The 69,196-nt window shown below is 48.3% G+C and overlaps 1 protein-coding gene across 1 annotated transcript; it reads left to right on the top strand.

The window, feature by feature from the left end:
* Positions 1-9,542: 9,542 nt before the first annotated feature.
* On the top strand, positions 9,543-47,121 carry FHDC1 (FH2 domain containing 1). The gene is made up of 12 exons (XM_032855501.1): positions 9,543-9,620; positions 15,724-16,361; positions 25,109-25,170; positions 25,849-25,951; positions 31,353-31,438; positions 31,739-31,839; positions 34,934-35,004; positions 35,108-35,215; positions 37,221-37,291; positions 38,815-38,932; positions 42,747-42,911; positions 45,065-47,121. The coding sequence occupies exons 2-12, from the start codon at positions 15,861-15,863 to the stop codon at positions 47,078-47,080; spliced, it is 3,402 nt and encodes a 1,133-aa protein (XP_032711392.1). The 5' UTR covers positions 9,543-9,620; positions 15,724-15,860; the 3' UTR covers positions 47,081-47,121.
* The last annotated feature ends 22,075 nt before the right edge of the window (positions 47,122-69,196 follow it).

The raw sequence follows: 69,196 nt of genomic DNA, 5'->3' as shown, positions 1-69,196 counted from the left end.
AGTTAACATTTTCCTTCAATTAAGCCATCCATGAACTAAGAGAAATTAATTAGAAATTGCGAATAAATAGCTACAAGTCTAATTACATACACACACACACACACACACACACACACTCACATATATATATATGCATACATGTGTGCATATGTGTGTGTTGTATATTGAAAGAGAGAGAGACCTTGCCCAAAATCCCAAGAGAAGGGAAAATATAAAAGCTTCATAGCAGGCTCTAGTCTTAACTTGCCTCTTTGTCCTTTAAAAAAAAAAATCAGTGACATAATAAGAAGTCGTTGTGATGTCTTTGGCTTTTCAAGCCTTTGGAGTCACTATTTGTGCTCATGACTAGAGCAATGAAAACAACTCTTTTTTTCCCCAAGACACAAGTAGCTTCAGTTCAAGCCACTCCAGACTTCCTTGCCAGTGACCTCAACACTGACCTTGACTTATTCTAGGAAGAGCTCTTTCTGTTTAGTCCTTTTAGCTCATTTTTATGTGACTTTCTGTTCGCTCGTAGTAGACTGAGATCACCCAATTAATTAAGAAAAGTCATGATTAATTAAATTTCCAGTGTGTTGACTTTTCATTACTTTAGTATGCCTTATCCTTACAGTAAGTAGCCCCTTTGTGAGCTGGTACACTTAGCCCATGGAAGCCTAAAAAGGCTTACCCGGCTCGCAAGTCTCTTGCCATTTGAAATCAGGGATCCAGCCCTGAGAGAAGGAGAGGACCCAAGCTATGTGCTTTGAATCTTGGTCCTCTGTATCAAATTTCAGAAGTGAGAACGCGATCCCAATCAGTCTTCCCAGACGGTGTCAAAGCAGGAGCTGTTTTCCAGTAGGGCCCAAGCTGTACGGCTTCCTGTCTACCGCCATCATGTCTCCTAAAGTTTTGCTTGACTGGCCTCCGTAAACTTCCATTTCCTCAGTTCACCATAAAATGGTATGATATCTGGCCCTTGTCTTCATATGCCCTTACATTCTGCCTCAAAGAGCTTGAGTCTCCTCTAGTGGATTCCCTTCTGGATTCTAGAAGCCTCTTGAGGGCAGAACTGTTCTGAGCATTTGTGTAGCTCTCCCTGTGCCTTACACATAAAAGGTATTCACTATTGTTAATAGTAATGATTCTCATCACCCGAGCCTCTAGCTTTGAAGGATGAGGGCCACTGGGTACCATCTGCTGGTGATGAGGACCAAGTTCAGTTGGCAGACACCATGACTAACAACCATTGTTAAGAGTCCTGACGGTGGGGTGCCTGGGTGGCTAAGTAGGTTAAGTGTCTGCCTTCCACTCAGGTCATGATCTCAAGGTCCTGGGATCGAGCCCCGTGTGGGGCTGCCTGCTCGGCCAAGAAGCCTGCTTCTCCCTCTCCCACTCCCCCTGCTTGTGTTCCCTCTCTCACTGTGTCTCTCTCTGTTAAATAAATAAAATCTGTAAAAGAAAAAAGAGTCCTGATGGTCCCTACTATGAGATTGATACAACAGCCCTGCCCTCAAACTTTCTGATTTAATGGGGAGAAAGTCGATGCAAATCCTGGGATTGAATGGTGGGGGAGGGCAGGGACCTGTACGCCCAACACACTCTTTGCGGTTGAGTGTGCAAGCAGCCGGTCTTCAGCTCCAAATTGGAATGTCTTGTGCACGTGTGCGTATTGGATGCAGAAGAGTGAAGTTTACCACTCTGCCATTGCCACTAGGTCACTGGAAATGGTCTAATCTGAACCTCACATAAATCAAGTCCTAAATATTAGTACAATATTATTTTTTTGCAGGCTTTGAATCTTAACCCTTCTTTTCCCTACCAGTCATTTAAAAGAAAGCCTGATTCTTTTTTTTTTTTAAGATTTTATGTATTTATTTGACAGAGATCACAAGTAGGCAGAGAGGCAGGCAGAGGGGGGAGGGGGAAGCAGGTTCCCCGCAGAGCAAGGAGCCTGATGTGGGGCTCGATCCCAGGACCCTGAGATCATGACCTGAGTCGAAGGCAGAGACTCCACCCACTGAGCCACCCAGGCACCCTCCCCCCATTCTTTTTTACCAACTAGTGTATTCGGACAAAGAGGCAGAATTTACCTGCATCTTCCAGGTTCTCAGGGGAGAACTGCTGGTCGGAAGATTTAGCCGTTTAATATATGGCCTTATGGTATGACCTTCGGGAAGTCAACCTGCATGCTCTCATTTTTGAGAAGGAAAAGAATTATTAAACTAATAACTAGCCTCCTAGCGCTCAAATGTGTGGGTTAGAAGTAGGCATCACAAGGACTGGGGTGCATGACTGCTTCGTGGTCACAGGGAAGGGTAGTTGAATCTGCAAAAGTGGCTTTCTGGGAATTTGAATACGATCCTGGTAGAGTCCTTTATTGCAGTTTCAATTATTGCAGCCTGGTGAAGAAGTCAGCTTATTTTGACAGGGAAGGATGCAAAAAACGTCTTTGTTGGTAATCTCAAGAAGCTTTGGCTAAAGCAAAACATGTGACTTTTGTTAAAAACCTGGAAGCCACGGCACGTGGTTGGCTCAGTTGGTGGAGCATTTATCTCCTGATCTTGGGGTGGTGAGTTCAAGGCCCATATTGGGTGCAGAAATACTTTAGAAATTAATTTAAAAAAATTATTAGAAACCTGGATGCCAACAAAAACTTGAGAGTGAGTCATGATCTTCGTTGCTCTCTCTTATCCCCTTCTGCACCCTCATCCCCCATCCCTGCTCCAGCCTTCTGAATTAGCCCCTCTGATTTCGTTATGGCAACTCCCCAGCCTGTCATACAGGACAAAGGTTTTGAGCCATCAGGTGACTTCTGTAGACTCTGTACCATGAGCATGAGGATTACAAGGGGCCCCTTTTTTTATAAGCTCTGGTTCAGTGAAGCTGCTGGGGTGCATTTCCTCCCTCTGCCCTCCCCTCCAGTAGACGAGGCTTAACCTGATTATGCCCAGCAGGCAAGTAGGCGCCCTTGGAAATTAGTCTCCTTCTTGAGACGACTGTGAAGAGGGCATGCTTGTAAAGGAGAGAATGCAAAGCTAGCAGATACGTCCAAATCTTTGGTAAGGGTGGAGGGTGAGGAAGGGAAATGAAGATGTGCAAACATCTAGCATTTTCTCTGCTTTCCCTTATTTATACTCCTTTTAAAATTACAAATGCGATGTGTCTTTGTGACCCCAAACTTGGGGTAAATAAGAATCCACAGTGAGATGGTATGCAATTTCCCTGGGAAGAGAAATTGTCCCTTTTGGGGGCTGGGGGCCAGGGGGTGGGTAGTTCCAGCATAAAGATAATTCCACCGTACGGTGTAAATCAAAGTCCTGTGTTCAGTCGTGTGCTGGCCCTACATTCCCTCTCCCTCTGTGTAAAACAGACACCCGGAGAGACATCACCCGTGGATCACCCCATGGGAAGCCTGAGGACAATTCGGAACTCAAAAAATCAGAAATTCTCATACCTGTGCCTTCTACAAAGGGATATGGTGGAGAGAACCCAGGGTTTTACCTTGGAAATCAGCCACATTTCAAGAAAAATGACAAGGAATTTGCTCTTTTCTGGATCCTGGTCCTGAGAATTCACCACTTACAGCAAAATACTTGGTGTGGATGTTCTACTCCATGTTAGGGCTTAACGTACAATTCAACACACGGAACTCGATCATATGCACAGAAACAGCAGATAAAAGGAACTTAGAAATGGGAGGGTAACGTGTTTCATTTATTTTAAAGTACAAGTGGCTAGCTGAATGTTTGACAGCACCTCTCTGAGTTTGAGTCCAGACAGTGGCCCCTTTCTTCAGGAAGAGGCCAGTGGTTAGGAGTGAAGATGAAAAGAGAGGTCCAGGGTTTAACCCCAGGCAGCCCTGTTCAGAGTTAGCCTGGTCAGGCCCACAGAGGGATGCAAACTGTGAGCTAATTGTGATGTTGAGTGTTTTGACAGGGATCTTCTTAGTGGCCAAGGCCATCAAAACTTGAATAACAGCACTTTCACCCAAAGGCTTACCCTGCTTCTCCAAAATTGGTCCATTTGAGTTATTTCTATATACCTGGTTTGAGAAATACTAAGATGCTAATTGTTACGGGCTGGTTTGATGATTTGCTATCACACGGAAAGTATTTGCCTTCTTAAAAATCGAAGCTTAGTGCAAAAATATTTGTTCATAATGGTCCTTACACTAAGTACAAATTCAATTTCCAAGAGGAGTAAAAAGGGCTTTACAAATCGCTAAGTCCCCAACATGTCCTTTTGCCCGCCTTTAAATGCCCTACAAAGCCTTGTACAATATGCACATGTATTATTTTCTCAAGGAAACACACACACACACGCGCGCGCACGCACACACACACACGCACACACACCCCACCACCACCACCACATACCAAAATTGTTGATTCCCTGGGTTTCTGTTTGCTGACCGCCTGTCCAGTGAGTGTTATGGTTTCAAATTACTGTTTGCTCGGGCTCTGCTTGCTTCTTCAAAGGGTAAACAATTTGAAACAGTTAAAACCAGTAGCAAAAGAAATCGCCATCTGACGTCCTCTTTAACTTAATTCCTCTAAGGGAGACGCACATACTTGTTTTTGATGATGGGAGGCGTAAAGAAGTGATACACTTTCATGTTATATTTCAAAGGTATTTTTCTCCTCAAAATTTGAATGTTACAACAGCCAGACCCTATAATGGTCGTTCATACTGATCAGCACTGTAGAAGTTATAAAGTAGAAAAAAAGGGGGGGGTTGCTGAGCTGAGGATTTTCTGGGTGAGAACCTCATTGATGTGTACAGTATTTCTCCTGTATCTGTCTCCACTTCCATCCCTGCCCCCAAAACACAAACGCACACACATGTGCACACACACACACACACACACCTTAAAAGGGAGCAAATGAACATTGGGCTCTAAGGGGACATAGCAGGAGAGAGGTCATCGGCTGTCTAATCGCCTCATTCTTATATGTTGGTAAGCGTTGCCCGTAATCTCTCTTACCCTCAAAGAAATCAGGCACTGCTGTTGACGAAGTACCTATATTTACTTCTGGCCAAGGAAATGCCTGTTGATGTCACCATGGATATCGACATCACATGCATCCCATGTGAAAGCATTTTCTTTTCTTCTTCTTCTCCTTTTCTATTTTTTTTTTTAAGTAGCCTCCACACCCAGTGTAGAGCCCAAAACAGGGCTTGAACTCACAACCCTGAGACCAAGACCTAAGCTGAGATCTAGAGCCAGATACTTAGACGATTGAGCTACCCGGCTGCCCCTCCATGTGAAAGCATTTTCTATTTAAAATTTTCAGAAATCGCTACTTAACACCCAGAGAAAAAGTTTCTCCCTCTAAGGATCAGAGCCTAGTTATTATTTACTGTACTTAAAGGCAACTTACTATTTCCATTTCTTAGCCTGTGAAAACATTTTCTCAGTTCAGAGTTGTTTAGAAAACAACAGCAGTCCAGTGCCTGAGTTCTTTTTTTTTTTTTTTTAAGATTTTATTTATTTATTTGACAGAGAGAGACAGCCAGAGAGGGAGCACAAGAAGGCGGAGCAGCAGGCAGAGGGAGAAGCAGGCTCCCTGCTGAACAGAGCCTGATGCAGGGCTCCATCCCAGGGATCCCGGATCATGACCTGAGCAGAAGGCAGATGCCCAGTGACTGAGCCACCCGGGCACCCCTGGTGTCTGCCTTTTGTCAATAAGATACTTGATGCAAATTTGCATTCATAGTGACAACAGTTCTGTTGATTTTCCTTATTTTATACTTTTCAACCTTTGAAGGGAACAAGGAGGTCTAGCAATTTCTCTTAGAAATGGCTATTACTAGGAGTGGTGAGTCTTGGCATTTGTCTGCCAAGTCTGTTTAACTACAGAGCTGGTAGACTTACTTTCTTCTGCAATTTTCCGATTTTAAGAGCAAGGGCACAGCCTATAATCTAACGCAACAACTGATTTCATCAGATATGTTTTAAGAAGAACAAAGACTAAGTAAGTCTCAGTCTGCATCCCTGAGAGAAAGGAATTTAAAAACCAGTTTGATGCCTCAATCCTATGCCAGAGGGGACTTGTTTTAGGGTGTCCCTGTGGTTTCTTGGAGGGCCAATGAAGTCAGCTCAAGCGTTAGACTTCTTCCTTAAGCAAAGAAGCCTGTTTGAGAACCATAAGGCATTTTTTAGGATGGATTCTGCAATTTGATTCATTTGGGTTTGATGGTTTTGTTGAGGAGCTCCTAATGACAGATTCCAATATAAAATGCTTGATGTAGAGGAAACCAGAAGCTTCTCAGGGCTGAGGAAGAGAAGCTGGAAGAGAGAAAATGAACAGGGCAAAGGGAAAAAGAGCAATCTGGAAAGGACAGTCTGGGGAGAGGGAAGACAAGCTGCAGACCGAGAAGTTCTTGGGCAGGTGTTGGAGCCGGTACCTGTGGGGCCCATGGCTGGGGCCACACGAAGCTAGGAACGCGCTCCAGAGAGGTGGCTGGCCAGGAGAAGTTCACACTGGCCACACTGGCCGCTGCTCTGGCACCCCTGAGGTCACAGCCGCAGCTTCCTCCAAGCCACAAATTCCAGGGGCTGGGCTGACTTTGGGCACGCCTGGCTTCAGGAGTCTTGCCAGCCTTCCCCCCAGACAGGACTGCTGGCGTTTCTGGGGTACAGACAAGAGGCTCACCTTGAGGCCCCAGCACAAGCTCAGGTGAGACGAGGTTAACAATCAGTGTATTAATGTATGAAGAACAAAGAGTCTTCTAGATTCATACCCATGAAGACACTGACTCTATCCGAGAGTTGTGCCCTGTGCTACTCAGCCACCTTTTGGCCACCTAATAGGCACAACATGTCATCAAATAAGAGCCAAAGATGAAGGCCGATGCATTCAGCCAGCAGTGTTGCTTGGGTGCAACAGAACAGTTCAGACCACAGGAGGGGAAGGGAAAATGCAGCCAATGTCAAATGAAGATCGCCACTTTCTTCCCGTCGGCACATATGTGAACCTACCAATGCTTTTGAACGGGGAGCTCATGTGATGAAATTAGACTTTCAGAAAAACACTGGCCTGACAGCAGAGTCAGAGAGAAGAGGGGAGAAGGAGAAAGGACACCAAAGCAGTGGACACAGGAGCCCAATTTAACTTCTCTAAATTAGAAAATATAGAACGGTGGATTTCTGGGCTTGGTAGGAGAATCCCATGTGATGCCTGACCCATGGCCAACAGCAAATAAATATCACCTCCCCCATCCTCTAATTGGGGAGAGTGGATGTGGATATAAAGTATAGAAGTAAGAGACATGATTTGTGGAAAGAGCAACAAATTCAGAGAATACTTAGATATAAGGAATTCAGAAGAGGAAAAGAACCAGAGGAGAGCCAGGATTTTAGATTTTAAAAATCAGGTCTTTTTTAAGATTTTATTTATTTATTTATTTATTTATTTATTTGAGAGTGAGCGAGCACAAACCCGGGAGAAGCAGGCTCCCCACAAAACAAGGAACCCGAATTTGGGACTCGATCCCAAGACCCTGATCATGACGTGAGCAGAAGGCAGACGCTTAACCAGCTGAGCTATCCAGGCGCCCCTAAGAATCAGGTCTTAAGTAAGAGGTATGGGTTGGATAAGTGCTAGTTTTACGAGAAAGATGAATTGACCATTGGACATTGAATTTGGACCTGAGATATTACAGAGACAATATGGATTTGAGAGTCGCTGACCTAGAGGTGAAGTCAGAAGTGGATTTGCCTTAGAGCTGGAGTTTTCCTGCCCCTCACTCTCCTGGACACTTCCAAGGACATACACTTAGTGGTGTGTTTATAAGTTATTGATTTTCTTTAAAAAGCTCCCTCAAGAGTTATACAAGCTTCAGGCCCTACAAAAACTGGACCCTTCCAGGTTCAAGTCAGAAGACAGAACCCATGGGATAATGGGAGACAGAGTTGGAAGAATCCAGTTACCGTCCTCAAAGGACGAAAGGGTTCAGCAGAGGAGGCCAGAGGGGCAGAGAGAAGGCCTGTAGGCCAGACTGCTGCAGGGAGATCAAAAAGACTCGTGGTTGACGATGGGTCACTGAATTTGACTCTTCAAAAAAGTGGCTCATTTGAAAGTGCATACTTAGTACAGTGTGGGGGAAGCCCTGTTTGGGGAGGTGGGAGCTGCTGAAGAGCGGCAAGTGTGCAGTGGGTGCAGACCCTTAATCTGGCCAACCCTCCAGAAAAGAAAAGGAAAGGATACCATTCTGCTCCTCACTTGTGAAATTCTTCATTCAACTTTTGCCTTTGAAATCCACAATCCTTTGGGATTAATATTAACTTCCTGAGCATGGATATCTTTCTCTTTTATTACATTTCCCACTCCCTGAGGTTTACTCTGGTCTTGGCTGGATTTACTCCTCACGTGTAATGTAAGCCTGGTCTATGGCTAATAAATGGGCTCTTGGCTGGTATTAATTTTGTTTATTGCTTTTGTTTTGCTTTGTTTTTGTTTTTGCTCTAATAGCTTCACTTTTTTCCATCCACATGGAGAATGAGTTGTGGGAGTGCAGGGGTTGAAGACCTGGGAGGAGAGACAGAAGTCATTGGGCACCAGAGACTGGAAAACTGTGGTCTGTTATCTGTTAACCAAGTCAAAGGTAAGGATGACTTCACCCCCACCCAGGGCGCCTCTCCACCCCTGCAGCTGATTTCCGACCGGCTGGTTTGCCCAGTAAAGGTTTTCTTTGACTATGTTTCTCACTGCCTGGTTTCACAAATTGTGGGGGGGGGGGGGGGGGGGGATGCGATTAAACTGTTCCCCCGTTTCTTCCTGTCAGTCTCCAGACAGCCTCCGTTCATGCTGTCTGACTTGCAGTGGCTTTTTTTCTTTGCCTTTCTTAAATATAATTGAAAGAGCCCTGCTACCATCATCACCGAAGAGATTAAAAAAAAAAAAAAAGGAACAAACCTACAGGTGGCAGGACCCAGAGAAGAGGTGACCTTGGGCAGCTCCCGCTCAGCTGGGATTTGGCTTTAAGAGCTGGGACATTACCCCCTCCAAAGCCTGCCTAGTACTCCAGGGAGAAACCAGCGTGGGGCAGAGGGTAGCCTGGCGCGCGCGCCTATGTGTGTGCGTGTGCGCGCGCGCGCGCGCGCCGAGGGTGTGCGTGCAGGAGTGTGCGTGTGCGCGGGAAGGGTGGCGGGGAGGTTGCGGCAGAGGCAGCTTGGTGGAAAGCACTTGCAGGTTCAGAAGCGGCTTGTCGCCTCCCCTCGCTGGTTACACGAGGATACCTGGCTCTTCTTCACACTCGTACTTCGCTATTTCCCGCCACCCCTACTTCCCTCGGGCGCCTTCGGGTGCGGGAAGCAGCGTGCCCGGGGGCGTCTTCCAGGCCCCCGGGGCCCCGGATAGGTGAAAGCAAGCGCCGCGGCGCCGACTCCGGCGCTCGGAGGGTGGGAGGAGGGAAGGGGCCGAGCAGGAAAGGGCGTGCTGCCCTTTGCGGCAGGCTGTGGGAGCGGGCTCGTCTGCAGCATTGTTACCTGGGGCAGCCGCTGAGCCCCGCCCCGCGTCGCCCTGCCCCCTCGCAGTCCGGAGCCGCCTGCTCCCGCTGCAGAGACCCGGCAGAGGCGTTGGCGCTGGAGCCCGCGGTGGGGATCCAGGAGCGCGCGCGGGGAGCGCGGGCCGCGGGTGAGTGGGAGCCGGGTGGCCGAGGCCGGGGCGACCGCCGCTCGGGGGGAACCGGGAGCCGGGCACTCCCCGGCTCCAGAGGGCCAAGGGCAGGGATCAGCTTGGACCCCGGGCTGCGGCGCCAAGTCTCGGCTGCCTTCGCGTCTCCATGGGAAGGGCTGGGGAGTTTTGCGCGCTCCCTCCTCACCCACTCGGGTGACTTTGGTGCCTGCACTACCCAGACTGCAGAGGACAGCGATAGGTCTCCTGAGGCCGAGACGCGCAGCTCCGGACCCGCGTCCGGAGAACGAGCTAGGTCACGGGCCGCCTCGGGGCTGGACCAGGGTCGGCTAATGGAGCTTTAGCTGCTAAGATATTTGGATAAACCGCGCCCCCACTTGATCCCCGCCCGGTCCAAGAGCGCGCCACTGGCCAGCCGGGAGCCAGGACTTGCCGCTCCAGAAAGTGGGTGCGGGGTTGGCGAGGACCGCGTCGGAGTGATGCGGACCGAGGACAGGGCGCCTCTTGCTACTGCAAACTCGTCCTGGCCGTGCGAAATTCAGATTGGAAGTTTCGCCGTCAAGTTGTCGAAGTTTGGGGAGGAAGCGGGTGGGCTGGTGGATGAGCTCCAGCCGCCACGGTGCCCCCAGCTCCGGGACGGCGGGCTCTTGGGTTTTATCCTCCGACCAAACACCAGAAGTCTCCCCTCTCTTTTTTTTTTTTTTTTTTTTTTTTTTGCCGACTCTCCCCGGCTCCCATCTGCTGGCCCGCAGTGCGGCCGCGAGGCTTTCTCCTCCGCGCCCGGGACCCAGACCCCGGACGTGGGGGAGGTGTCGCCGCGAACGTTCAAGGACCGGGCAGATCCCAAGTCCGCGAACCAGGAGATCCCCTCTTTGGCTTCCAAGCACTGAGATAACCTTCCCTCGTTAGCCTCCGCAGCCCACCCGGCTTCTGGAGCTCCGTGCGGCCGCGGGGCGGAGGGGCGGGTATCCAAGGAACCGCGCTGGGCAGGGGGGGTGGGGGCGGACCCTAAGTCTGGGTCCTCCGGGCAAGGGGGCGGGGCCGGGCGACCCCCCCCCCCCGACACGCCCAGACCCGCCCGCCCAAGGGGCCCGGGGAGGGGCGAGCGCCTGCTGCGGCCGCTCGGGTAGGTTGTGCTCCAGGACCGCGGGGCGCTCGGCGCTCCCGGGAGGCGGAGGGTCCAGTCCTTCCCCGGCGTTTGCCCTTTCGGCCCCGCCTGTTCCCGCACGGCCCGCAGCGGCCTCTCGGCGGAGCGCGCCCTCGCCCCGCCGCGGCAGCGGCCGCAGAGCCTGCGCGGCCGTGTGGGCGTCTATCTCGGCTGCGCACGGGCGCCCGCTCCCCCACCGCGTCTCCTGCCGCGGCGCAGATAAGGACCCGCGCGGCTGGGGGCTCGCGCGCGGCCGCCGGACCTCCCACTCGCGTCGCTCTTGGGGATCCGCGCGGCGCCCCCGAGCCTTCTGTGCGGCCCATCCGGGGCCGTTTGGGTGAGTGGCTGGGGCGGCACCCGGGACCCGGGGCTTGGGGGCGGAAGGACGCGGCGGATCGCCGGCCAGTGCTGTGACCTAGGAAAACTACTCTGCGTCCAGACTTCTTGAAAGCGATCGTGCCCCCCGGTGCCCCCACGTCGAATTTCTTCAGGACCTGGGAGTCAGTTTTCAAACATCTGTTTGCACAGAAATTGCCCCCAGTGTTCGGCCGTCTGTGACCCCCTCAACTGACCCACAGCTGTCTTCCTGGAATGAGTGGCCAGCGCTTCCTTCCCTCTCTTTAGAGCATCCTTTGGCGCTCGTGTGCTCCCCACCCCCACCCTCTTGGTTTGGGGACCTTGATAGAAACTGAAAATGCACATTCAGAAACAAGCGTTCTCTCTCTACTCTCTGGGTGTTGCGCTCGGGGGCATCCGTGAAGTGTTTATGTTGTGTTGCGGCTTAAATACGCTGACTGGAAACAGTCTGGAGTTCTCTCGGTGCCGCGTGCAGTGCCAAGGAGGAGGGCTGGATGCTGCCGGCTCTGGTTCGACTGTGTGATTGACATTCTGGGTTTAACGATCAAGAAAGGTTTTGAAAGATAGGCGGTCGGGGAGGGGCTTTTCCCCGGGGAATTAGTGGAGGGCAAAAATTCCATATTTTAGAATCGCCTGTACCCTCCCCACCCTCCTTTGTCCTCTGCTTTCCAAACCGGGCTTGTTCTGCCCCCATTTGTCGTTAGGAGGGTGTGGGCCAGGCCTTCCTGCCCCCACCTCATCTGTGACACAAGTCAGAAATGAAGGGGAAAGGTTTTCTGGAGGGTTTTCCTTGGCGTTCACTTTTGATTTTTGTTGACCTAGAGGGTGACTGAGCAGCTGAGCTGTCAGGCCCCACTAACCGTCTTTCAGGAAAACCTAAGCTCTGAACGGTCTTACAGGAGGAGCTTGCTTTCCTCCTAAATCTACTGAGAAAGGAAACGTACATATTTTCTCATCTTCCCTGCCACTCACTCCCTTGATGTTTCTGACACCAGGAGCAAAGTGGTGCTGGCTGTTGGGCGAGAGGGCCTCTTTGAATTCCCTTAGGAACATTTGCATTCTAAGACTTATTTTGGCCGACCAGCTAAAGACTAGAGACATGGCCCCAGCATGTGAATTAAAAATTTACATAGTTCAGTGGTGCTCTGTTGAGCTAAAACCTCTCTAGAGGGTCTGTCACTTAGACACACCCCTGATGGCTCATGATTAGCACTCGGGGCTTGAAGAGTTCTCATCTTCGGAGCCTTAGGGTGACAGCTCTGTTTTACTCAGGGCTGAACATTTGTCAGCCTTAGCAGCTGTCCTCTCTGCTGCTGAGGTCCCCAACCTGTAGGTGGGATGTTAAATACAAACCTGTCTCTGGCTGCCCTGGGAAGGTAGATGGGACCCTTGACATTTTCCAGACAGAGCCAAGACTAATTTCATTGTCCCTGCTGGCAGTTGGCAGCTGTGAGAAGCAGCAAGCTTTTCAGGGCTGCAGCATTACCTGTGGGGTAGCAGACTTGGAGGGTATGCGTTTGCATCTTTGCTGGGAACTGTACCCTAGTAAATGAAATGTTCTTTGTTTATCCTCCGTTTTAATATGTTATGAGACTGTGGAAAGGGTTAGAATGTCTGTCTGCACTCTCTTTTTCCTGTGCCTCTTTGACACTGGAAATCCTGCCCAAAGGGAAAGCCCTATCAAAGCCCTATTGAAGCCAGTAGTAAAAGCATTAGCATCTTAGCTAATCATTGCTGGAGAATTTATTCATTAGAAGCTGCTGGGGGCCTAGGACCCTTATTTGGTACCCTGGGAAAAAATGAGCCAGACAACATACCAGTAACAGTGTTGTAAATTTCATTTTGTTCTTTGGACTTTTAAAAATAACATTCTTTCTCTAGATGGGGCCTCACTAACACTTGTCACTTTTTACTTTGACAAGCCTGTATCTTGTACTTCTTGTGTGCAATGCGCGGGTGCGCGGTACTCAAAAAGACTCGCATCCTTTGGAGCTTTAGTGTCAGAAACTAGTGCTGGTTTGAGTGTAGTCTTTCTCACTCTCTCACACACACACACTCCTTATTTGCTGTGTGAGTTTTAATGGCACATCTGTGGATAGACTTACACAGCACAAGGGGAGTCCCTGCTTTGTAAGATGGAGACTTTTTTAAGGTTATCGCCATTCTTTTTTTTTTTCTCCAAAGATTTTATTTATTTATTTGAGAGAGAGACAGTGAGAGAGAGCGTGAGTGAGGAGGAGGTCAGAGAGAGAAGCAGACTCCCCGTGGAGCCGGGAGCCTGATGTGGGACTCGATCCCGGGACTCCAGGATCACGATCTGAGCCGAAGTCAGTCGTCCAACCAACTCAGCCACCCAGGTTATCGCCATTTTTAACGGGAATAATGTGCAAACGAGTCAGCATATCTGCAGTTGGAGGTGAATTGGAGGATTAGCAACTCTTCAATACATGAGATGTTTTATGTACAGAAGTATTTTAAACTATGTAAGGGATAAACAGCCAAGATTACCTGTGCAGTCTTGAAAAAAGAAGAGTTCAAATGTAACTATAAACTGTAATTGACAATGAGTCATTGCTTAAGGGGTGCCAGCTATGAAAACAGCCTAGTTATGCCCCTAATGGTAATTATGCAGACTCCTCTTAAAAGCCAGTTGCATCGCAAGTGAACTAGAAGTTGGCTTGGATAAATAATTTCGGTTTTACTTTCTAAAAAATTATGCAGCAGGGATGGCTACACAGCACTGCAGATGTACTTAGTGTCGCTTATACACAATTATAAATGGTTAAAATGGTAAAAAAAAATGCAGTTAGTAGCTGACAATATGTCTTCTACACATGCATAGCTTTCAAAAGTTAAATTTTCATGTTTCATAAAAACATTTGTGCTTGTTATTATTTATTTATTTATTTATTTGGCGGGGGAGGGGCAGAGAGGGAATTTTAAGCAGGCTCCACCACGCCCAGCATGGAGCACAACTCGGAGCCCAACTCCGGGGTCGATCTCACAACCCTGAGATCATGACCTGAGCCAAAATCAAGAATCAGATGCTAAGTGACTGAGCCAAGCAGGCACCCATGTTCTTATAATTTAGAGATAGCATAATATATAATCACTGAGTTTTGAAGAAGGACAAAGCTAGTAACGTAGAAAGCAAAGAATGGGACTATTAAAGGTATTTTTCTAGCAGCCAGGAGTAACTTAACATTTTATCCATGAACCCAATACATATTTTAAAGAAAATACAGTACCTGTGAAAGTGAAGAGAAATCATATATACATACGACATTGGTTATTGTTAATAGTATCTTGGTACATGTATTAGCTCATTTATTCTTATGCAAACCAATGGAACAATATATTTTTATATTATAGATAAGGATGCTGAGACATAGGTTCAGCAGCCTCCCTCACCTCAAACTGCACATCTAAGGAGAAGAACCAAGATCTGAGGAAAAAATGGTCTATTTCTAGAGTCTCTGCTCTTCTTCCCAAGGCAGTCCTGCCTTTTATGCCTGGTTCTGTGTAAAGCATTTCATAATATTTGAATTAGTGCTATCAGACAGTTTATACATTTTCCGTTAACCTGTCCTTACGTCTGAAGAAATGAAGTTGTTTTGACCTCTGTTTTCACATCAGGTCCATAACAACTCTGTGCCAAAAACAGACATTTAAAGGCCAATGAAAACACAAGCCAGAAATATAACTCAGTGACTGTGGCTCAGGGATAGATGTGTGGCTGGTATGATGCGAGCAGCATATTTTTGTGTGTGTGTCTTCTCTGCTGAGAGTGTCACAGAAGAAGCCAAAGAGGTTGGCGTGAAGTTCTGGTTGTTTCTGCAGAGTGGCTTAACTAGAATCTAAAGTGATAGCGTTGGCAGCAATGAGAGAGGTCATGGAATGGATCCCAGCCTCCTAGTTTTACAAAGGACAGAACGGAAGTCTAGGGAGGTGAAGTGACTTGTCTAAAATGTAAGCAGTAAAGTTTGATTTGAGCTACAACATTTAATCTTCACACCTAGTGTTCTTTTCTCTGTTTGCGGCGAGCAGGAACATGGTGGCCCTGAGTCTGGGGGAATGAGTTTGGTTGCTATTTTATCATTTCCAGATGCCCTGCCTCATCTCTGCAATGCAGAGGATACCCTTTGACCAAGTGACTGGTAGGGGACACGTCCACACAGGAGAAAAGCAGGGTCGTCCACGACTACCTAATGCTTCAGCCATTTGGGTAATTCCCCTAGGGCTCGGGTATCCATTGCCTAAGGAAGAGAAGCCAGTTAGTGAACAAGTAGTTTATTCATAAAGTGAGCGATGCTTGCAGAACCTACAGCAGGTTCTCAATAAATATGTGTTTTATTGATGAATGGAAGGTTTCCAGGTTGGGGTTGTTGCTGCTGCTTTGGCAGCATTTCCAGGCAGTAAAATTTTGTCTGGTTCACATTTAGAAAAGTATTAGTCCCTCTTTATGCTCTTTTGGATGTGTTGCCTCTCATGGATTGTAATACCCAGCCGCCGCAGGAAGACCTGCGCTGGGCTCTGAAGGGAACTAGCTGGCATTCAGATGTTTTCTTGTACCGATGTAAGGCTGTTTTATCTTTGTAGGTTTGGAAGATGACACACAACCCTGTTGCCTTTTTCTCTGGCAGCCGACCAGTGAGTGAAAAAGTATGACACAAGTTTAATGTTTGTGTCTGCTTCCCCAAGGCCAAGAAATTATCTCCTTAGAAGGCAACAGTACTATGCATGTTATGAATTGTGTCTCCTTGGTCAGCGATAAAGAGAATGGGACGATCACCACGGCAGCCGGCTTCATGATCCGGGAAACAGCACCACGGCCGCCGCCTCCTCCTCCTCCTCCCCCACCTCCACCTCCACCATGTCCCTATTCAGGGGAGGGCTTTCCTCCCTCTCCTCCTCCTCCCCCCCCACCTCCACTCCCCGGGGGGCCTCCGCTCCCACCTCCCCCTCCAGGACTACCCCCAGCTTCTCACCTGAATGGCTATAGCCACCTTGGTAAGAAAAAGCGGATGAGAAGCTTTTTTTGGAAGACCATTCCAGAGGAGCAAGTTCGTGGCAAAACCAATATCTGGACTTTGGCCGCCAGGCAGCAGCATCACTACCAAATTGACACAAAGACCATTGAGGAGCTCTTTGGACAGCAAGAAGATACTACTACCAAGTCTTCCCTTTCTAGGAGAGGAGGAGCCTTAAATTCATCCTTCAGGGAGGCTAGGGAAGAGGTAAGAATGGATTGGGTTGGGGCAAGGGTGGGCATAATCCTGCACATACTGCATTGTTTTGTGTTTGGAAGGGTGTGTACATTTCTAAACTTGCTAAATCACTGAGAAATAAGATAATGCAAGTGCATGTGCTCTGGAAATGATAGAAAGGGCCTTATATGATGAGCTTGAGCTGACTAGCAGGAAAGTGTAAGAAGCGCGCATGCCACATCCTCCCAGACATCCCGGTGGATTATGACCTCACGCTGAGAACATGCTATGTGGGGCCATCGTTCTTTGGCCTCTCAGCACTGCCCTGTCTCCAGCACATCTGCTGCGGTTTCCCCTGGTGGAGCAGTTCTGCCGAAGTCCACATTGTTAGTCTCTGTGGAAACAAAAACCCAAGTTCCTGAACTCCACTAACTGAGATTAACTGGAACTTTCTGAGACAGAATGCCCTTTGTTAAAGACACCCTTAACTAATATATGTCTTGAAGATTTTATCAGTATTTTTCTCTCTAGTTTTCCTTCCCTAAGTGTTAGAAGGGAGCCTTCATTCCTCAGAGCTCTGGATTGAGCCGTGGCCTTTGTGGAATAGAGATTTCCAGAGAGTTTGAAGCGTAAAGCTGGTTTTAGGTGGATTTCCTAAGAAACATTTCCAGTGAGCAGTAAATGCCTTACACTGAGAACAAAGTAAAGCTGGCAGGTTATAAGAAGTTCACCTCGAAAGCATGGCTTCAGGGCTGCCAATAACCATATATTCTGGAAACTGAGCTAAAACATGCATTTAAAAGTACTCTGTTTAGAAACAAAGTAAATTGAGAAACCTCTGCTTACTAGCAGAAGTACTGAGGAAAGTAGAGATTGAAAGGAAAGAATGTTGAACACCAAAAATGGAAAGTGGGGTGGAGGGGTGGGCAACAACGTATCATTTTTAAAATCTGTTCTACAGGAGCAGAGGCTATAGGTCAAAGATGGAGTGACTCAGGTAAGTGTGGGCAGGGCTCCAGGATGAAGTAGCACCCTTCTACATAATTGAATTCTCAAGCCGACGGTATTGACCTCTTTCCTCTGTCTGGCTCAGGAACAGGTTAACTTCTCTCCATGGGTTCACTTGGGGGGATTCACTTGAAATTGGTGATTTAGTCCCCTGTTGAAATAGCCAGGAGTCTATGAACTATAAAATGCAGAGAATGCTAGGATTAGAATTAAATGTGAACTGTGAAATAAATCTGAGAGGAAGTCTTGAGGACAGCCCCTCATGCCCTCGCCCGCCGAACTCCGACCTTCCCTGTTCTTCCCTTTCTGAAGAGCCCTTTTATTTCTTAGTGGATCCTTTCAGTTTTGGACGGAGCAAGAAATCACTTCCTTAGTACCCTGGCCTTTGCCCCAGCTTCCAGCAGAGACTCCTTGCTGTACCGTAGGGCATTTCTCACCATTGTTTCCTAGCTCTCCTTACTGAATTTCAAGAATTTGGAAGGAAAGAGTGGATGGGTACAGCGGGAAATGGAGTGTACCTCTCAGGAAACCACCTGTAACAACCAGAAGGGGGTCTAGCTCACAATACTGCTGAGGGAGCATCTACCAGGTTAGAATGCATGGCCTCCCTTATAAATATTTTTATAATATAACATAATATATGATATGATATGATGTAATATAAGTAAATTGATTTTGGAAAATGATAGTTCCAGGGGCTGCTGGAACTCACAGCTTTAGGTTTGCTAATTCAAGAGCAGGTAAAAGCACTCAGGGAGGGAGGGAAGTAGCAGGGATAAAATACACATTACATTTACCATCTTAACTGTTCATAAATGTGCCGTTCAGTGTCAGGAAGCTCATTGACATTGTGGTCCAACCGTCACCACCACTCCCCCATAGAACTCTTCCCATCTTACAGAATTGCAGCTCTGTACCCGTTAAGTCCTGTCTCCCCATTCCCTCCGGCCTTCAGCCCCACCAACCACCTTTCTGCTTTCTGTCTCTAAAAATTTAACCACTCTATATGCCTTATGTAAGTGGGATCATATAGTATTTGTTTCTTTGCAACTGGAATATTTCAGTTTGCATAATGTTGTTAAGGTTCATCTGTGTAGTACGTGTCAGAATTTTAAGGCTGAGTGATAATTCCTCTGTATATATACCACATTTTGTTGATCTAGTCATCCATTGATGGATATGTGGGCCTCCACCTTTTGGCTATTATGAATATGGTGCGATGAATATGGGTGTGTGACTGTTTTTAACACTGGTAGGTCCTAATCTGAGAGAAGTTGCTAGAAGGAAAAATTAAACCACCATGACCATGTGTCATAAGATAATCTAACTTTTCAACTCTTTAGAACTCAAGTAGGATGAGTAGTTTAGGTGGATGGATTTGAGTGTGTATTAGGCAATATCATCACATAACAAAGGGTTATCCAGAATTATTTTTAATTTTTCATGCTATCTCCAACATGGTTGGAAGTATTATATATATAAAATATTTATAAATATGTTAATACTTATAAATAATTCATAAATAATTGTATATTATATTTAATTTTTAAATATATAAATTAATAAATATGTGTGTGTGTGTGTGTGTGTGTGTGTGTATATATTTCGTAGTAAAAGAATACAGTACATGCTATTTTCTGCCCTCATTAGACTTTCTCCTAAGGAAATTACAACTCAGCAGAGTGATAGTTTCACAAGGTCCAGTGATAAGTTTTCCAATTTACTCAGAAGGAGCAAATGGAATCCAGGGTTGAAAGTAGTAGTTCCCACTCCCTGTCTGCGTGGAGTGGAGAATACCCTAATGAGCACGTTTGGCAGAGGGACCCGTCCTGAGCCTGGAAACACAGGCCATGATTTGGAGCACCTCAGGGATCAGATAATGTCCCTTTGAAACATAATAACCTCCTGCAGAAATGGCCTGCCATTATGTGGTTGGCTCTTACTTGAAAGGGCTTATAAAGCCTTACAAATAAGTTTCATTATATTCCAGACAAAGGAGTTGCTGGAAGATAAGCAAGAGCTGGGTTCAGGAATGGTTGAATTTAGGAAGAACAACACTCAAGAGAGTAAATTAGAACATTTAGTAAGGGGGAGGGGGGGCAAGGTTATGAAATATTACTAACCTTGTGTTTTTGTTACCTAAAAATTAACCTGAGGAGGCTACAAATGTTATAATAATAATTAAACTATAATAAAATAATTAGAAATAACAAAACTAAATAACGGGGATTAGTAATAACCCAAGTCAGCTCAAACTCCACCTTCTTCGCAGAGTCCACTGACCTCTTCCCTGAGATGTTTTCTGTCTGCCTGTCCCCGCTGTTCCCAGCCCCTTCAGCATCACTCACACTGGTCAGCTGGGTCTCATGTCTCCCATTAGAATCTACAATGCTTTTAAAGGAAGGGACAGGGTGCCTGGGTGGCTCAGTCGGTTAAGCATCTGCCTTTGGCTCAGGTCATGATCCCAGGGTCCTCGCATTGAGTCCCACATCAAGCTCCCTGCTCGGTGGGGAGTCTGCTTCTCCCTCTGCCCCTCCCCACTGCTTGTGCTCTCTTTCTCTCAAATAAAATTAAAAGAAAAAAAAGTGACAGTCTTAGCTAGTTGATACCCTCTAAAGGAAATTAAAGGTAGCTGAGCTGACAGAAGGGAGCAAAGGGAGTGTTTATCAGTATGATAGATCAATATGATCAAAAGCAGGATTGACAATACACAAGATGAACGAGGCCTGAGGATGTAGTATAAAACAAGGTAACTACAGTTGATAACACTGTGTTGGATAATAGAACCTTGCTAAGAGAAAAGAACTTAAATGTTCTCACTGAAAAGGAGGAACCAAAGATGACCGTGAGGTGGGGGGCGCGGAGTCCTTTCACCATGTTTACGTATATCAAATAAGCGTGATGCACACCTTAAATATCTTGCATTTTATTTGTTAATTATACCTCAATAAAAGTGAAATAAAAAAGGAAAAAAACCCACAAATGTTGGAATACATGAGATCATTCTAGATGCTGTCTGTAATAATTTTATAATTAAAATTAATATTACCTTAGGAGAAATAACTAAAATTCCTTATTAGGAGAAGAGATCAAAGAAGAGAGGAAGGGAGGATGGAAGGAAGATTGCTTTTTCTAATTTTCTGAGCAGTAATAACTTATTCTCTCACTCCAATTTATTCTTTCTCAACTTTTGTTATGTTTTCAGTATGTTCCAGAATTCTGGGACATGCTCAATCCAGAACTATAGAACTAGATGAGTATTTGAAATACATTTGAAAGGAGGGGGAAAAAAAAGACGCTTCAGCTAGGTTTTTATCCCCACCCCCACCGTCCCCCAGCCTCGAGTCAGGCTGGAACATTTCCCAGTTGGCAGCCAACCAAAATGAAAAAGAAAATGAAAAAAACAAAACAAAACAAAAACATCAAAAACCAAAAGCTATGTCTATATAAGAGGATACAGGAAGATTTTTTTAAATTTTGCTTTTCCAAATTTGACATAGCATTGAAATAACCACCACTTAGTGGTACTTAGAAAGGGAAGCCGTCTTTGACCTATTGAAAGAAACGTGGCTTAACCATTTCTACTGCCTTGAGGACATCATGCTCAGTGAAATAAATCAGTCTCAGGAGGACAAATACCATATGATTCCACTGGTGTGAAGTTTCCCAGAACAGTCAGACTCACAGAAATGGAAAGCAGAAAAGTGGTTGGCAGGGGCTAAAGGCAGGAGGGGGAGTTAGGACTTAATGGGTACAGAGCTGCAGTGCTGTAAGATGGGAAGAGTTCTGTGGGGTTGTGGTGGTGATGGCTGGACCACAATGTCCGTGCTCTTCCTGACACTGACCATTTAAAAATGGTGCAGGAGGGGGGCTCCTGGCTGGCTCAGTCGGTAGAGTATGCCTCTCCTGATCTCGGGGTCGTGAGTTCAAGCCCCACATTGGGGTAGACATTACTTTAAAAAAAGATAAAAGTGGTTAAGATGATAAATGTTACATTTTTTTTCTTTTTTTAACCACAACTAAAATACAAAAGCTGCTTCTTCCTTGAAAGACTATGGGAGGCAGATTGTGTAGGGGATTGCTTGTGGATGAATGTTCTGGAATCATAGAAGAAAAGAGGGGTGCTTAAAGGGTTGCGGTGGAACCAATCAGAGCCCTGCCCGAGTGCTGTAGTCTCAGTGTTTCAGAGGGAGACCCGACAGCCCTGGTCAGCCGGGCCGTGTGTGGGGACACTGGTTCTCCAGCAGGGCCACCTCCCATCCTAGTGGGAAGTCCTCAGAACCACGTGAATAGGACGTTGTATTTTGTTCCCTTGTTCTCCCAGGCTGGCGTAACTCTTTGGTGGCCCTTGATGGGAAAGCCTGTGCGCTCTGTAGTACTCGGGCTGTCCCTGCTGTTACAGGCCCTGATTTCAGTGGGGGTCCTGCCTCCCTGCCCTGTGGTGTCCAGAAAAGAAGATTTTGGTTGATTGGAACTGGTGGGCAGGGAGGGAGCTGGGTTAGGCCATCCTTGTTCCTGAGGCTGTCTGTTGTGGCCTGTGCCACTGGCACATGCGCAGTCCAGTGATCTGGGGGATTCCAGAACACTGCCCAGTCCCACACACACAGGTTCCTGAATTGTCCAGCTTTGAGCTGGCAAGCATTTGGGGAGTAAGGTAAGCTAATTTGCATGTGAAGTGACAACCCGCTTTAAAAGACTTTAACAAACACTTTTATAACACTGCTTTAGAAGGATCCGGTGTGACAGCCTGTGAGGAAGAATCAGCTCGCATGCTAGGCAAGTCAGAGGATGCCAGAAGAGAGCAGGACTGCCCCTGGAATGCTATCAGTTTTCCTGCTGTTTGGATAAGGCTCTGGGCTCTCTTTGCCCTATAAGGTGCTCAGTGATGGCCAGCCCAGGTTTTTCCTTAGGAGTATTGCTGAATTCTCTTGAAAAAATTTTTATAAGGTTTTATTTATTTATTTGTCAGAGAGAGAGTGAACACAAGCAGGGGGAGCAGCAGAGGGAGAGGGAGAAGCAGGCTCCCGGCTGAGCAAGGAGCCCAGTGCAGATGCAGGACTGACCTGAGCAGAAGGCAGATGCTTGACCGACTGAGCTATCCAGGTGTCCCTCTGTTAAACTGGTGGCCAATTTCTGAAGCTTTGCTTCAAGTGGTGGAGGTAGCCGCTGCCCCAGGCTGTAGCTGCTACCCTGAGTCAAGGGGCACTCATGATGGCAGCTCCTAGAGGCTGTCTCAGCTGTGAGAATATGATTTCTATCCATCATCTCCCACATAGAGCTCTGGAGTTGCTAGGGGACTTGGCCAGGCCCTAGGGGTGGCTTTCTTTAGATCTGCCCCCATTCCTGGAGTGGATACCAGTCCGAGGCTGGTGGGGAAGCCTGGCCCCTTCTCTCTTTTCCTGTATCCTAGCGATATTCAAACTCACAGGAACTAGAGTGAGAAGGAACCCGAGAGACCCAGACTAGCATTTCAGTTCTCGTGTTGCTTTGGGAAAGGGATAATGTGACATCTCTGAGGCTCGGTTTCCTTATCTGTCAAATAGGAGTAAAAAGAATAATTTCTCCATCCCTTTTCCAGGGGCAGGAGCTATAAACCTAGGTCGGGGACATGGAGTGTCAGGGGGTCATGGGTGGGGCTTGGAGTTGGGGGCGGGAGAGGGTGCTGCCATCCAGGGTTAAATAGAGCAAGAGGTGGTGATTTAATGAGAGAAATAAGAAAGAAGTTTTTTCCTCATTCTGGGTAGAGGTGAGTGCCGAGGGAGTCCTTTGGATACAAATACTACTGTATCAGTATACGTGTTCTTACTTGTGGCTTTTTAATTGATGGATTATAATATACACTTGTTTTCTGTTGTACTAAATTTAGATTCCTCTGTTTCGTATGCACTTTCCTCTTTAAAGGGTGTTATGTTTGACGGGTTTTATTCTCTGCCCGTTTTCTCCCCTCCTTTCACACCGAGCTTGAACTGCAGTCCCTGGGTAGGTTTCCAATAAGGAGCCCGCCCTGTGCGCCTGGGAGTTTATTTTATGGCTGGTAGGTGATTGCATGAACATGAAATAAACCCCTAGGATAGTAAATAATGTGATTGTTTAAGATCAACCTTCAAAAGAAGGCAGCCACACTCCCGTAAAAATTTAACCTTATAGCCAGGAAGTGCCATTAAATTTGGTTAACAGTTCTCGCTGCTGCTAAGAAACTTACAAGCAGGCCTAGAGAACAGGAATTTAACCTGGAACCTGATTCGCTTTTGTTCACAAATGAATCACATACATTTGGAAGGGAAGAGAATCATAACAACATTCCTGTTTTAGCTAGTCTCCCTTTACCAAAAAACAGTTGGGAAAAAAAAAACAACAACAACAAACCTATGGCAATGTTAAGGTGATCTTTTCCTCCATGTATCTTGGATTTTCCCTTCCAGAGAAAGAAATGGCTTCTGTATGAATGTTTATGTATGTATGTATGTATTTATAAAGATTTTATTTATTTATTTTAAAGATTTTATTTACTTAAGAGCGAGAGAGAGAACCCAAAGGAGGTGAGGGGTAGAGGGAGAAGCAGACTCCCTGCTGAACGGAGAGCCCGATGCGGGCTTGATCCCGGGACTCCTGGACTCTTGGACTCTTGGACCCCGGGATCATGACCTGAGTAGAAGGCAGACACTTAATCAACTGAGCCACCCAGATGCCCCGGCTTCTGTTTTTAATAACAACATCCTCCCCACCCCCTGCCGAGCAAAGTTTCTGTCTAATTTCTAGTCTGATAAAACCCTGCCCAATTTTTCATTTTGAACAGCTAAAACCTATTGTAGCCCAAATCTGGGTTTTGACAGTATATTCAAATGGCACCATATTTCATTAAGTCGAAGATGCTGTGCATTGTCAGACACATCCTGATTCCAGTGATGTTAATATGCATGGTTAGACTTGGTGAAATACAGCACAACAGTTTTCCTTTTTAAATTCTGAGTAAATAAAACATAGAAGACTTTCTTACCTTCCCCTGAAGGACAATATATGAAGGACACATATTCTTTCTCAATGAAAAGAAATTTATCTTTTAGAAAAAAATTAATTTTATTACATTTCTTAAAATAACAGTACTGGTCCTTCTACATCCCTAAAGCAGGGTTTGGAACTCTGCAGTTGCTTGAGTTATTTTTTGCTTTCTTAGTTCAAATCTCATATGATCTGGCTATGCTAACACAGCTGTTTTTCAAATTTGAGCTTTTAAATGAGGGCTATATTATTCTAAGAGGAAATAGCTAAATTTAAACAATTTTAATATACATTGTTCATTAATAATTATATAAGATAAGGGGCACGTAGGTTGTTCATTCAGTTAAGTGTCTGACTCTCGGTTTCAGCTCAGGTCATGATCTCAGGGTCCTGAGATCGAGCTCTGAGTCAGGCCCTGCACTGAACATGGAGCCTTCTTGGGATTCTCTCTTTCTCCCCCTGCCCCTCCCCTAGCTTGTGCACACACACCTTCTCACTCTCTTTCAAAAAAAAAAAAAAAAAAGTTAAGTAAGATTAAAATAGATATGTATTATTATAGTTAACAAAATAGATCATTGCAGGAAGTTTGGGGAGATGATAATATTTTAAGATTTGCAAAACTGTGTTAGGTATGCCAATTAATAACCAGATTTACACACTGGAAGTTATTCTTTCATAATTAGTGTTGTATTTTGATAGGCTTTACTTCTCTTCTTCCCTCCCAAGTCTTCTCATTTGTAATAGACTTCTGTGTGTGTGTTCTTTTCCAGATTACTGTCTTGGATGCAAAACGGAGCATGAACATTGGGATATTTCTTAAGCAATTTAAGAAGTAAGGTTTTTGCACACATTTGCAACTTTAGGCATATCCCTGGTGTCAGCATCAGTCTGTGGGTGTGGCTGAGCTGAAAATTCAGCTTCTAACATGAGCGAAATTCATTCCTCATACCTGCCTACCCTCCTTCAACACACGGCGTGATGAGTGTGCGAGTGCCTGTCGCTCTCTGCTCTTTTCCTGCAAGGAAGCATAACCTAGTGGCTTGAAATACAGGCAGAGTTGCCTAAGGGTATCTGTTCAAGCCTGTCATGCTGGGGAATTTATGAATTCACCTATAGTGTTGCCCCTCAGCGGAGGTTGGACTGGTCAGAAGACAGTGGTGAAATACCAGTGTTCTAAAGTGGAGAGGAGAGGCTCGCCAGGGTTCCATGCGACCAAAGGGGATTGCTTTTCTTCTCCCAGAGAAGACTCCTATGGTTTGCTGCCACTTTCAGCTTTTCTGGGATGCCCAAGGGTGGGCTTCTGGGTGTAGGGGCCTCTGGGCTGTGTGTTGGGACCCCCGCTTTCCCTGGCATTGGGTCTCCTGTGATTGCTGACACAGCACGTCCCTCCGACTGGGAAGAAGGCGGGATGGGCAAAGGGTCAAGGTGATTTGTTTTAGTTTCCACTGACTTGTGTTTCTTTGGCACTCCAACAGACGTGAAATGGAATCTAATTAATTGTCTTTTCAAGGTCTCCTCAGTCCATTGTAGAAGATATTCATCAGGGAAAGAGTGAGCATTATGGATCAGAGACCTTGCGAGAATTTCTTAAGCTTTTGCCGGAGTCAGAGGAGGTAAGGAATTTGGCACAGGAGTTTTAGATGGTAGGAGTGATGATCAAAGCTCAATATTTTTCAGAGTGTCAGAACTCAACCTGGGAGGAGCCCTCTGCTACCTAGAGCCAGAGTCTTCTCATAAACAAGTAGTAAAAAGTGGCTTAGTAGAGAGAGCATAAATTGTGGAGTTAGGGAACAGATGTCCCCTTGCTTGGGCAGATGTCCTAACTCTGGTGAACTTAGTGTCTGCACCTGTACAGTGAGGGGTTGCTAGGATGCCAAACCCTTAGTTATGCATCAGGTGTGGTACCGGGCACATGGGACCTCAATTAAATTTGGTTTCCTTTTCCATCACCAATGACAGTTTTTGCTGAGGCCGTATTTAGGTTATTTTATAAATATGTATACCTTATACACACAAACATAAAAGGAAATCGCTTTTGGATAAAGATGCTTTAAAATTTTGGAGAAGTAGGTAAACTGCTAAGAAATGTTGTCTCTGTAATTGACTTAAAGGGGGAAATTGCTGTGATAGCGGTTTAGTACTGCAGTATAAAGTTAATCATCTTTTTGGGGGGACTGAATTAACTGAGCCGTTGAATGGTTGGAAGCTTTGTAAGATCTTATAAAATTGTAATAATGCCTTTTATTTCTGAAGAAGGGAACCCTGAAAAATTTTAGTAAGAAATGACATGAATATATGTGCTTGCAAAGTAAAAAGTTTAAGTTACCCTTTTACCCACACAGCTGGTTCTTCTCTTCCCCATCCCACTCCTCTTCCCACACATAATTTATGGCATTTGACTTTAGTGCCATAAATAACAAGAGGAGTATATATCTGTACTTCTTTTACATCAATCTGTGATAAACTTGCAAAGCCAACTCGAGGGTCATACTAGCTAACTGAGGATTCTAGCTGTATTTGATAATCTGAATCTCTCTCTCTGTGTCAGCTTTTCTGTTTGCAAATTAAGTGTAATTTACCTAAGTCAAGATTAATTACCAGCATTTATTAATGACTGTAAAGGGTCTTAAAATCTTGAGGGAAAGGTATGTTAAATCATAATTTACCCTGGATCTTAAACACCGAACAGCCCTTAGTCTTTTTTAATGTAGAGAATGAGAGTTTCAGAGTTCTTTAATTAGGATGGCTAGAGTTTAATTAATTTGGATTTTAAAAAGATTGAGCTGTTCTTGAAATCTTACTCCCCTTTGGGCTTTTTTTGTGCCTCCTCCTTAGGACTTGCTGTGGTGCTCACTCCTGCCTGACCTCATGCCTTATTTCAGTGAGGGTCACATTTGAGAGCGCGTGTGGACATGCTCCAAAAAGCTCTAAATTTCTAATGAAAGGGACGTTAGGCGGGGTTGGGGGAGGCTGCCAGCTTCGTGCCGCAGTGAAGAGGTGGGAGATTAGGTACAGGTTTTCCTAATACCTTCGTTTCTAATTTTAAGTTCAGGGGTGATTAGAGAATGCAAAGGCTGCAGAGGCCTCGGGGATTTTTCAAAGAAGCAACTTAGCTGTCAAGCCTCCCATGTTGTTGAGCTGGGGGCGGGTGGCGCATAATTCAAGGGGGCGTGTTAAGGGCAAGACGACTGAAACCCACCGGAGTGCTGCATTCGCTCCCCACCAGACAGTTAGCCAGCCCCAGAGACAACGTCCTGCTGGGATGAGACAGAGCCCTGAGACTCTGCCACCAAGCCAAAGGTAGCTGCTTCTCCTGTCCCCCTGTCCTGCCGCAGGGTCATCCTTAGCCTGAATACCCGACAGGCTTGGTCACACTTCTTGTTTACATTACCGACTCTGGGCTTCAGTTCACCACGCCCTCCACACTCAACTGGGAGCTTCCTTCAGCGGGAACACCCTGACCATCTCCAGGGCTTCTTGGCGCCCCTCCCTGAACCACTTCGGGGATCTGCAAGGGCGTCTCCGTGCCTGTGGAAGCCACCTTCTGACACATGCCTGCTGCGGGGACCCACTGGCCTTGCTCTGAGTGCCGCGTGGTCCCCAGAGCCACCTGGACCAAGGCCAGCCCCCAAGTCTAGGATAGAGGGTGGAGGATAGGGATGGGGCCAAGGGGGAGCCAGGGCCAAGTGAGAGAGATTTAGGAATGTGGCAGAAATATGTTAATAAGTGCACCAGTGTCTGTATAACCACATGTCGCTAAGCTTGGGGTGTAGTGTTCTGTGCTCATTTTTCACACAGGCAGAGACAGAACATTGACGGAGCATGTGTGTCCCTGTGTTCCAGGCACTGGGCAGGGCAGAATGCAGTCGGGCGAGATAATGGGATCAAGTGTGTAGTCCGGTGTGCCTGGCACGTAGAAGGTCACTCCGTTGCAGCTCTGATGATCTGGGGTGCCTTTGCCACTGAATCCTCTTGGCCACATTGTCAGACAGTCCTCAGGGTACAGATGGGAAACTGAGGCTCACACAGGTTCGCTGGAACTCCGCTCGTGTGTCCCATACTCAACAGGCCAGAGGGGAAAGTGGATTTGCACATGATTCATCTGACCCCAGCACAGTTCCTTCTGCAGCACTACGCCGCATCCCTTTGAGGAAGGAAGGGCAAGGGTTCTCACAACCCCACCCCGCACCACCGTGGGCCTCCCTCCAGCTCTTTCATCGCCCCTGCTCCAGAGCGAGCACCGGGCGAGTGTCGCTTGAGTGATGCTGTCATCTTATCAGCATGTTGAAAAATATGAGCGGAAACAGCCCTTTTCAGTCGTGCATTCTCAGCTGACAAGCCAGAAGAAGGTTAATTTGTTTTCAGGATTTCTCTGCCCTTCCCCACAGATCTTTTATCTGGCATGTTTTTTTTCATTTTGCCCTAAATGTTTGCACGGTTAAAACTTGGAGAGGAAGAAGGCAGGCCCAGAAATAAAAGCCCTGGGAGGGGTTTCTTTGCCCTGGAAAGTATTCCTGTGGGCAGAGAGGGGACAAGGGAGAGGCTGGTGCAGGAGCGGGGTGGATTGTCAGAAGGGAGCCCAGATGTAGCCTTCGAGCCCTTCCCTCCCTTGGGGGTGGGGCCCCACACCTGTGTCACTTTCAGGGACAGAGGGCTGGAAGGGGGTAGAAATTTCCTGTTCTCTCAGGCAGCAGGTTGGTTGCCGCCTCTGACATTTTTATCCCCTCCTCCCATCCTTCTATACCAACTCTGCCCCTTGTTGGGGAGGATGACAGAGAGGAAACCCCAGGGTCTTCTCTTGGGTGAACCTGTTGGTGGGAAATCTCCCTATTTCGAGGCCATGTGAGTGGAATTAGATGGGATGAAGGAGGTCTGCCCTTGGGAATGTGTGGGTCTTACGGAGCATGCTTTCTGCTGTTAGGACAGAAACCGGGCACAGCCAGGTCATAACGAGAGTCACTTGGCTCAGCCAACAAAATTATGCCTAACAATGTGTGATAAATGCTTTTTGATGATGACGAGAATGTACAATAATTATAGGGTTTGTTCACCTCTCTTTTTTACCTCCCTACCACTGTGAAGGTACAATAATCCCTCTTAATGAACGAGTCTCATTTTGAAATGGAATTAACGACTGTATACATGGCATTTAAATTAAATACTATCTTTCCATCACCATGCTCTTGAAATCCATAAACATTTTTAGCTCTTTATGTAAGTGAAGGAGATTAATCATTGTTCAGTTACAGCTTGAGCACATGTTTAATAGAAATACCTACCAGATTTATTTAGTGTGACCTACTCTATATGCTTTAGACAGAAAATCGCACTCTTCTTTTCAGAAGCTTTGCACATGCTGAGTTGATGGTCTTAGAAAAGGGACAACCTGGCTCTGCCCCTTTCCATATATAGTGAATTGCTAAACTCTAGTTCAGAAAGGATCAGGACCTCCTCCTACGGTTTTCTCCATTCAGCAGCTAGGTACTGACTTGAGTTTAGCTCAACCAGAAATTCCATCTGCCCCTAAGTCAAATAAGCCTAAAAATGGGAAATTCAGTTTGGGGCCCTAACGGTAGAAGTAATGCCATTCTACCAATGGCTATTTTCTGCCCATTTTTTAAAAAATGTAGTCTTAAGCATCAGACTTAAGTCTGGGGTGTCCATCGGCCCTGTGACATTTTGTATTTTCAGATTGTTGATGTAGACACTTCAGTTTGTGGATCTTTGCAAAACTCCCTGCTCTGTGTTTTGGAGCTGTCATTTCCTATTTCTCAAGACACTGAAAAGGCATGTTATTTTTATGGGCATCCGCCATGATCCCAGGGATGGAACAGAGTAAGCTTTAAAAGACTAATGAAAGATGGTGAGTGCTCATTGGCAACAGTTAGCTGCAGAGGTGGGCTGTCTACTTTACTCGTAGTCCCAAGGTTCGATTTACCGTAAAGTATTCTTGTTGCAAGATGCTCTACGACAGTGGATGTAGTAGAAAAGTTCCCGTCGCTGGGCTGGTCCAGTTCTCTGCGTGATGGAGGTGCTGATTTGCTCTGATGCAGTTTGAGAACTTTCTCTTTGCTTCCATCCCCCACTGCTAGCTGTTCAGCTGTATTCCTGGGTCAGAACTCTTGTTTCTCTTTGCTGCGGTTAAAAGGATAACTTTGAGTTGAGTTTAATTTTTTACAAGAGTAATCCATGTTCATACAGACATTTTAGGACACAAAAATGAGCAGCAGAAGAAAATAATAAACCTATCACCTTGTGTAGGTAGGGGGAGTACATTCTAGTCTTTTCCTCCACACCTGTGGTGTGTGTACGGAGAGTGGGGGTCGCAGTGGATGCCTCTTGTAAAATTTCTAGAAATGGGATCTGAATATACATTGTTTTATTACCTGGTCATTTTCAAAGGGGAGGTCTTGACATTGACCCCTCAGCTGCTTAAGCCCTGTTCCTTTTTCTCTTCCCACTGGACAGCAGATGTGTTCTTGCCTAAGCACACAGCAGCCGTTTGGTATAAGGTTGTTCTGTGTGGAGGGGGGATTTGGCCACAGAAAGGTCTTTTAGCCCTCCCCCAGTCCGAGTATTTTATATCCAAAATATCCAAAATACTGAGATTTTTTTTCATTAGGGACCTAGAGGACCGTGTTAGAATGACGACCCAGTGTCCTCCTCTTTCTCCCCATGATCTCCTTTCCAGTTTATAACTTACAGAACATTTCCATCCTTAGAACTGACCCTTCCCTTGAGGACTCCTATGTCTCTAATTCTCCAGACAGACTGAAGTTATTTATACCCACACACATGACACAGCTCTTCTTCTCATTTGTCTGGTTTCTCTTCTTTCAAAAAACATAGTCATTGTGATGATTTCCTTTTGTCTTTTCTTGGGTCTACATTTTTATTAATTTAAATTTAGTACTGAAATCTTACTTTCTTACAGGGATTCTAAGATGAAATTTAAAATAATGTATTTTAATCACAAGTTATTTTCTTTTTCTCTATTCTCTGTTTGTCTCTTAGATAAAGAAACTGAAAACATTTAGTGGAGATGTGTCCAAGTTGTCCCTGGCGGACTCCTTTCTGCACTACTTGATTCAGGTGCCAAAGTAAGGATTGTCCATCACTGTTCCTCACAGGGAAAGGGTTTAAAATCCGTGACATCAAATGCTACAGTTTTACTTTTTTTTTTTCCAAGACTTTATTTATTTATTGGATAGAGGAAGACACAGCTAGAGAACAAACACAAGCAGGGGGAATGGGAGAGGGAGAAGCAGGCTTCCCGCCGAGCAGGGAGTCTAATGCGGGGCTCCATCTCAGGACCCTGGGGTCATGACCTGAGCTGAAGGCAGCCACTTAACCCACTGAGCCATCTAGGTGCCCCTACAGTTTTACTTTTTATGTTTCAGCTATTCACTTCGGATTGAAGCCATGGTGCTAAAGAAGGAATTTTTACCTTCGTGTTCTTCTCTATACACAGACATAACAATTCTAAGAACCGCGACTAAAGGTAAGTGACCACGTGAGGCTTCATGTAATTTGTTTTTATTAATTTTGGTGGGAGTACTTTATTTTAGTTTTTATTCTTTTTAGTAAGCTTTCTTCTCCTGATTTTTAAAATCAATTTATTTCTTTTTATTTCTTTTTTTTTATGTTTTTTTTTAAGATTTTATTTATTTATTTGACAGAGAGAGAGATCACAAGTACACAGAGAGGCAGGCAGAGAGAGAGGGGGAAGCAGGCTCCCCGCTGAGCAGAGAGCCCGACGTGGGGCTCGATCCCAGGACCCTGAGATCATGACCCGAGCCGAAGGCAGAGGCTTTAACCCACTGAGCCACCCAGGCACCCCTAAAATCAATTTATTTCTTATTAAAAAAATGTTTTTTAAAAGATTTTATTTATTTATTTGACAGAGAGAGATCACAAGCAGGCAGAGAGGCAGGCAGAGAGAGAGGAGGAAGCAGGCTCCCTGCTGAGCAGAGAGCCCGATGCGGGGCTCGACCCCAGGACCCTGAGACCATGACCTGAGCTGAAGGCAGCTGCTTAACCCACTGAGCCACCCAGGCGCCCCTAAAATCAGTTTATTTTTTAATGCCAGTGTAGTTCACACACAGTGCTCTCTTAGTCCCAGGTGTACAATGTAGTGATTCAGCAGTTGCCCACGGCGCTCGGTGCTCATCATGAGAAGTGTCCTCTCCATCCCCTTCACCTCTTTCCCTCATCCCCCACCCACCTCGCCTCTGGTGACCACCAGTTCGTTCTCTAGAGTCCAGTCTGGTTTTTTGGTCTTTTTTCTTTGTTTTTGTTTCTTAAATTCCACGTATGGGCAAAATCATAGAATTTGTCTTTCTCTGATTGACTTATTTTACTCAGCATTATACCATCTGGATCCATCCATATCGCTGCAAGTGGCAAGGTTTCATTCTTTTTTGATGGCTGAGTATGATTCCACTGTGTATACACAACGCCTCTTCTTTATCCATCCATCCGTTGATGGACACTTGGGCTGCTTCCATAATTTGGCTACTGTAAATAATGCCGAATTAAACATAGGGCTGCATGTATCCCTTTGAGTTAATGTTTTCATATTTTGGAGGTAAATACCCAGTAGTGGAATTATTGAATCGTGTGGTCATTCTATTTTGAATTTTTTGAGAAACCTCCATACTGTTTTCCATGGTGGCCGCATCAGTCTGGTAGCATTTTCTTTTTAAAAAAAACTGTTTAGTTGAAATGAGAAATGTGAAATCCTAATTCTGCTACACCCTAAAAAGGGAAATGAGATATTACATGGGATTTCCATTTACTTTCCTCCCTAATTAATTAATTGATTAATTGACCAGTCAATTGATTAGCATAGTAACCTCCCATAAAAGAAGATTTCTTTCATCCCCAGCTTCAGAGTAAACCTTGCTGGTTGTAGCTAGCTCTTGTTCCTCTCCCAGGTCAGCTTTCCGTGTGCATGCTGTGTGTGTGTGTGCGCGTGCGCGTGCACAAACCCTGGGCACTTAGGCCAGCTGCATCCTCCCTCATCCTCTGGCCTCTGGTGTCCAGGCCTGCTTTTTCAGCAGCATTCCTCCTTTCCTCCTGACTCCTCCTGGGCGTCTCCAGTGTGCCCTTCTGCAGGTTCCTGATGGTTCTGCTCCGTGTCTTTTCCCACCTCCTTCCCCTCAAGTCTCTAACTCCTGGTGGGCCATTTGTGTTTGAGAGGGGTGAGTGGGTCGTTGCCATTTCTTTGAACGACTTGCCTGCCCAGGTAGACTACTTGGAATTGCTCTCCTGCCTCCCTCCAAAGCAATGGGGTTTTGCCCTCAGGCATGTATGGTGCTGAGCAAGCAGGCCTAGCTAGCCCAGTTGTGGGCACCCCTCATCTCCACGGCAGCGTCTCCGGTGCTCTCCACCCCTCACATCCTTCTGCATCCCATGTCCAGTGCCAGCCCGATTTCCTCTGGGTTGTTTTCTGGACTTCTAGGCATTGTAGAGCTGTTGATTTCCTACTTGATTTTCCTGTTGCGTTGCTCTGGCCCGTATTGAGATAAAGTTTTGCTCTTCAGCCCGTCATATTTTCTTCAGTTTAGAGAGGAGTCTCAGAATTCAGGGCAAGTGTTCTTCTTTGCATAGGGAGGCCTGTTCAAATTTCTTCCCACACATACCAGGGCTATCGCAGCAACTTTGGAAGGGTCATTCCTCCTGTTCACATGGAGATGGGATAGTTCTTGTAGTGAGCCATGCAAATTTGTGGGCACGGCAGAAACATTTCTTATCTGGTTAACCTTCAGATACTGGCCTTCTTAGATAACGTAATACAGGCAGTGATCCAAGTGTAATTTTTTGAAAGTAATACCACACTTAATGGAGAATATGAAGTTAATAAGATCATAGGTAGCTTTTTATTATCTCTATATACTGTAATTTTAATAATCATCAAACCTTGCTTTTAGCTTTTGAAATACATTTAATGTTAATTTGCATAGATGTGTGTGCAAAAGCTGCTATGTTTATAGAACTAAAGACTTATTACAATGAAAGCTCCTTTATAAACCTTAAGCCAATCCAAATGAAACTTGTAGATTTGAATAAAGGGGACTGAGTCTCTGGGTGCCTGGCCCCTAGGGTTTAGTGCTTTGCAAGGCATTTACATGTCATCCCAGCCTGTTTATTTTTTTATCTCCTCATAGCTCGTGGACTAAGCAAAATGTTGCTCTCGTTAGTTTCCATATTCTATAAATATAATCCCAAAGGCTAGTGGATAGAAAGGAAAGAAAATAAAGAATTGCTAAGAAAGAGGTTGTGCCTATAACACAGTGCTCTGCTTTTCCTAAGGCCTTTGCCTTTTCCACTCCTTGAAAATGTTCCTTATTGAAGTGTTTTGTGATACACTGAAGCATCATATGTATCCATTCCCAGTTAAAGACCTGGACACGGATTGCCAGTAGCAAATGACGCATTAGATGCACCACAGAATGTGTGGCTTGATTTGTTTTTTTCCGGTCTTAATACATGGTTTAGGGTCAGAGCTTGCTTCAGGCCCTCTTGAACTTGGCTGTGGTGGCTCTCTTTGTGCACTGAAGCTCAAGGTCCTGTGGTGTGTTCTTTTTTGACAGAGCTGATGCTGTGTGAGGAGCTACATTCAATATTACACTTGGTGCTACAGGCAGGGAACATCATGAATGCAGTAAGTAAAATTTAAAAAAAAATTAAGATGTTGTGTTTCTAAGTTTATTTGCCCATCTGAAGATATACGTATATATTTTTTTTTTCTGATTTGTCTTCTTTAGGGAGGGTATGCTGGCAATGCAGTAGGATTTAAACTGTCTTCTTTGCTCAAATTGGCAGACACAAAAGCAAACAAACCTGGGATGAATCTTCTGCACTTTGTTGCACAGGTATGTGGAAGTGGGAATTCAGAGAGAGAGAGAGAGAATGAGTGTGAGACCTCGCTGGTGAGGTTTTTCCCAGGTATTAGGTGGCATCCCACAGAGACAGGAGAGGACCAGGTGGGCTCCACGAAGGTTCTATTTGCAGAAGCACCCTGCAACTTCTGAGCTGAGCTGCCCAATGCCTGGGGCTGTAGACTAGGAGGGAAATAGACAGGTTGCGGGGAGGCAGGGGTCAGGGTTGGTGAGGCCCGATTAGGAAGGATCCACATCCTAAATACTGAGGAATCTGGATTCATGCTTTAGCAGTGGGGAACCAGTGGAAGTCAGAGCCCAGCATAATAGCCTGGCCAGGTTGGCTTTGTTTTTCGGAAAATAAGGCACTGTGGGGGATAGGCGGGAGTGGAGAGAGAACTGGAAATGGGGCCCCTCTTGGCAGAAGGTGGCTCTCTGACGGTTTGGAGAGAGAGAGCTGAGACTCGGAGTCTCGGCCACAGGGATGGAGGGCAGAGGCCTGGGTGCTGAGACATTCCCAGCTTTGGGCTGACTAGATTTGTGACTGGTTATGTGTAGGGAGTGAGGGAGCCAGAACAGTGAAAAGGATCACTTCCAGTTGTTCCCCTTTGTGAACTCTGAGGCGCGCTACCTTGTGATAAGCATGTGCTTGGTGTCTGCACCCTGGCCGTCACCTCCGATTCTGGCTGGGGCTCTGGGATACCAAAACAACCAGTTACAAAGTGAAAAAGTCTGTCTGTTGTTACATTATCTCAAATTACGAATTGTACCACTTTGTTTTTCCTTCATTGGATCGCCTTTGTTGTTTTGATAGCCATCACGTAGATGTAGCTGTAAGCTGGGGAGGAAGCTGGGCTGGCTTCCAGTGTGAGCTTCAGGACAGGACAGAACTGGGATTTTGATTTGTCTTTTATTAGCTATACTTCCTCAGACAAGTTCCTTAAACGTTAAGACCCTCAATTTCTTCCTCTAATCATGGGGCTAGTGATCCTTCCAAACGGGTAACCAAGAGGGCTGAAGGGGATAATTCCATAAACTGCTTACTTCAGTGTTCGGCCCATAGTACGTGCTCCATAAATAACACACGTAATTATTACTGCATTCTTCAGAAGACAAAGGACATGTTGAACTCAGGACTCATTTAATAAGTTGATTTTCAGGACATTGAAAGCAGAAGATGTGTTCCGTATCCCGTGGGTCTTACAGCAAGTCTTCCGTCAGTCCCTTTATTTTATTTATTTATTTTTTTTAAAGATTTTATTTATTTATTTGACAGAGAGACAGAGAGCACAAGTAGACAGAGTAGCAGGCACAGGAAGAGAGAGAAGCAGGCTCTCTGCCGAGCAGGGAACCGGATGTGGGGCTCGATCCCAGGATCATGGGATCGTGACCTGAGCCAAAGGCAGACGCTTAACAACTGAGCCACCCAAGCGGCTCTCTGTCAGTCCCTTTAGATCCATGGAGCCAGGTGCTCTATGTCACTTGGTCCCTACCCATGGGGGGACGTTTCCAGAGCTGGTAATTGCTCCCTTGGTATCCACCTTCCTTGTGTCCCCTGAACAGGTGAAGAATCCAAAGGCCTCCGTGGCTTGTGCACCTTCGGCTTAAACTCAGTTTGCAAACTGGTTTAACCGCTGTAGGCATCTGGTCACTTAAAGGCACCCTCCCAGGTATGGGTGGTATTTAAGGAGGATATATTGGATTCTCGCAGCAACAATGAGCCCTGCTAAGCCACCACCCACCTCCATTGAGTTTGTGTGCCCATGAGTTGTATTTCACGTCAGGATCGGTTGCTCTGGGAAGTTAAATATATCTGGAGAGTAGGGGAGTTCTGGTAAATCTTACTAACTGAGGAATACAAGAGTTCACGTTTCACTGAGTTGCTTTGAATAATATATCAAGCATAAAAACAAGAACTTTAAAGTCCCTTTCAGTCTTGGGATAATTGTTTCCTTCCAGTTTTATACATACAGTAGAGAAAATTCTGTTTTCATTCTAGGAAGCCCAAAAGAAAGATGCCGTTCTTCTAAACTTTTCTGAAAAATTGCACCATGTTCAGGAGGCTGCTAGGTAAGCGAAGAAGACTGAAAGTGAGTTCTAAGAATTCACGGTTTTGTTTCAAATGACTTTTTAGATTAATTGATTGATTTGAAAAAGAGGGCAAAGGCATGAGCAGAGGGGGCGGGGGTGAGGGAGAGGCAGGCTCCCTGCTGAGCAGTGAGCCCGACATAGGACTCTATCCCAGGATCCTAAGATCAGGACCTGAGCCAAAGGCCCACATATAGCCGACTGAGTCTCTCAGGTGCCCCTAAACTACTATTTAAGAAACTGGTGAATATTTTATAACTTTAAAACATTTTATAACTTTAGAGTTTTGTCTTGTTGAATTTTCAGACCTCCCTTTCATTTGCTCACAGAGGTGTGTGTGCACTTTTGGAATTTGGGGGTTTTGAAAAATTAATCTGTATTTTTAATCAAAAAAACACCATTGTAGTCGTTTTCAATGAATATCATCAGTGTAAAAACAATATGGATTAAGAACTTCAAATCCCTCCACACCCAAAGATAGAGCTCAAACAGCACAGCCTCTTACCTTGGGAGTTGGTATACATCAGTCAAACTTCAGGGCCATTTCCTTGTAGAATCTAACATGGTACGTTTATTTTCTGTTGCATTTGGAACCATACCAAGGGTTGGGAAAGGATTTTGTTTTCAATTAGTCACACAGCCTCACAGAGAAAGTATCTACCAGACATAAGGCTGTGTTTACATCACTTTAATTTGCTGCTGATCCTAGTATAGGTGTGCATTTTAATGTGGCTGTAATCTGTGTACACAAGCGGTTTTGAGTTCCGTGTTTTTTAATTTATAGTACATATCCCTGTATCCAGTGGTATATGTTCAATAACCAGCTTTCCTGGAAAGAAGTCCTTGTTTATAGCATTTGCTGATTTCCATGGTGTGCATACTGCTACCGTGGCAGATTCAAGCCACTGGTGTGGCCTCATAGAGTGAGGAGTCGGGAGGGGTGCCCACGCCCACAGCGGCCTCTCGCAAGCTGTCTCCAATGAACCACTTCCAGTCCTGTGCTTGCTATCTGAGTGATTATATCTGATTATAAGAGCTATGAACCCGATGCAGAAATACACCAATCATAGCTCTTCAAGCCAAGCCCTGTCATTGGCCAGTGTCTCAGTGTTATTGACTGTGAACATCTTACCACAGATGACATGTCTTTCCCAAAGTGAGCTTATTAGGCCAAAGTTGTGAACAGTTCATAGTTTCCATTTACAGAATTTCATATTCTCTCTTCTCCCCCAAAGAATGAGCATCTTATAAGATATAAACTGTTCTGGTTTTGAATTTCTAGAAGAAATTAGTGTGGTAATATTTTTCCTCTGACTAGTATAGAAATATGCTAATACAAAAATAAACCATTACGTTTTTGAGCTGACATTTCTGGTCTGAGTTAGCTGGGGAAGTTTAGCTAGACACTGTCTAGTGTGAAAATAGAGTTTGTGAAATATAATGTGAAAATAAAGTTCGTTTGGCTTCCCTGCACCACCTGCTCACTCTCCCCTTTCTTCTTGTAGATTATCTCTGGATAACACGGAGGCAGAACTGCACTCACTCTTCATCAGGACAAGATCTCTGAGGGAAAACATTCAGCGGGATGGTGAACTCTGTCAGCAGATGGAAGATTTCCTTCAGGTTTGTGGGCGATCGGAGTCCATCTCTCTCATGTTGGCTTCCAGCTGCTCCTGCCAGGGCTGGTTCGGTCTGCAGGGCTTTGGGGAAGCAGAAGGTTCCCATTCATAATTTTTTCCCCTGGGTCAGTAGAAGGAACTCTGTATTTCAGTGCCCATTCTTTGCACGGTTGGCTTTCTAGAAGGGGCTGTCGAATGTGGTGTGAACCAAGGGCTGGCCTCTGTTGATCGCCGCGTGATCGACAGCAGCACACCGCGCTGCAGGGAACTGATAGCAGCCTCGGGAGCCAGCACTTGGCAGCTGATGCCTGGCAACTCAGGTTTGGCTTCTCAGCCATGGTGTAGGAGTTTTTGCCTCCTAATCAAATCTTTGGACGGCAGAACGAAGTTCCACGGAAACCGTAGACACCTGAGAACTCGGGCTTGTTTGTTCCCTCACTTGTTTTTATTGAAGAAACAAGCTACGTTTTGGCATGTTTTCTATCGAGAGCGGGAGCACACAGGAGAGCTGTGCCTATCAACACCCCAAATACATCAGCCCCACAGGGTGTGTCGGGAGCCGCTCTGAATAACATCAACAAAAAAACCAGCAGAGTGGACATGTTTGTGACAGCTCATTGTGACTCACTAATCACATAGTCTGACATACTTCTTTTATCTTCCTTATTTGAAAAACAAAACAAAACAAAAAACCAGTGGCAGCTTTTCGTGCTTTCAATCTTCAGGGGAAGTGACAGGCTACCTTAAATATCAGCGCTTCGAGCCTTGCGAGGGGGCTGCGTGTGTGGCGGGGCTGCCTTTGGGGGCAGGAACAGTGTGCTCCGAAGGCTGTCCCACCTGAGCTTTCACTCGTTGACTTGTAATTAAGCCACAGCAAGCAAATATTACACGTTTCAGCTCCCATGGCAAACATTTCATTTGGCTCTGGTGGGAGCGTATTTTTATTCCTAAACATGGCTTCTGTATTCTCTTTCCACTATCACCAAACAGATACTCTCTTTTACATGCACAGATTTTTCCCAGAGTGAAACAACACAGCAGACACCACCACAGAAACACCTAGCCGTAGGTAAGAAAGCACTCAGCAGTGAGCACACATGAGGGAAAGCAAGAAACTGAGGGAGAAGGCCCATCCCATAGTGAGAAGAGCATTCTAGATGTCTCCTTCCCTGGCTCTTAAATTAAACATTCATATTTTATGCTACATAGCAATACAGAAAGGCATCTGATGGAAAACAGCTCTGTCCCAGCTGCAACCCCGGAATGCTCTTTCAAGGCAACCTTGTTTTAACTCTAAATGCTTCTTTCTAGGAGTCATTTTTATCTGTGTAAATAAAATGTTCCCAAGCAGCTATTTATTTTTCTTTTTTATATTCAGTTCCTTTTTAAATAGGGGAGGGAGTGTAATTCTGTAAGGTAGGGTAGGCTCGGGCCATGAAGGGCTCTGAATGCCAGTCTGAAAACGGGACTGTGCTCTTAGCTATGGGGAGAGATTAAAGTCGTTTGTGGAGAAAAAAAGACAAGAACGCAGCTTCGTAAATCTGACCCTCTGGGCAAGAAAGAAGGAGTAAGTTGGTTTGGAACTTGGGTCTGGTGCAGGCAAGTGAGATGTGAAAAGTCGAATTTGCTAGCACAGCTGCTTGTCTCCTGTCAATTACGCTTGGCCAGTGTAGCTTTGGACTTTGTCATTTGGGGTCCTGACTGGGCAGAAAACTAACTTTGGCAAAAAAAAAGAAAGAAAAGAAAAAACAAACCAAAAAAACCCCTCTGAGCTTGGTGATTTTCCACATCCACATTCAGAATGTCTCACTTTCCGGAGTCCTCAGGGTGACTGCAGTGCCTGTAAGTTTTTCCTTCCTGGTTCTCTCTCCATCCCCACAGGATCTAGAGATGAGACATGGGAGGTGGAGCTAAGCTCCCATGTAGGTTCTTGTCAAGAGTCCTATTTTTCTGCCATTGAGTTATCTTTGGCTGGAATCCACCTTTCCCCCTGTGGAAGAATGACAGGCAAAGATTTATCCTTTCATGAATGCCCTTCTCTCCATAAAGAATAACAGAGCGTGAACACACACACTGCCTTGGGCTACTGACTCAGATGGTTACTTTCTCTGGTATTCGGGCTCCTAAATGGTTTTGGTTTCTTACTACCTCTTGAATGTGTTTGGTGCAAGAAACGGACTTGCAAGGGGGAAAGTGTTTTGGAGTGGGAGGGAGGCGATGAGTCTCAGAATCGCTCGTCACTCTCCAAGCATGTCCCAGCAGCAGTTCCACTCCTTGAGGGTGGGCAGCCCATAACTTCATATTTCTGAGGCTTAGCCCTCCACTCAGAGGAAGTTTCTCAAATATTAGCCTTTTTAAAAACATGATATTTGTGATTTATTATGTACTTCACACATTCCTTCTTCATATAAGCCTTATTCCCCAGTGGAACAGAAAGTAACATGAGACTTGAGCGTGATCCTAAGTATTCAGTCCCCATGGGCCTGTGGCTCCTCTAAGCGGCCGCTGCCTCATTTCAGCTCAACAGTGAATGTCACATGCCGCTGTCGGGGAAGGGTGCTTGTACGTCTCATAGCTCCCCAGCCTGAAAGGGTTGGGAGCCCACCAGAGGAAAGCACTCTTCTTTCATTTCTGCTTCCTTTTGGTGGTGGTACCTGAATCAATTTTTTTTTTTTAAGATTTTATTTATTTGAGAGAGAGGAGAGAGAGGGAGAGCATGAGCAGGGGGAGGAGCAGAGGGAGAGGGAGAAGCAGGCTCCCCACTGAGTAGGGAGCCTGATGCGGGGCTTGATCCCAGGACCCTGAGATCATGACCTGAGCCGAAGGCAGACACTTAACCTTAGACTGAGCCACCCGGGTGCCCTGATGCCCTAATCTGTGGAGGCACTGGAGGCTTTGTCCTCAAAGGATTAGGAGAAAGTGAACATGAGAAGTGGATGGACTTGTAGGATGTAATAGTTACTAACCGTCGGGACTCCTCAGAATCTCCTGGGGTTGTAACAAAATATTAGTGGTAGTGGGGCACCTGGGTGTCTCAGGTGGTTGAGCATCTGCCTTTGGCTCAGGTCATGATCCCAGGGTCCTGGGATCAAGCCCCACATTGGGCTCCCTATTCAGCGGGAAGCCTGCTTCTCCCTCTCCCACTCCCCCTGCTTGTGTTCCCTCTCTTGCTGTGTCTCTCTCTGTCAGATAAATAAAATCTTAAAAAAATATATTAGTGGTAGTTACACCTCAGACATACTGAATTGCGTGAGTTCTGTACAAGCAGGGACCGTGGACAGTGCTTCTGAGCTGACTCGGATAAGCACCCTGCTTAAGTAGCCTTGGCTGGGGCATGTGTCTGGGCACGGGGGCTTCCATCCTGTGGGGGTGATTCTGACCCTGACACAGGTCATTTGAGGTGAGGTTTAAACTCCCTCTCAGCAGCTTGTCCATACAAGGGCCTTCTGACATCCCGAAGGCCAGTCTCTAAGACTCACTTTTCAGAGAAGGAAGAACAGATACAGAATGAGTTTTCCTCAATCAAACCAGCTCTTTACACCTATGTCATTTTTCAGTGACCGTTTCGTCAGCGGCTTTCTGTAGAGGAAAGCTCTTTAGTTTTTTGGGTGGCCTCCAGGTCTCACACAGAAGTTCACCTTGCTTCCCCAGGGCTTTGTTTGGGTTGAAATAATTTCCTTTTGACTCGGAGGGCGTTAGACTTGCGGTCAACTTTCCCCTTTCCCGAGACCTGAAGCTGAACCCGGGAGCGCAGATGGCGCATGCCGCGCCTCCTCAGCTGCCTGTTTCCTTCAGTGTGTGCTTGTGTTTTCCCCCAGTTTGCTGTGGAAAAGCTGACAGAGCTGGAGCGCTGGCAGCAGGAGCTCCAGGACGAGGCCCACACCCTTATAGATTTTTTCTGCGAAGACAAAGAAACCATGAAACTGGACGAGTGCCTTCAGATATTTAGAGACTTTTGTGTCAAATTCAACAAAGCGGTTCAGGTATGGCTGATGGCATCTCCCATGTTTTCTGAGTGGTGTGGAGTTTCAGTTTTCCTCTTTCAGACCCAGCCCTCTGCCTTTGGCAGAAAGATGGTTTGGCATTTCCACAGTTTCAGGGAAGGCTGGCGCGGGTAGCATGGCTGGGCTCTCGGTTGGGATTCATCTGGCCTCCTCGGAGGCTGTGCTGCTCGCACCAACACTGGCTTTGCTGCCCCGAAAGCATTGTGTTAAGTCACGTTTATTTATGATGGCAGCTCTGATACTAACGAATCTCTTTGAAGGCCCTGAACGTCTTCCTCCCTACCCCCACCGCTCCTAGGAAAGAATTTCCTCTTTCACGGAGACCTGTGTTGCGGTGGGAGGATGGGAAGGCCTTCTCTGACCTCTTTCAAGCACCACGGCCATTGCCAGGCGGCTGGCACCACGGGGACCATGCTGTGTCCTCAGCCAGAGCTGGCTTCGAAGTTCTCCAGTAGTTAGGAGTCTCCTGCTGACAGGGACACAGCAGCATTTCTTGCCTTTTGACCTCCAGTTCCAGGAGTCTCTGAGTTCAGTGTAGGAAGGAGCCAGAGAACTCTGGGTCGCTTGGCTTTGCAAGCACAACTTTCATCTGTCAGTTAAAAACAAAACAAGATCCCTTCACTTCAGGTGGTGAGGAGGAGCTAAATACTTGTGCCTTATTCCTTTCCCTGTATTTAAAAGCAGGCTTGCCCACAGCTGAGTTTCTTGAGTTCTCAAGCCCTCTTTTCTCTCTGCAGCTAAGTGAAGAAGGCTAAGCCTGCAGCCACGTTTCCTCTCCCTTGTCCAAGCAGTGACCTCAGCAGTGGGAGGTGGTTGTGGGAGGTGGAGGCCAAATTGGCTCTTTCTGAGGCTCTCACTCCCTGTCAGAATTCGGCAGGCCCAAGAGGCCACCTGCGTGATTCTTTGGGTCCAGCTGTCCTGAGCACCAGGAGCTGGCCCCACTCCCACCCCGACCCCGGGCAGCCTTGGAGGAGAGGGCCTGGGGGACCTGGGACACTGGAGAGGCCGAGCCAGAGCAGGAGGAGGGGCCCGTGCATCGCAGCCAGAGCCTCACAGAAACTTGGAAGGGAAATCACCATTTGAGGAAACTGATTTTCGAGTAAAAAGTGCTATCAATAACAGATTGGGGTTGTGGGATCCACACATTTAGGTGACACAAATATATGTTTTCTAAAAGATGTTTTATTTGAGAGAGAGATCACATGTGCACGAGTGATGGAGGGGCAGAGGCAGAGGGAGAAGCCAACTCCCGCTGAGCTGAGCAAGGAGCCCGATGCAGGGCTCGATCCCAGGACCTGGGATCATGACCTGAGCCAAAGGCAGACGCTTAACCCACTGAGCCACCCAGGTGCCCTACAAATAGAGTGCACAGCCAGGTGGTAAAGTGTGCTTTAGTATGTGTGTTTGTTCTGGTTTGGCTTTGTCGGGGGAGGGCTGGGTACTTGGAGCAGGGCGAAGGGTGGTGGAAGGATTTGTAAAGCAAATCCTCCTGTCTGATTGTGGGAGCAGGGTGGGGCATGAGGGACAGAGCCATCCTGGCATCTCTGGGGTTTCCTTACCAGGGAGTGTTCAGAGAGCAGAGATTTGAGTGGCGTTTCTTCATATCTTGGGTATATACTTACACGTCCAAGCCATTAAGTAGAATGTGCTGCACGTGTGTGTGCATGTGTAGCTGTATTCAACACAGAAGCAGCAGGGAGGTATGGTCTCAGGCTCCTTTTTTTTTTTTTTCTCTCTCTCTCTCTGTCCTTGCCTAAATAGCCTTTTCCTGGAAGTCTTTGCTATCGTGCCCTACTTAGAAGCCAAGCTGGGTTCCCTCGGAGTTGAGGTGGCAGGCATATGTGGAATCACAGCCCACACTTAGGGGACAGTGCCTTGACCAGAAAGCTGTAAGTTGGGTCCACGGATCCGATGAGAACCTTAGGTTGGTGGGGTCCTCTCCAGGCAGCCTTGGGAAAGCTAGCCCTCTCCACACCCACCTTCTTGCAAACACGTGATTGTCTTGGTGAAGTTTGGGACCCAGGCTGTCCTCCATACCTGTTTCTTGAGGTCTTAAGGCAGGCGGCTGTGGAATTGCACACAGGTCCCACGGGTCTAATGCATCTCGGGGCTTCTCTCCACCCCTCCCTCAGGACAACCAGGACCGGGCAGTGCAGGAGCTGAGGAGGCTGCAGCGGCTGAAGGAGCTGGAGCAGAAGCGTCGCTCCTGGGCGGCTGGGGAGCTTGGGGGGTTCTGCCGGAGCAGCAGTGAGAACGACGTGGAGCAGCTGACTAAGAAGGGCGCGGAGGACCTGTCCCCCTTCCTGCAGCCCAGGCCCGTCAGCCCCTCCTACCGACCTCCCAACACACGCCGCTCCCGCCTTTCCCTGGGCGCATTTGCGGACCGGGAGCTGCTGACCTTCCTGGAGAGTTCCACCGGCAGCCCCGAGGAGCCCAGCAAATTCAACAGCTTGCCCCGGAGCAGTACCCGGCAGGCCCGGCCCACGATGGCCTGGTTGGAGCCCGAGGACCGGAGAACCCAGGACCCCAGTGGAGCACAGACACCACAGGCCTCAGAGGGCCAGCGGGGGGCCCCCGAGCCACCCTCATCTTTGCAGAGCCAGCAGCTCCTGGACCCCACGCCCCCTATCCCCCGAGTTCGGCGCAGTGGGGTGGGCATCCTCCGAAAGAGGAATAGTGAGCCGGTGGGCCTCGTCCCGGCCCGGTCCCCTCCACTCTCACCATTGGCTCTGGGAATTAAGGAGCACGAGCTGGTGACAGGGCTGGCTCAGTTCCACCTTCAGGGATCCAAGAGCCCAGAGGAGGTGCCCCGATTGACCCTGAATGACCTCAGTCCCGTGGAGCTCGCGTCTCTGGGGGATGGGAGCGTGCAGTCCCTCGGTGCCAGCCACGACGGCCTGATGCCTGTGGACAAAGGTGTCCCGGCTGGTCTCACCCCAGCCTTGGAAGGGGATGGGGCTGCCCCTGAGGATCCCAGCAGCAAGGCTGTAGTATTTGTGGGCAGCAGCGACCCTGAGAGCAAAGACCCTGGGCCTCTGTTCTACATCTCCGATGCCACTGACTGCTCACTGACCCTGGACTGCTCCGAGCCGGGGGAGGTGGCTGGGGCAGATGGCTCCCTGTCCTCTGGCGCTGGGGAGACGGGCAGCCAGGTCTCCTCTCACCCCACTTCCAGCCCCCTCGGGGAGGCTTCGGCTCCAGTCTCTGGGAAGAGCCACCCCTCCCGCAAGGACAGCCTTCCCAAGGACAGACCCGCCAAAGGGAAGGATGTGACAGCACCAAAGAGAAGCTCCCTCAAAGAGACGTCTCAGGGGACCTCGAAGCCCGCCAGTGTCCGGCGGAGCCAGGGGTCCCAGGGGTCCCAGGGGTCGGCGCCCAAGCCGGTGAGGACTTTGACCGCCTCTGAGAGTGAGAGCATGCGCAAAGTCGTGCCCATCTCCAGGTCGAGCCGCGGCTCGGTGGGCTGGAAGCGGCCCCCTCGGGAGACCCCCAGCAGCACAGACGCACCGTGGTCGCGCCGGAGCTCCATGCGGGGGACCTCAGACGTGTCGCCCAAGCGGTCCTCGGCGGGGGCGGAGGAGCAGAGGCTGGTGAGGGTGAGTGGCGGCTCCAGCGGCGCTAGGTCGGGGAAGGACCCCCCCCTGCAGCAGAAGGGCTCTCTCAAGAAGCCCAGCGCCAAGCCCCTCAGGAACGTCCCCAGGCAGAAGCCCGATGAAAACAAGATCTGCCGCGCCAACTCCCAAGAAGAGATCCCCGAAGAGGAGCCCAAGGCCCCGCCAGCCCCCAGCGTCCCCCGTGTCCCGCCCCCTGTGCCGAGCTTTGCCCGAAACACAGTTGCCTCCTCCTCTCGGTTCATGAGAGCGGATTCCTCTCCTGTGGCCAAAGCCCCCGGCATCACTCGGACGGTTTCCCAGCGTCAGCTGAGGCCCAAAGGTGGCCCTGAGGATGCTGCCCCCAAGGACAGCAGCACCCTGCGGCGGGCCAGTAGCGCCCGGACCCCCAAAAAGTGTCCAGAGTCTGCTGGGGCTCCCAGTGCCAACACAGAGGCCCCTGGGAAGGGCCGGGGGGCTGGGGAAAGGGCCTCCCTCAGACTGAGAAACTCCGATCAGACCACGCTAGGGAAAATCCTCCATCCCTTACGGAAGTGAAGTCTGATCGTGAGGACTGACTCCTGGGAAGGGCCGGCAGGGGATGTCCTTGTTCCACATAAGTGATCCACGCGTTCCGCAAGCTAACGCTCCTGTCACCAGAGGTGAGGTCTGGGAGGCCTGTGGACCGCCACCGGCCGCGCTGACGTCTACTGTAAAGTCCCAAGTGTGGGCGGCTGCCCGCACCCTTCACTGCTGGCATCTCCCTCCCACACCCTGGAGGAACCCCCTTCCCTCCATGAAGATGTGTAAGCTGACAGTCTTCCCTACAGAGTTAAAAAAAAAAAACAAAAAACTGGCCAGTTTTTATATGTCAAGCTTATTTTTAAATATTATAAAAATGAAGTAGTTTATTGAGTTCCTTTTGCAGAACGAAATGCCTCCTAGGAAAAAGAGACAAAACCCTGAACAAGACATTTTTATTTTCCTGTGTTTCCTGGTCTCAGGGTGCCTTCCACCTGCCCACATCCTGTCCATTGCTGGCAGCCAGACTTCTCTGCAAGCCCTGGGTGTTCTGTGATTGGCACCGTCTCCCTGAAGGCGCTCTGCCTCGCTCACCTCTCCATGTGTGACTCTGGGTAAGGGTTTGTGAGCGAGCAGGAGGGGAAGTGAGGCTGGTGGATAGAAATCGGACGCTCTCCTGTGTTCAGGGCGGGCACCGGGGCAGTGCCTTCCCTGCAGACGAACAGCAGCCCCTGGCAGAATGCCGGATCTCCCCGAACTTAGAAGGGCCATATCTTCATGGAGAGGCATCAGGGGCTCTTCAGCGGAGCACACCTTTCCCTTCCGTGTTTTCCCATTTGTGTATCTGTTCTGAAACTGAGTGAAGGCTGCTAGGACTTGGGATCACTCTAGTTACAGGGAAGAATAAACCCTTCTGTGTCCCAGTCTCGTCCCTCCCTCCTCTCTCTGCCCGCAGCCAGCCCTTCCTTCCCTTGCTAACCCGACGTGGAGCCTGGAGAGGCTGTGTATCTATGTCACTGATGATGCTTCCTAACGCTGACATGTCTCCTTCCGTAAAGTGGTTTTCAAATACCGAGAAAAACCAAATCACAGACCAAAACAAAATTTTCCGATTTTATATAATCAGGAAAATCTTGGAAAAAAAAAAAAAAAGCCTTATTCAAAAGAAAGAAGAAAATATGTAATGTTTCTACTCACTGCCCATTTCACAGCTTCCTTTTTTGAGACTAATTAGGGAATGAGAGGATTCTTGAAACTTTCTTGTATTTAAAGTTGCTTCCTGCCTTTTTTCACTTTTGGTCACTTGTTGAAACTTTAGTGAAACCTTATTTTAGACCCAACAGTGGTAGATGGATTTCAGGGAATCCACGTGCTTGATGTTACAATCTTCCTGCTGTAAAATGTTGCCTTCCATCCAAATAAATGGAAACTCTGAGCTTCCATACGTCCGCTATATTGAAATGGTAAACTTCATGGTTAAAAAGTAAGGCACTTGACCACAAAACTTCTTAGAAAAATGGCCTTAGGTAGCTATTTCCTGGGCCCCACAAAGATGGTTATGGGAATCCTGCACTGTTTTTTACCATCTTAAAAAGCCTGAGAAATCATGTATTTAACCATGCAGACAACAATGTCCAAAACATAGGGCCCGTGGGTGGGTGGAAATGGATGAAAGAGATCAAAAGTTGGTAGGTAGTGGGGCACCTGGGTAGCTCAGTCGGTGAAGCAACTGACTCGTGATTTTGGCTCGGGTCGAGATCTCAGGGTTGTGGGACGAGCCCCGCATTGGCCTCCATGCTCAGCACAGTCCGCTTGCGATTCTCTCGTCCTCTCTCTCTGCCCCTCTCTTCATTCCTAAAATAAATCAGTCTTAAACAACAAAAACAGAAGTTTGTGGATAGTAATGGGGTCAGGACCCCCCACGTAGGACCCTGTCCGTGCTCTGTCGCTGATGCTATGTGACTTTGGCCAATCACCACCCCTCTTTCAGCCTCTGTTTCCCAGTCTTCGGAAGTGGGCGCATGGCCTCAGTGGTGGTTTCTAAGGGTCCCTCCAGCTCCAAGATTTGAGTCGTTTTAAACAACCAAGGACCCATCTGCCCTAGGACCAGCTTTTCAGAACCGACCCCCAGCACCTGCATAGCAAAGGCCTCATGTCAAAGGCCTGCTCAAAAGAAAGCACCTTCAGAACTTGCTGTTGCTTTGGAATCTAATAAGCTGAGTTTCTTGAGAAGCGGTGTTTTACTTAGCCCTGTGGACCCTATGTGTATGCATCTGTATGAGCAGGTGATCATTCTATTACCTTTTATTGGTAGTAAGCTTTGAAAAATAATTTAAGTATATAATGGAGAAATGTAAATAAATTTCTATATAAATTTGTTTAAGATGAACTGAATGTATTTAAAGGTCCATTTATATGTTCTTTTATGTAACATGTAGTTTAATAAAGTTCCTCTTTATGGGAGTTTCTGTTTTATCCTCAGCTTACTCTGTTGATGTACGTGTGTGTGTGTGTGTGTGTGTGAGAGAGAGAGAGAGAGAGAGAGAGATCCTGGTGGAAGAATATATAATTTCCTGCACACAGAAAGGCCCAGATGCAGGAGGGGCAGCAGGTTGGAGATACAGTGGTCTTGTCCTCAGAAGGCACAAGAGCCAAACTGCGCTGTTGGTGTGTGTCTTCTTGGTAGCCCGGGACCCATGTTGAACTGAAGGTCTAGAGAGTGGGCCTGGCGCCAGGCCTGTGGGAAGGCAAGCATGCATCCGACAGGCAAGCCATCGATGGAATGTTCACCTCGTACATGCTCGCATTATTCCATGTTTGGGGCCAAGCTTTGTGTAATCTCTGCGGGACCAGCAAGTCTGGATCTGCTCCTATGTGTCCTCATGCATGTTGGCTCGGGACAGGATTGGGAAATCACAGCTCGTTTCTTCGTTTCTTCGGCTGCCTCAGGAATGTGCAGAGAGGGAGGGAGGAGTGATTTTATTTGAAATGCAGTGCTGGTGCTTACAGGAGAAGAAAGGGGAATTGTTTGGAAGATGCTCCTCACACCTCGGGGCTTCCTATCAAGAATCAGTCCTGGCTACTTGAGCACTTCATCTGAAGCGGTTTAGACAATCCCAGGGTCAGGCACCAACAAGAGCGTGAATGAGGGGCACCTGGGTTGCACAGTTGGTTGAACACCCAACTCTTGCTTTCGGCTCAGGTCGTGATCTCAGGTTTGTGAGCCCAAGCCCCGCATGGGGGCTCTGTGCTCAGCGTGGAACCTGCCTGAAATTCTTCCTCTCCCTCAACCCCTCCCCCTGCTTGTGCGCTCTCGCTTGCTCTCTCTCTCAAATAAATAAATAAATATTAAAAAAAAAAAAGTAGAGTAGATGATGTTCTTGTGAGTGGCTGTCTGCCCTGCAGGCACTGAGAGCCTGGTTTTGCCTGTTATAAGCTGATTGGGCCATTGGACCCCTTCCTACACCTTCAACCTGTTATATCAGGTTACTGACATCAACCAAAAAGAAGACTATTTTCACAGTAGGTCTCAAGTAGTTTTCTTTTTATCCTTTTATTTTATGGCTTTCACAAGGAACCTGTGTTCCAGTTCCCCTGAAGAGACATGTTGAGTTTAAAGGGGCCACAGTTGTTCCCAATGGTTCATTCAAAATTCTGCTTCTTTATGCATTATGGTGGGAGGCCCCAGAATAGTTGGGTGGAACTATTAATTCAGCTCTCCAAGGTGTACAAATTCACCAACTTCTGCCTCTAGGGGTACAATATCCTACCTCCTTCCATCTGGTAATGATGATATTTTGCAATTTCATAGAATTTTCTATTGAAACTTTAACTTTTAGTCTCAATTCATATACTTTTTTTTTTTTTTTTAAAGTAAGCTCTATGTCCAGTGTGGGGCTTGAACTCATGACCTCAAGATCAAGAGCTGCGTGCTCTACCAGACTGAACAGCTAAGCACACCTCAATTCTTATACCTTTGATTCACATTCCAATCCTGCCCCCACAGTGAAAAAATGAAGAGATTTTTGTTTTGTTTTTTTGGTATGTGTCCTCAAACGCATATAAGCATGAAACATACAAACCAAATTAGAATAAGGGACATTGCATCTGGTTATTCACTAAGTACTTTTTTTTTTTTTAAGATTTTATTTATTTGAGAGAGAGAGAGAGAGCAGGGGGAGAAGCATGGGGGGAAGGACTCTCAAGCAGACTCTGCTAGCTGAGCGTGGAGCCCAATGCCGGGCTTGATTTCACAACCCTGAGATCATGACCCTGAGATCATGACCTGAGCCAAAACCAAGAGTCGGATACTCTACCCACTGAGCCACTCAGGGACTCCACTCACTAAATACTTCTTAAAATTATTTGGGCTGTGAACACACACAAAAATGGAGGCCAGTGGGTTGGCGGGGTCCCTCTACTCAGCGTCTATGGAGTAAACTCGCATAGCTTGGACTGAATTTATGGCATGGTTGAAAATAACCCAGAGAGTGCTTTCCCTGGGGGAGGTCCCCATTTGCAAATATCTTCCAGTAAAGTGCCTTATGGTTCACTGGATCACCTCAGGAAGACAAAAGTAACATTCCCGTAGTGGAAGAAAATGGCTTTTCTGTCTTCCAAGACACAGCTCTGCAATGAAGTTTTGGCTTCCTGGTTGGTTAGGTAGGACAGGTGGACACCACTGCAGGTGAGGTCACAGCCACGGGCAGCACTCACAGGCCAGTTCTTCATGGGCCCTCGATCCCGGGCCCACCAGGAGCAAGGTAAAACCTCACTGTCAGCCTGTGGCACGAAGGTGCGTGGGTCTTTTAATGAGGATCTGCTTGAGGTTCCTATTGATGCATTGATACCAGGCCTTTGGAATCAGGCCTGGAGTTTGCCCCCAACCTCCCTGGAAACACACAAGGGCTGAGTCATAAGCCGGTCATATTCCCCGAGCCTGCTTGCCAAGTAGATGACGAGGAGTTGAGAATGCACTTTCCCAGAGCAACTATGTCACACACTGTAGGTAGGTTTCTAGGCCAACTCACAAAAAAAAACCTATTTAACTCATCCATGGGTGGACCATGGCATTGACGTTTCCATGCAAGAGACCTCACTTGCAGTGGAGTTCCTCTGGGAAAATGAAATGCCGGGTGCCAGGAACATCCCTCCCCAGCTTTGTGGCAGCAAGCAGAGGTTAAGGCTCAGCACCCTGAGGGCACCAGTAATGTTCACTCTCCACTGCTACAGAAGAAAAGTCCTCTCCATTCTGGAGGTCAGACACAGAGGTGTCCATCTTCCAGGTGACTCTGGTAAATGTGAGCCATTTCTGTATCAGAGACTACCTTCTGTTTGTTTTTCCTAATACAGGGCACGTGAGTCCAACAGAAAAGTGTTCCTCTTCTGCTTTCAATTTTCCAAGAGGGAGGCTGGATTCACCCATATGCCCTTGCCTTCTGATAACCAATGGGAAGCTGGCAGGGGTCATGGGGCTGGTTGCTTGTGTGGCTAAGGACAACGGAGAGCTGGGCAAGTGGGTCATTCAAGGAGGACAGAATGTTTGCTGCAGGTAGTGAGCTCCCTGATGGTGTCTGAGAGGCCAGTGGCACACCACCTCCCATAGTGTGGAGTGCAACAGAATCACTGGGGCTGGTGGGTGATTCCTGTTCCCACTCTAGACCTATACCAGCTCAGAATCTTTCTGGTGGGGTGCCCAGATTTGCATTTTAACTCCCCAGGGATCCATTTTTCAGCCTGCTGTTGAGAACTAGTGGGCTGGAGAGAGGCCAGAGACTGGGGTCCTGATGAGGGGGCTGATGAGTTTTCTCTGGGCCGGGCCCCTCTCTTAGCCCCTATCAGGCAATGCAGGTGATTTCTCCTGAGCAACTGATGCAGAAAATTTATTCTGAGCTCAGTGCCAAGTTAGGAGGAGAGCCTTATAAGACCCTGAGGAGTTGGTCTGATTTGGATCTTAAGACAGAAAAGCACCTTCAATTATACCGTTGGCCATTCCTTTGAGTCTGGAGCTCTCTGTGATGCAATATCAGGGCTTCTGGAACAATGGCTCCACAAGAACGTAGGAAGTGACACTTCACTCAAGTCTTGCCAAGGGCTGCCTTTTAGGAAGATTATAATTCAGTGTCTGTGAAGCAGTTTGGGAACGCACAAGGAACAGCGCCACAGCCATATGAGTGCCCACAGTGAGATTTTGTCAGCAAACACACTCTTTGGAATCCTGTTCTTCCTGGGTTCTGGAGCTTTCCGCAGCCTTGGTGAGCATCACTGCAACTCAGGTCCTGGGAGCTTTGCCCAGTGGCTGCCGTTGCTCCTCGCTGTGTGCTGGGGTGGGGCAGACCGGCATCTGGGCTGACCTCACTGGTCAGGAAGGGGGTGGGGCAGCTCTCCAGGGTGCTGACTCAGTGCTGCATGGCAGGCTAGCGTGCACGTGCTGTGTTCAGAAGGCCAGCAGAAGGAGGGGCGTGGGAAAATAGCCCCCCTCACCCTGTTTCACAGTGTGGAAACTCTTCCTGGAAGGAGGACTGGGCCCCGGTTCCCCTGTATTCTGCAGTGAGTACAGAATAAGTTACCTCTCACCACTTCTTGCTATAAATGGCTCCCCATCAGCCTGGAACATTTACTGGGGGAATCTGGACATTTTTGCCACTCTCAGGGAGAGCCACTTTGCCAGTTTGGGCACATGCAGTAGAAGGGTCTGAGCTATATTCAGATTAAAATGATGGTTCAGCACTGGAAGTTGCCCCAGCAGAAAGAACAGTACCTCCATTCAGCTCTGGCTGAGCGGAGAGACGTCAGCCTCACTGGTCAGCTGTATTTTCTTCTTTCCCAGGGCATCAGTACTTCCCACCTGCTGATTCATCCCTAGGGAGGAGAGAGAAGAGGTGGGCTGCCTGCAGGGCAGGCTTCTTGCCAGACAGCAGAACGGCCTCCCCGCCCCCACAGGGCCTCCTACTCCCAGGGTCAGGTTTGACTCCAGTACAATAGAAAGAAGTCACTAGATAAGCACCTGGCTAAGTTGTCTGATGCTCTCAGCCCTTTCTCAAGCCCCTGTTTCCCCCAACCAGATCATAACAGACTGAAGTCTGGTTAGTACTTTTCTCCCCAGAAGCTCACAGCTTTGCTGAGTTACTCGCCACACACCCATGGTCCCCGGGACCCAGCAGGAGGCGAAACTTGTCACTCGCATGTTTCGGTGGAGAAATTCATTCTGAGAGAAATGAAAGAGGAGTGTGTGAGTCAGTGGTCTCACGTGGTTACCTGAAGCCCCGTCTTCCGTCACATTCATGGAATGACAGCACCCAGTATGAGGTCTGGCTGGTCAGTCCACATCTGGACCCTGTACATAGCCCTGGGACACCTTTCAGGAGGAACGTTGATGAGCTGGAGTCCGACAGAGGAGAATGACTGGGACAGTCAAGTTTTGGGTCCCATGCCGAGGATGAGCCACCAAGACTGTTTAAACTCAAAGAGGATAGTAAGAATCTGGTAGTGGGGTTGATCTTATTCTGTTTTGTTCCAGAACAAAATGGAGATAACCCTTCAGGTACAGGAGGAGCTCATGCCAAAGCCACGTGTCCACCTCCCTGGTCTGGAACCAAAGTCACGTGTCCACCTCCCTGGGCTGGAGGCCCTCCTGGTTCCTTCCACCTGGAAGACTTTTCAAATCTATGAAAGGGCTGACCCAGACTCAGTTGCTGAGTGGATCCAGGGGCCTCTAAGAGGGGTACCACTGCCCAGTGCCCCTCCCTCACTGGTGGGTCTCTGCACCTGCCCACGCTTGGATTGGACAGGCGATGGTGTGGTCCTCAGGAACTCCCAGCTGAAGGCCCCACTGAGGGTGCAGGGAGCTTCTGGGAGAAGAGGGTCCTTAGAGGCTGGAAGAGGGACAAAAACAAAGATAAAAACGTTGTTGAGTGCTGTAGGCACCAGGTCTGTGTTTGACATTGAGAGGAATGGGAAGCTCATGGCCACTCTGCAGAGGCCTGTTGGAAGGTGCTCTCCCCAAGGGGGCCAAAACCCCACCCCAGGGCTGCCTGCATCTGCCCAGACCCACTTGGCCACACCCCTGGGCACGGAGGGCCGGCAGAAGCAGCCCCCAGGCATTTCAAACCCGAGCCCCTCGTCTTGGATTTGTGAAGGGCCCTGGATTATTTCTGGGGATGCTGGGCAGACAGACATGGTGGCAGGGTGTCTCCCCGCATTGGTAGCTAGCCCACAGCCTGCCCTGCTCTTTAATGGCTATGTGACCTTGGACCTTGGACCCATCGTTTATGCTTGAGAGTCATAGCTTTGAGCAGCTTCAGAGCAACAGAGAGGGTTAAATAGCTCAGTGTGGTCAGACAATGTTGGCTGTTATCACTGTTTGAGGTCAGAGCCTGTACCTGGCGACCACTCAGGGCCTCCAGTGATAGGGGCTGGCCCACCAAGAAGGCTTCAGAGACCCATGTGAATCGGGCAGGGAGGCCAGCACGTCCCACAGCAGCCTGCTGGCTCGGGGTAGTGGGTCCTCACCTGGACTCTGTCCCTATCTGGCCCAGTGACCTTGGGCAGTTCCCTAAGCCCAGATTTGCTTCTCTTTCTGCTTCCTCCTCCAGTGCAGTGAGCAAGGCAGGGCTCCAGGACACCTGACGGATCCTCAATAGGCGAGTTGTATCTAATTTATTGGATCTATAAAATGCATTCACTTCCAAGGCCCATGACTTCATCCTGGAGGCCAGAGTCTACAGGAGATTCCCTCCCACCTGGGACTCTGGTGTCCCTTCTCTGGGAAGATGTTTGCCCGATGCTCACAGGGAGGGGAGGTGCCCTCCATATCATGGCAGGCAGGTGCTGGCTCAGGGAAAGACCAAGGGAACACACTGAGTCTGGAGTCTCCTTCAAGTCAACACAGCCCAGTGGAAGCGTGAGGGGAGAGAGGCTCTCTCCACAGCCCAGCACCTGACTCTGCTGTAGGGTCACCTGCTGCCCTGTGACCACCCGGGTGAGGGTGTCCTCCCCCCACATAAAAGCTGCCATGCTGGTTGCCAAGAAGGCAGAACAGAAAGGAGAAAGACATCCTGTGCCCCAGCGTCAGCTGACACTGGCAGAAAGGAGACCAGCAGACAGGAAAGGAGCAGACCCCTGGCACTCATGAGACCCCGCATCCTGTTCTGAATGGCTCTGGGCCAGTTATAGATCCTCTCTACATGTCCATCTCCTCATTCCTCCAGAGAAGGCGGAGCTCCATGCCCTCCAAGTTCCCGTCAAGGTTCACATTCCTTGATGTTAATACGGTTCTCGAAAGAGAGTGAGGGACGGGGGGAGTCCCACCGTCGCCCACCTCTCTGCTCCACTGGCTCACATCGTACACCAGTGGCTTCAGCCATCTCCTCAGAAGGGGCTCCAAGAGCCCACCCGTTGCTGGTCTTAGTGGTTGCCTCCCTCCTGGTTTTCCTAGTGACCTGAGAATGCTGACAGGGGAGCACGGGCTTTGGTTCCGGACAGACCTGATTCAAATCCCAACTCTGTTATTCCTAACTTGGTTACCTTGGTGAAGCCACTTGCCATCTGAGGTAAAAAGGGAGACATGGGAAGAATGCTCTTTGGTGGCTGTCATTAATGAGAATTATATCCTGGTGCATAGAAGATGCTCAGTAAAAGGTTAACGTGGCTACGTCCTGTGCGCCTAATGACAACTGGCTGGGGCTCTGTGCTCTGGTGGGCATGTGTGTGAAAAATGATGGGTTGTCACACATGCTTATCTTTCCTCGTAAAGATGATACATCTGCAGGATAAGAGAACTATGGCTTATCATCTGGCTTCAAATGAATTTCTAAAAGAGAAATTCCAGGAGTGATTTGAGTGTACCAGACCCTCGCTTTCCACACATGCCTCTGTATTTGGCTGTTTCCCACAACCGAGCACATCTTTGAGGCTCTGAGTTTGTCCCCACTGAGGCCTCTTGGGGGCCAGGGCCAGGAGCTTGTCACAGGCACTTACATGACATTTCAAACCTGGGAGCCCTCCAGGCAGGGCCCAGGTGGCTCAGCAAAGAGCTACAGCCGGTGGCAAGATGCCCGTGGAGGTCAGATGGTGTCAGGGAAGCTGAGAGTCAGTCAGGGGCTCTGGACGAAAGGCTGTGTTTCTGCTGACTTATTGCAGGATTCTGTGACTAAGCAAGTCCACTGTGCTGCATGGAGGGGAACGTTGCCTGTCACCTGCCTGCCTCATGAGAGAACAACGGGGTCAAGGGAACTAATACTTGAAAAGCACTTTAATCAACCACCACATGATTTCTCACCTGCTGACATCTACTGCCTCTGATGCTGATGGGGTTAGAACAGGAGACACACAACTCATCTGGGCTGTTAGAAGTCAGCACAGCGGCAACCCTTGGGAGGGTGGACAGTGACCCGGAAGAGACATTGCGGGGCTTCTGAGATCTGGGAATATTCTGTAATCTGATCAAGGCATTGATTGGATAGGTATGTGGAATTTGTGAAAATTCAACCTTATAATAGATGCGGTTTCCGTGTGTGTGTGTGTGTGTGTGTGTGTGTGTGTTTGTGTGTGTAATGATTTAATAATTAAAAACTGGGCCATGGAGGATTTGGGGGTAGTAGTAACAGAAGCCCATCTCAAAGGCTGCTCCTTGGAGAGGCTCTCTGAGACGTAGTGTTCACGCCCCTCTCTCAGGAGAGGTACTGTCATAAACCTCCACCAACCGCCCACATGAACACCTGTTCAATGTTCTTGCTTGCAGTTTTATGGGTCTGTGGGTTCCAGCAAGACTGTCAACATCCACACACTGTACCACACCGTGCAGGGCTTCTGGATGTGCCATGGGCAGACTGAACGCCAAGCGGGCTGTGGGAAGACAAGTCCTTCCTTTAACGATGTGCCCGCCCTCCGCACGGCAGTGACATCATTTCCTGCAAACACCACGAGCTCCCATGACAGCACTGTCCAGGTCCTGCACCTACCTGCCCAGGTGAGTCGGTGAGCTCATCTGGGCTCTGAAGTAGCTGTCCTGGAAAGAGAAAAAACACGAAACAACAAAGTAAAATGGAACGTGAGCCTCCTAGCTCCCAGGGAGGCTTTCACCTTGAACTCTATGCAGGAACGGCCAGTGAACGCCAGTGCATGACTTCAGACAGGGCGCCCGTGTGCTAAGATAAACACGGCCCAGCCCTTTACACAAACACTGTGGGGAGGTTGGGCTGAGCAGTCAGAAAAGGCAACTAGACAGAGAGGGGGATGCGGAGTACAGGCCAGGGACTTGAATCTCCATCTGCTGTGCAGCTAGGACGACTAACGTGCCCTCTCTGGGCCTTGGGTTCCTTAACCTTAAAATGGGAATTTGGCTGGAATCATTCCTATCACCCCTGAAAAAAAATGGAACCCAATCACCATTCCTATGTAAAGTGTCCTGAGTCAGGGTTCTACTGGTTGGTCGGTTTTGGATTGTCTTATTCTGCGTTGGGCCATAGGAGCGTAGAATAAAGCTCACCATACTCAGTTCTTGGCACACAGTTATCATCCATCTGTGCAAAGACTGTTCATGCTGGACATTATTTTATTTTCCCTCCCCTCTATTCTACACTTTCAATCCCCCTCTCCTCAGTAGGCTCCCACCCGAATGCACTTGATATCTGTTCTTAGATGCGTGTGTGTAGATATGTGTGTATTTATCCTTGTAAAACAGGTAGCATTGTTTTGAAGGTGTATTTGTAATTCACGTAATTTATAGCATTCCTATGAATCCCCTTCTGTGTCTTCACTCGCCACCCTGTGTGTGTATTTTTTTTTTTAAAGATTTTATTTATTTATTTGACAGAGAGATTACAAGCAGGCAGAGAGAGAGGAGGAAGCAGGCTCCCCGCTGAGCAGAGAGCCCGATGCGGGGCTCGATCCCAGGACTCTGAGATCATGACCTGAGCCGAAGGCAGCGGCTTAACCCACTGAGCCACCCAGGCGCCCTGTGTGTATTTTTTTTTAAGACTTTATTTATTTATTGGACAGAGAAAGACACAGCGAGAAAGGGAACACAAGAAGGAGGAGTGGGAGAGGGAGAAGCAGGCCTCCCGCTGAGCAGGAAGTGGGCGGGCTCAGTCCCAGGAGCCTGAGATCATGACCTGAGCTGAAGGCAGACACTTTACAACTGAGCCACCCAGGCACCCCTACACCCTGTTTTTGTTGTTGTTGTTGTTTTGTTTTTATGATCTCTCCATGTTGCTGTGTGTATATGTAGCTTTTAATTCTTTTTTTTTTAAGATTAAAAAAAATTTTATTTATTTGACAGAGAAAGAGAGAGCACAAGCAGGTGGAGTGGCAAGCAGAGAGAGAGAGGCAGAAGCAGGCTCCCTGATGAGGAAGGAGCCCAGTGTGGGGCTTGGTCCCAGGACCCTAAGACCACAACCTGAGCCCAAGGCAGCTGCCCAACCAACTGAGCCACCCAGGCACCCCTAGCTTCTTAATTCTTACTAATGCACAGACGTTGTTCTCCTTTCCCCTGTTGACAGACACTGTTGTTACTCACATGTCTTGTTACCCCACACTGCATCCCAGCAAACGTTTTCATATGCATCTACTTAAGGAGCCCAGAGAGAGGGTTTCAGGAACTGCTACCTCATACAGTCTATGTAGTAGTCGCCATCCCTCGGGGAGGGGACCGAGCAGACAGCTACACAGCACTGGAGACGCAGAGCCCAGGATGATTCTGCAGAAGGAAGAGCATGGCTTGGCCACCTTGTCTGGCATGGGCTCTAGGTTCTATTCTCCAGGGAAGGCACATCTTTCATTGATGGACTCCAGTTTTGAGAGCCACGTATCTATCCCCTTGCTCCACAGCCTGCACAATGGTTTGATTGTGATTGAAGTCGATTTAATTTACCAGTTAATTGTCTTCTCTTGTCCCAAACTCTAAATTCCTCAAGGGTAGGCCCACTGCTTTTCTCACACATGGCAGTAGCGAACACAGACGCTACCCGGCTGTGAGGGAACTTGGGTGGTAAGGAACAGGAGCGAAGCCTTGGCAAGGCTGGGACTGAGGCACAGGATTTAAAAAGATCTTGTGTCAACTCTATTCAAATAAAAAAATTACAATTAAATTAAACTTGGGGGTGCCTGGCTGGCTCAGTCAGTAAAGCAGGCGACTCTTGATCTCAGGGTTGTGAGTTTGAGCCCTAGACGGGGTATGGAGATGACGTAAAAATAAAATCTTCAAAAAAACTAGATTAAAATTTAAAAATTTAAGAAGGCCTCATCCTTTAGCTGCTGACAGAATGAACACGATCTGAGATTAAGGGTTTCCCTTGCCTTGTTCTATATCCCGCTCATTCTTTTTTTGTGGTAATTTTATTTATTTATTTGAGAAAGAGAGAGCACACGAGCGGGGTGGGGGGGGCAGGTGGAGAGAGAGAATCTCAAGCAGACCTGTCCGCCAAGAACAGGGCCCAACCACGGGGGTCTCAATCCCAGGACCCTGAGATCCTGACCTGAGCCAAAGTCAAAAGTTGGACGCTTGACCAACTAAGCCACCCAGACACCCCTGACCTCAGATATTTTTGCCTTAGAAAAGCTTTTGGCCTCAAACTTAGCAACTGATGTAGTACCTTCCTCTCCTTCTTCTGTCTTTCCTTTCTGTGTGCCCGACACAGTGCTAGGATCTGGCCTAGAGAAATTGTGACAGTCACTGCCCAGTAGGGGAGGGGGCATGAAAATAATCATAAGGCAGAGAGATGAGTTTGAAAATAAGGACAAGTCCCCACCTGGGACATTGGAGGCAGAGAAGGATGGAGGAGGTGATGGTTGGGGTAGAATTTTGTCAGGAAGGCAGGAGGTGAAGGGGGTCTGAGCGGGGGCCCCATTTGCAAACGCCTGAATCAGAGCAATGCTGCGTGGTCAGGGGCTTGTGCGTGTCTGTTTCCAGAGCGTGAGGTTCAAGGCAAGGAGGCCAGGCGGTGAGTCTGGGGAGCAGGGAGGTGAGGCTGCAGGAAAAAGGGAGACCAAGGAGGTATGAAGCTCAGGGAGGTCACGTGGATTGTATCCTGGGGGACAACAATTTATCAACGAATTGCAAGCAGGAGAGAGCCAGACTAAATCTGCACTTTAGAAGACCACACATTTGCACCACTAAACGCATGTCCCTGGGGGTCCAGAGAAGAGCTGAGGCATCTGGGGTAAACAGAAAGAGCCTGAGAAATGCCTCCCTTATGGAATAGGGGTCCCCAGCCCAGTAAAGCAAAGCATGCCAGCAAAGTTGTTTTCCAGAAGCCAGAAAGGCCACTGGGCAAACTTCAGCCTTGCCCAGAAGATGAAGGACATGTCCCTGCCCCACCTAGACCCTAGGAAAGGCCATCCAGTGTCCCCGGTTGTCTCCATTCTGAGCAGGGAGAGGACCGGCTGACATGGCCCCAGGCAGGGGCAGCTCCATGATGCTGGGAGGGCACTTTCTCTTTATCCCAGGCTCATAGGCTATGGAGGGAGGCTGTTTCTTTCCTCTTTCCTGAAACTAAAACTTAAAACGCAGCCTTTTAAATCCGTAAGACCATCCTGTCTCTGCCATACTGAGGAAGCCTCATTACTTGAGAGAGGAATAATTATCTTTCTGCATACTTCCAACCTTTGCTTTGCTGAAAAGACATTCTCATTTCCTCTCCACCCATTTCCCAAACTGGACTTTCAGGCTCGGGGGTTCTCTGGGAAAGTTTTTGGGGGTGTCTTTGCCTTTAGGTCCTTATTCTCCTCTCCTCACAACCGAACCACCCCCCCGACAGCTCCCATTGGTTTGTTCATTCCCTTTGAATCTCTTCTTTGTCCCCTGACATCAGATCCCTTGCCAGGTGGCCAAGTTGAAAACCCGGCGCAGCCTCTGCTGTTCCTCCTTCCCCACTGCCCTCCAGCTTCCAGAAGCAGGTGCCTCAGACAATGCCCTGCCAGATCCCCTCTAAAGGCCGTGAAATCTCTCCAACTAGGAAAACCCCAGGCTACAGCCAGCTTCCTGGCAGAAGCAAGCTCCCCATGCTAAGAAACGGTGCCAAAACTTGGTCTGTAATGTCATTTCAACACTGGTGACACTCACTTCCCTCTTGCAGCCCTCAAGCACCTTCGGGCCCGTCCTGAAGGAAGTCTGAGTTTCCTCAGTCTCTTAACGCACCCAGGACCTGGGGATGTGTTTCAGCCCAGCTTGGCTACAGGGACACACAGCAGTGGCTCTCCTCTTAGGGAGATCTCAAAGTCACCAGGGAGCTGATTTTTAATAATAAAGCAATCATAAATTCAGTTTTGTTTTTGTTTGAGTTTGTACACCCAACATGGGGCTTGAACTCACTACCCGGGGATCAAGCCCCGCAAGGTCTACTGACTGAGCCAGCTGGGCACCCCCTCAGTTTTGTTTTTGTTTTTGTTTTACCGAAAGTTCAACTGTGACACCTAGGCTAATCCCAGTTCTTCTCTTCCTCCTCTTCTCCCTCACTTCCTACTCTGTCTGGCTGCAGGTGAACCTCAGGAAGGCTCGGTGGGGTGCCAATATCAGCAGAAGTTCTCCAGGGGGCTCCAGTGTGAGACCAGGTCTGCAAAATGCCACCGTATCGTGTATTGTGAGTGCACTGTTTGCACTAGGAGCGCGCTGGGTCATTTAGATGTTAAATCCTGGCCTGTGTTTCCAGGCAGTGAAGGCCTGGGAAAGTGGATGGGGAAAAAAGGACGTGGTTGCTTGGGGTTGGGGGGCAATCTGTGTCCATGGAACCCAGCGAGCTATTTGGCCCATTGGTCAATGGAACCTTTGACCTCATTCCTCAGGGCCCTAAATACTCGAAGCCTAGATCTTCTTCTCTGTCTTTGAATTCAACTCTTTTGCTACGGTTGAGGCCAGGTTTTTTATTTCCCGGGTCTGCCCGCAGCCCCTGTAGGCCAGCAAGAGAGGAGGAGGGCAGAAAGGAGGAGGTTGTAGCGTGGCTATTTGGGATTCTCGGGGAGAAGAGATGGGAGTTGCCTTATGCCTCGGTAGTTTGCTTTTGTTGTAGTTTGTTTTTTTTTTTTGCGGTTTTTTTTGTTTGCTTCTTTTGTTTTGTTCTTACTTCAAACATCATGCTAGACAAAGTATACAGGGCAAAGTAAGAGTTGCCCTCCCTCTGGACCAGCCCCCAAGCCAATCCTGTCCCTGGCGCCCGCCGTGGTTGGGCGGGGGGCACTGGAAGCCGCGCATGCTCCGGCCGTCCCCCTGCGCGTGCCCACAGTCTGCACGCGGAGCCACTGCGCATGTGGGGTCCCGCTCCGGGCCTGGCCCACCGCCACCTCTGCCGTCTCTGCGCCGCCTCCTGCACAGTCAGGGAGAACTAGCAGCCGGGCACTGGGCTCTCGGGCAGGTGAGTAATCCAGCGGTTTTTCCTGCCTTGCGGTGGGTGAGGTCACCTCTTTGGTGCCAGGGCAGGAGGGAAGAGAGTGAGTCACAGCACTGTTCTCCTTATTTGTCCAGCGGGCGACTAGCCCAGGTCACGTCAGTGAAGGGTCTAGGAAGGATGAGCCACTTTATTTACCTGAGTGAGTCTCTGTGCATTTGGGTTTCTTCTCAACTGAGTTCCTGGGGCAACGCAAGGCAGATCAGGGGCATGGAAAGGGCACTAGACTCCGAGTGCATCCATCAGTGAACAGCTAATTGTTGGGGTCCCTCTCCTGTTCAGAGGGATGTAGTGGGCATGAGAGATTGGTCACAGCCAGATAGGAAATAGGACAGGGTGAGCAGGACCGTTCCTGGAAGGGGAGCTGGGGGCAGCTCTCTTCTCGCAGAGAAGCCGCCATGTGACCTGGGACGAGGTGCAGACTTCACTTTCCTCCAGTGCACAGTGAAGGTGTTGGACCAGGTCACCTCTCTCGCCTCCTCTCTGTAGAGAGAGCCCACAGGAAGTTCAAGCACCCTGTTCTATGACTATGTCTTCCCAGAATCCCTCTTCTGTGGTTGCAGCCTCTAGCAAGGGAGATCTTTGTTAAAATCCTTCATCAAACAATGGTCAAAGGTCTAGAAAGCACAGAACAGCAGGAAGAGGAACCCAGCCTCGAAACCAATGCATTCTGTGCAAGTTCAAATTGACTTTGTGCCCTCTGGGCCTTTGCTGAGAGCCCAGGTGGGAGGAAGGGCAGGTGGTTCCCCAGAATTTGAAAGCCCTGAACAGCTGGGCTCACGAAGCCATAAACCACCGGGCAGGGCAGAGCCGAGACACCCGGGGAGGGAGGAGGAGGAAGGCGGCTGTGAAACAGAGGGTGGCAGAAGCCTGCTGGCCCTGGGGGACCAAAGCCCCCAGCTGCAGCGCACCCACCGCTGATGAGCCTGCCTGTTGCATCTCAGCTGCACTGAGTAAATCCCCTAGGCACGGCTCTGCTACTAACAGGACCAGCAGATCTGGTTTTCCCAGTGCTCTCGGGGCCGAAAGGGGAACTGAGTTCAAGTTCCACCAAGAAAATCCTGCTCTGCTGAGAGGACCAGTTTAGCCCCTGAGAACCAGAGGTGGGAAGGAGTGGAGAGGAGCTTTACCTACCTCTCCCCCAAAGGACAGTGACTCATACAGTTTTTCTTTTTTTTAAATTTACAGGTTAGTGTGTCACTTAAAAAGTGGGCACAGCGCCCCAGGGGCCTGGGACCCAGGGTTCTTGGAGACTCCAGCAGGTGTCATGAACTTCCACCCATGCATGAGGTTCTCCTGTCTTGGCCAGATAGGAATCGCATGCACCTGAAAACACAATAGAGGCAGTGCCTATATTTTAGCGGGGAGGGGGGCTCCCTGGAAACCTCCTCTCCTGTCTGATTCACACTCATCTGTGGTGCAGCAGGCTTAGGAACCGTGAATGACGTATTAGTGCAAGGAAAGCAAGCCGGTCAAAGAGACTCATACATCATGGCTCCTGTAACACACAATTATTCATGCCATTGAGGCTTGTGATTCTTCTCAGGGAACCAGGACGGCCACAGACAGAGGCTGCTTGGGGGGCGGGGGGTTGAAACAGAACAAAGAGGTTGACAACACTAAACCTCACCACCTTTGGTCTCTGAACCTGGGACTTGCCATGGCAGGAACGCTCTGGGTGAGAAGGTCTGTAGACCTAGAGCAGGGCCCTTGCTCAGAGGCTGTGAGCGAACCTTCCCCATTTTGTACTTTTCTAAGGAGGGGTGGGTGAGGGAAGTGGAAGGGGGAGGGGGCAAAGGGGAAGAAGGGACAGCAGTGACCTCCAGACATCTGTCATTTCCCTGCCCAAGGCCAGGACTCTTGGGAATTCGCCTGACCCCACCGATGTCAGGGCTCTAGTGGCTTCCCGTGTGTGTGTGTGTGTGTGTGTGTATAAGCGTGTAAGCTGCATGGAGTGTGCGTTTCTGCCAGTCATTCTCATTCCAATGACAGAACGCAGGGCATGGGGTGGTGGTGTGACACCAACAGACACAACCGTGCTCTGGGAGCTTGATCAGGTTTTCAGAGACGGGCAGAGAGGCTTCTTCACACGACCTCTCCTTCCTGCCGTCCCTTGAGACCGCTCTCACTTACTGTGGGATGACGAATGGTGGGTGCTGTTTAGGGCTGGGGTGCCAGGGACATCTCAACGGCCTGCAGACTCCCACTGTGACCAGAGGTGGGAGGGATCTCAGAGGGGTAGCTGGTGGGCACTGGGATGTCCAGCGCTTGCATTCTGCCTGGAGCTAAGCGCAGAGGCTCTGGCAGAGAGGTTTACCCATTGTGAAAGTTCCCAAATCAGTCCTTCCCGATTCTACCCTAAACCTCTTCACCCTTGCAGTTCTGCCCCCTTGAGCTCCTTTAGCAAAATCCTTTCCTAAAGCTGAGGTCAGAGAGATACCTGGGTGAGGGCAAATGAAGGCGGGGGGTGCAGGTGAGGGACATGAAAGACCCTTCTGTTTCCGTCATTAACTGGACCCCCCCTCCACCCTACCCCACCAGCCCAGTGTCCAGGCAAAGCCAACTGGCATGGGCCTGGAACTGGCCAACTGCCTCCCCGCTCCCGCCGGCTGCCTGAAGACCTCTCTCAGGCTTGAGGGCCCATTTCAAGGGTCACTGGCTCTGGGAAAGCCGACCTGACTTGCACTGGGGCAGAGATGACCCAGCTCTCTTTCATGCTGCTTCTCCCAACAGCAGAACACACCCCCATGCTTGCCGTCACTCAGATGACACAATCTCTTTTTATGTCCCTCTTGTACACTGTTGGTGTCTTGTACTTCTTTGTGTCCCTGGCACTTAGCTCAGTGGGCTTTTTGTGTGAGGAAGTCTGCAAACAAGAGCTGTAGTGGGAGGAGCAATGGCTTCGAGCCCGGAGATGCCGCTGTGTCGTTCTCTGGTTGCATGTGTCTGGGAGAATCGGGGAACCTTTGAGAGCCTCGCCTGGTAAGTGGAGACATGCCCATCTTGGGATTATGAGGAAAGTTAAGTCGAATGATGTTACGTACAGCAATACAACACTGTAATTGAGGGCCAACCCCATGACAGGCACTGTGACCAGCCCGAGAAATCGAATGTCAAGTAAGAGGCGGGCATGGATGGACCTCGAGGAACACACCTGCATGGGAGGGTCCCCAGCTGGTGCTCGGGACACAGTACTATGTTCAGTACATGCCAGTGAAGGGCTGGGCTCGGGAAGACAAAGCTGACCCAGGAGACCAATAGAACTGACGGCTGGGGGGGCTTGTGGCAGAAAGCCCAAAGGACAGCAGCCAGCCAGCAAGATGCTGCTTTTTCTCCTCCCAACAGCCCAAGAAAGCACTTCCTTGGAGTTAGGGAAAGGACTGGAGACTTCTCCGTTTTACAATTAAAAGAAATTATATGATATTAAAGAACTACTTCCCCGGCCTTCTAGAAAGGACTAAAGGTAGGTTCTTCTTGCAGCTAAAAAACATTAAGAAATATTCCTAGAAAGGGCACCTGGGTGGCTTAGATGGTTGAGTGTCTGACTCTTAATTTCAGCTCAGATCATGATCTCAGGGACCTGGGATCGAGCCCTGCATCAGGCTCTGTGCTCAGTGTGGAGTTTGCTTGTCCCTCTCCCTCTGTTCCTTCTCCCCTCTCTCTCTCTCTCTCTCTCTTTCTTGCAAATAAATAAATAAATAAAGTTTTTAAAAATCTAAAAAAAAAAAAAAGAAAGAAAGATTCCTGGGAAAACTTTGGCCTGAGGTTCAGAACCATGTAGCAATGCTCTAAGCATTTGCTGGTGGCAACTTAAACATATATTAAAAAAATGAAATAAAATATTTCCACATCAGTCAAGCATTGTTAGATTCACAAGGAGAGTGAGAAAAATATTACCATGTTCCTGGTCCTAAGGTTTTTACTCTGGCCTTTATTTATTTTTTTAACATTTTTTTTTTAAAGATTTTCTTTCTTTATTTGACAGACAGAGATCACAAGTAGGCAGAGAGGCAGGCAGAGAGGGAGGAGGGGAAGCAGGCTCCCTGCTGAATAGAGAGACCCATGCAGGGCTCCATGTGGGGTTCGTTGTGGGGCTTGATACTAGGACCCTGGGATCATGACCTGAGGCGAAGGCAGAGGCTTTAACCCACTGAGCCACCCAGGTGCCCCTTACTCTGGCCTTTAAAGGTTCACAGAGATTTCTTAGGTGCTTCAGGTTTGGTTTAAGTTTGAGGGTGACCCCTTGCAGCTGTACCCAGAGGAAGCTCGGGCTGCAAGGTATCATGTTTCTGAAAATGTCCTCAAGAGCCATCTCTGAGACATATTATCTTCCCAGACTAATCCCTCCCAGGGAGGAGGGATAGGAAATGAGGAGTCGTGATCTTACGGAAGCTGGACCGCTGTTGCTGAGAGATTACAGGAATCAAAGATTCAGAGCATTTGCAAAATCTCAAGTTGCTCCTATTCCCATCCTTCCAGTTTGAAGGGCCAGGCCTTTCCCGGTGGTCCTCAGGGAGATGGGGGTGGGGGATGGGTCAGAACCTCCCAGAAAGCTCTGTAAGAATGCATTTGCCTCCCCCCCAGCCTATTCTAAACCTCCACAGGTGGAAGGGTGGCAGGGATTAGCCAAGAAAGGACTCACTCTCCAACAGACTAATGACTTTCCACCATCTCCCAACCACCCCCCAAATTCATTTCTTATTTTTCAGAGAATGGGATCTGGAGTTTGCCAGAACTAGGTTTTAATCCACACCCACCATTTGCCTGTGGCTCATGTTCCTCACAGAAAACCCCCAAAGCTGGTGTGGCCCTGAGGAAGCTTTAGGGTGACCCAGGACCGAGGAGGTGCAAAACAGGACAGTCTGGGGCAAAGCCGACAAGCTGGTCGCCCTAGCAGCTTTCATTTTGCTGCGGGGGGAAAGAGGATGTGGCCTAAAGGGGGCCCGGGGTCAGCCATCTTGGATAAAGAAATGGTGCATTAAGGCATTTAAAACAGCAAATGATAGCAAATGTGATTCTGTTCCTCCCAGGGGCTCCAGAAGGGTGGATGGGGCCTGGCTGCTGGCCTGCTCAAGGGGAGAGCACTGGGGACAGGGAAGGAAGGTAGTTGGCCTGCTCTGAAGCATTTCTTTTCTTCCCTTTTTTCATTTAAATCACCACCTTCCAGGGAGGCTGCCTTGAGACCCCGGTCTGCTGGGGAAAGGAAAGAAAGAAGTAGAACAGCCACCACCCCCAAGGCCGGGAGCAGAGGAGAGCAGACTCTGGGGGCTGCCCACACGGGTGGGAAAAGGCAGCCCTCCTCCAGGGCAGAACCACACAAAGGCCCTATTTGTCCTGGCGTTTTCCTGCCTAAAGCCCAGTAGTCTGAAGCCCAATGTTCAGCCTGTGGAGTGGGGCCCAGCAGGCATGTGGGCAGGACCAAGGCCCCTGCCCCTGGGGGCGGCTGCTCCCTCACCTAACCTCTGGGCTTGCGCTCCTCACCCTCATCTCTTTGCCTCCCGATAAAGCAGTCCCTTCCTCCCTGACTCTCCAGTCTTTCTTTTCCACTTTCTTTTTCCTCCATCCCTGTGTCCTGATGAATAAAGCAAGATCTTGGCAGGTCCCTTGCCCTAGGCTTAGACCCTGCCACAGAAATTCTTCTTCTTCTTCTTCTTTTTTATTTTTTATTTTTAGATTTTATTTATTTATTATTTTTTACTATTATTATTCTTAAAGATTTTATTTATTTATTTGACAGAGAAAGAGACAGCAAGAGAGGAAGCACAAGCAGAGG

This window comes from Lontra canadensis, unplaced genomic scaffold, assembly GCF_010015895.1.
Source record: "Lontra canadensis isolate GAN:19392208 unplaced genomic scaffold, GSC_riverotter_1.0 scaffold10, whole genome shotgun sequence".
Lineage (NCBI taxonomy): Eukaryota > Metazoa > Chordata > Mammalia > Carnivora > Mustelidae > Lontra > Lontra canadensis.
This window is presented reverse-complemented; position numbering and strand designations above follow the sequence as displayed.

Excerpts from the sequence above, each read along its gene's own strand:
- FHDC1 (XM_032855501.1), top strand. The coding sequence starts at position 15,861 with ATGCATGTTATGAATTGTGTCTCCTTGGTCAGCGATAAAGAGAATGGG. Across the intron at positions 35,005-35,107 it reads CAGGGAACATCATGAATGCA|GGAGGGTATGCTGGCAATGC; the intron begins GTAAGTAAAATT and ends TGTCTTCTTTAG. Across the intron at positions 42,912-45,064 it reads AATTCAACAAAGCGGTTCAG|GACAACCAGGACCGGGCAGT; the intron begins GTATGGCTGATG and ends CCCCTCCCTCAG.